The sequence below is a fragment of the Cajanus cajan genome, chromosome 2 (assembly GCF_000230855.2).
Source record: "Cajanus cajan strain Asha chromosome 2, NIPB_CcT2T_4, whole genome shotgun sequence".
NCBI lineage: Eukaryota > Viridiplantae > Streptophyta > Magnoliopsida > Fabales > Fabaceae > Cajanus > Cajanus cajan.
Window position 1 is genome coordinate 62,131,610 of NC_138518.1, and position 72,089 is coordinate 62,203,698.

Consider the following 72,089-nt stretch of genomic DNA (forward strand, 5'->3'; position numbering starts at 1 on the left):
TCCACTCTGTCTACCTCCACTAGCAGCACTGGAAGATTGCCTAGAAACAGAACCCCCTTGCTGTGGTTGGGGCCTGTCATATGGTTTCCTCTGACTCTCACCCTTCTTGGACCCAGATGGTCCCCCAATAGTCCTCACAGCACGGTTGCCACCTTCCAACTGCTCAACCACCTTCGCCTTCTCCACTAAGGCTGGGAACTCCGTGATGGCCATAGGCACCACCATCCTCTTCAACTCATATTTCAATCAATTTGCAAATTTCCTGCATTTCCAAGCCTCAGGCATACCCTGCGAATAAAAACGGGCTAGGTGCTCGAATTTTATCGCATACTCTGATACTGTCATCCCACCCTGATGCAATCACATAAACTCTGCCTCCTTGGCATGCCTCACGCTTTCCGGAAATTAAGTACTTCTCCATAAACACTGTCCGGAAGCACTCCCAATCAACTATAACTCCCCTAGCAGCAAGCATCTGATAGGTGCCTCTCCACCAATGTTCAGCCTCCCCAACAAGCATGTATACAGCATATGCTAACCTCCTCTCTGGAGGACATCCCAGTACTGTAAAGATCTTCTCTAGTTCACGGATCCAGCGGTCAGCCACTTCTGGATCCGCATCTCCTGCAAACTGTGGAAGATTACACTTCCGGAACTCAGCAAGATCCCGGCTCTCCTGTGACCCTGCAGGTCTTGCTGCACCAGCTGCAGCTCTCTCAGCCTCCATCCTAGCAAAATAGGCATTTTGTTGTTGCATAGCCATGGCCAACATCTCTAGGGCACGGGCTATCTGCTCATTTGTCCTAGTCATCTTCTACAAAGGTAACAACATCTTTAGTAAACAATAACTAAACCACACAAAAATCAACAGCACAACAAATCATCACAGCAAATTCAGCACAGTAATGTTCAGCACAGCAGACATCACAGCAAAACAACACAGCACAGAGCTAACACAGCAAAAAGCCTAAAGGGACCACCCCCAAAGAGCGTCCACTAGGCTCGAACTGCTCTGATACCAATAAAGTGTAACGACCCGTCTGGTCACTACACCCGGCATAGCACACTAGAAACACCAGACAGATAGAACAAGTATATAAATATAAGATCTAGAATATATAGATATACAAGGTTCCAGTCTGACTAGAGTTAAAGTGTACTAAAGAAAATTACAACCAAATGCTACTATCCCAAGTAGCCACAAGCAAAACAACATCACCAAGCAAAACAGCTGCAAGGTCCGCCAGAGACTCACCACAAGACGCCCATCTATTCCTGCCCTGCTCCCATACATAGTATGATCATCGCAGTCCAATAACATGGAAAACAACAAAAGGGTAAGCTAGTGAAATTAAAATTCAACATACAATTATATAAATATCGATATAAATAATAACAGATACAGTTATCAGCACACTTGTACAGCTTATACCACTCAACAATATCAGCACCGCAATGCGGCAATATCAGCACTGCTTAGCAGCAACAACAGCACCACTCTAGTGGCTATAACGGCACCGCAAAGCGGCAACAACAGCACCACTCTAGTGGCTATAACGGCACCGCAAAGCGGCAACAAGAATTGCGCCCGGCATGCTCTTGGCAGAGACTCCCAAGGAGCCTCTGCGCCCAGCGAGTCCAAAAGTGCGCCTAGCGCGGTCCAAGTATCCCAAAAACATGTTACTCTTGATATCGCGCCCAGCGCAGCTCGAGTCACGCCCGGCGCGGGCCAACCAGAGACTCCCATTTGCAAGCTCGCCCAGCGCACACAACCTTGCGCCCGGCGGGCTTGCCTAAACAGAGTCTCCTGGTGGTCGCGCGCCTGACGCGAAGAACAGCGCCCAGCGCGAACTCATCAGTAACTTCCCCAAGTTCGAAAAATTGCTCAAAACCTGCAAATCTTAACAGCAAACAAGCATGCAATCCAGCCAAAATGCCACATTCTCATCAAACAACAAGAAAAATACCTCATTTTCCACATGCAACCACAATCCAAGAATTTCCTCAAAATTTCTCAAAAATCCCGAAAACCCCAAAAGCTTAACTTTAGAAGTTCTCAACCACAATCATCAGTTCTCAGCCGGTTAAATGAGTCCCCAGACCCTCCTTTAACCAAAACACAGCATAAAACTAACTTCCCTTACCTTGAATCCAGAAATTCGAGCTCCGGGCACTTGAATGAAGAAGGAGAACGAAAGGGAGCTTGAACAAAGAGGAAGAACAAGCTTGGGGACTCAGCTCTCGGACAAGGAATCAGTTCTCCTACCACTTGCACCTAGAGTCACCAAGATTCACCACAAGGAATTTTGAGAGAAAAGAAATGAGTAAGGGTTGAGGAGAAGAAAAATGAGTGAAGGAGGAGGTGAGTGAGAGAGAGAGAACGGGGGTCTCACAAATTACATTGGAAATTGATTGTTCTTCAGACTGATTATGCAGTTGAATCGGATCAACTCGGATTAAAATGTCAGTTTTTGCAAATATCGGTGAACTGTTCCAGTTTCCAGTTTTTTTAAAATCTAAAAACCCTTTTTTCAATTTAAAAAAAATGTTTAAATTTTATAAAGATTGCATTTTGATGTGTTGATCATTTGTAAATTTTGAATGTAATTAATTAATATTCTAACTTTTGAACATTTTTTTATAGAGTTATGTTATTGACTTTAATTTAATTAATTGTTTATGAATTTTTATTAGTATGAACTTGATATTTAGGAAATTTATTATTATGAATTATAATTTAATTTTTATTTGGATATTGAATACTTTATAATGACAATGATTTTAAATTTGAAGTACGAAATTGTATTATTATAGTTTGTGATTTTAAATTTAAAGTTTGGACATGTGATATTTGACATTTTGTATGTTAATAATTTTATTTTTAATGTAGAAATATCTTAAATTATGTTAATCATTTTTTTTAGTATAGATTGATTTAATTAATTTAATAAGTGATATTTTAGTTTGATCATTGAAATCATTGTCAGTATCGATTTAATGATCGGTTAATTTTTATTACCAATACCACTTATTGAATTAAGAAAAATAATATTAATTAAGGATTTTTTATAAAAAAAAATAATATGAATTTTTTTAAAACTAGTTCTTACGTAATAGATCAAACTGAATATGATAAAAAAAAAGGGGGGGCGGGGGGACTAGAATAAGGAGTATCAATTAAGAAACCAATAAAAAAATTACTAAAAGTTATACTATATTTGTATTAATCATGAGAGAATATTTTATTATACTTTTAATAAATAAAACGACTTTATATTTTGTTTTCTTAATTAATATTCTTGTGACAATTGATATAAATCTCTCGAAAACCACAAATCAGCATCTCACACTTAATTTTGTTTAGACATTTTTTTTAGAAAATAAATAAATTAAAAAAGTAAAAAGTGAATTGAGGTAGAAATGAAAATTAAAAACATTACAATCTTTAATAATTAACAGATTGAAGATTCATCACTACTTTGAATTAAAAAACTCAAAGATAAAAATTAAGGTTAATTCATAAGATTCATAAAGCTTCATAGTCTCATTTGAAAATGAGTAAAATTTGATTACAAAATTCTTCCGTGGCAAAATCGATTACAAAGTTTACCTAGGTTACCAAGGTCAATTATACTAAAGACGCACAAATAAGTTAAATAAAGTCACTTCAAATAAGCCCATTTTACCTACCACTAATATGCTAAGGATCCAACTAACAAAACTTAAAAAAAAAAAAAAAAAAAAAACTTAAAACCCTACTGCATTATTACCCAATTCCTAGTACTTTATTCATTGATACTAATATAATTGATAAATAATAATCAGAAAATTTAAAAAGTGAAAAATAGATATTTATTTATCGAATTCTTTTTTTGTTTTTTAACAAAAAGTACATATTCATATAATCTTTAATAAGAACAAAAGGTAAAAAATAATATTATTTTATAAAAATTATAAAATACCTTAAATAAAGAACCATTATTTTCTTTTAATTTTTGTTTTATAATAAGGATCAAAGGAAGTAGTTATTTTGTTTTACTATGTATTAATATATTTATTGTATGTAAAAGTTTAGATTTTATATACTTGGGTCATATAAATATTCAGTCTTAATAAAATAAAGTTATTTTTTTGTTTTAATTTTTTAATTCTAATTATTTTCATTTTCATTTTCGTCCTCCTAAATTTTTGTCATTTTATTTTGGTCCTTTTAAATCTTCCTCCTTAATTTTTTTGCCTTTTTCTATTTTGATTTCTGTAATTTTTATATATATTTTTTTTTCTGTTAAATTTAATGATCAATCTGATAGTAAAGAAATATATATATATATATATATATATATATATATATATATATATATATATAAACTGTAAAAACGAAATTATTATTATTTTTTTATAAAAAGAATAAAAATCAAATACCTCATATTTTACGAGGACTCAAAAAATTATTTAAGTATGTATTTTTTATACAAGCATTCGTCTTCTAATCTCTGGACTCTGGTGTTAAAATTTCACCCTAAACCCATCCCCTATTTTCTAAACTACTATTTTTATTTAATGCACATATTTGGATTCTAATACTCTATGCTATAAACCTATTATTTTCAATTAACATTCTCCACCTTCACTTTCTAAGAGTGTCATATCTTTTATCTTCATTATGTTTCTTGGCTTTTTACTTTTACATTTGAGATATTTTTTAATACAAAATTAATTAACATTACAAAGATAATTTACGATAGAAATTAAAAGAATCATAAAATTATAAATATAAAGACTAAAATGATCTATTTTAAACTATAAGAATTTAAAAAAAAATAAAAAAAATAAAAAATTTAAAATATCTATTTTAAATTATAGAGATCAAAAGATAAAATAAATGAAACTATAACAATTAAAAAAAAGTATTTTAACTTTAAATTAATAAATAATGCTTGGCTATGCGACAAGTTTTTGATTCTCAATTTTAAATGTGTATCATGTCTAAAAAAAAATAAGTAATAAATATATATATATTTTTTAATTTTCCTAATTTATTTTTAAAAAATCCTATTTATAAGTTATTTTTAAATTTCAAAATAACATTAACTATGACTACATTAAGAAAACCGTAAACTTTATATAGAAGAGATAAAATAAAAAGTCAACCAGCATCAAGAAAATACGTAAAACTCTAGCGGCTATAAAGCCTAATATACGCATAATTTTGCAATGCATCAATATGATTGCATCTAGCTGTGTCTAAGTTATGATATTTTAAAATCAACATAGGTTTTCTCTTTAAATCTCTCAAGGGATACGGTTTCTAATTGGGAGGGTCCAAAATTTTCTTTAAATCTCTCATATTTCATGAAAAAAATAAAAATTTAATCTCTTTAAATTACACCTTAAATTCATTTTATATCTTTTTTATATTTTAAAAAATAGTATATATTGCACGTTCGTATTTTAAATATCATTCAATTTATTTATAGAAAAAATTGTCATTTAGTTTCATATTAAACAATAATACCATAAAGAAGTATATATATATATATATATATATATATATATATATATATATATATATATATATATATATATATATATATATATATATATATATATATATATATATATATATATATATATATATATATATATATATATGAGGAGGGTTCAAACGACACCGGTATAACTTTTACTAAGTGTTACACCACTCAATAATTTTATATTAATTTTGAATTTTGAAAATCCAACCGTTAGATTGAAAGTTCATATCTCTTATATCATATATATCAAATTTTGTTAAATTTGAACAACAACTTAAAGGTAATCAAAGTGTTTATATTTTAGTGTATTTTGAAATGAATATATTACGTCAATTTTGTTCTATGAGAATGAAGTATCAAATCATCTTGGATTAATATAAAATTTTGTATATATCATCTAAGAGATATGAACTTTCAATCTAACGGTTGGATTTTCAAAATTCAAATTTAATATAAAGTTATTGAGTAGTGTAACACTTAGTAAAAGTTACACCGGTGTCATTTGAACCCTCCTCTATATATATATATATATATAAAGGATTCTTTTATAATAAAAAAATTTATACTCAATAACATATTACATCCACTTTCTAAATTTGATGTATCTAAAAAATAAAAAATAAAAATGCACTTAATAAAATCTACACTTAATACTTATAGAAACTGTTTCAAAAATAAAAACTACACTACATACGGTTAAAATGAGTAAAACTACATTATTCACTTAATTTAATAAGATGTACATTTTTTTTATAAAAAATACATGTCTATTTTTTTTATAAAATATATTTTTTTATATATTTTAATACTTATATTTATAGAACTCTAATTTATTTTTTTCCTTGATAGAACCAACCTTGTAGTGAGGTTTTAATTTAAAAAAATGTTATGCTAAGCAAAAAGAAACAAACAAACTCATTATTTAGAAGTCAAAGGTTATGGATTAAAAAAAATCATACTTGTAAATATTTATGGATAAATTTTATTACGGGAAATAAATCGATAATCTAAATAGATATTTGCATGTAATGGATAAAGGTTTTTTTTTTTTTTTGTTTATAAACGAAGCAGAAATGAGTATGGTAGTATTCATACATGTAGTTACCATTAAGTAAAATTTATTAAATATTCATATGTTATCTTGCATTTTTATTATTTTTAAATTTTAACAAAAATTAACATTAAATGCAAGTTTAAAAATTAATGTAAATTATTTATCTTTAATATTTCAATAGAATTAACATCAAATACAAACTTAAATTTATTTGTAATACCTTTTTTTTTTTTGGAAAATCACAAATATCCATAGATGTTTGAAGGTATTTATAAAATTTGTCAATATCCACTTAATAAATACCTGAGCATGTATGTAGTGAGAGTGTGACATCCTTACTATCCCAACACATATATTGTAATAATGAAAACTTACAAATAAAATTTTCAATTTTGGTAAAAGGGTTCACATGAGAATCTTCAAAATTATTCTTCAATGACCACAATAATAAAAAACGAAACGCAAGAATTTACAAATTGTTTTCAAAAATAACATTTACAATTCCAAATTCATATAAAAACCTATGTTCTAAAAATCCTCTGCCCCGGTGTCACAATATCAGAGCATCCCCACAATTCATCCGTTGACATTCTAGATGCCACTCGTAGCCAGATCTTCCTCACCTAAAACATCCACAATTTGTACAGTAAGAAAAGAAAACATCCATATGTAAAGCACATACACAACAATGTAATCTCATTACATAATGAAATATTTACAAGCATTTCTATATATCATAACTCTATCAATCATGCATCATTTTCACTTCATAATTCGCAATCACACCCATTTATCTCAAATCTTGCAATTAACATTATCATTTTCACATTCATAATTCACACAATCTTACAATTAACACTATGCCAGACCACGCCACAACTGACATAAGTGATACGAGTTAATTGCCTCACTCATCTCACACCATGCCAGAGTCACGCCCTCCCTGTAGCATCACTTACCCAGGGGCCGTGCCATCCCTGGTCATTGATGTGAGGAACCACAATCACATCACAATCCACACAATCTCTTACAATTAACCCTATCCCAGGGCTGCCATATTTGACATAAGTGTTATGTGTTAACTGTCTTACTCATCCCACACCATGCTAGGGTCCACGCCCTCCCTGTAGCATCACTTACCCAGGGGCCATGCCATCCCTAGTCATTGATGTGAGAAACCACAATCATAATCATATTCACATCCATACAACATCTCATCTCATAGCTCAAATCCATACATAATTTCACATCACATACACAACAGATGAGTCCAACAAAATAAGGGTTTACACACCCCTCAAGCAATTCACGTCTAGATTATCAATTCTTATCAAATAATATAACAATAACATTCATAAATTAATAAAACAATTAATAGAACTATCAATTTAATATATTTTTAACAGAAACACTAAAACCCCCAATTATTCCAAAACCTAACTCACGGGCATTTTTCTACAATTTCGTTCTCTCTCCCAAATCATCATTCTTACAAATTAAATATATATTTTTAATCCTCAACACATACAGAATCTAATGATATCATTAATTCCTCAAACAGAAATAATCTAATTTTTCCAATACCTAACTTACAGACACTTTTCTATAATTTCATTCTCTCTCCCAGAACATCATTTTTACAAATAAATCATATATTTGTAATCCTAAATATATACAGAATCAAATAAGACCAATAAATCTTCAAACAGAAATAATTATAAAATTACTCATAATCCTAAGGGCTCTTCCTCTACCCAATTCTCTCATGTAACTCTACATACAAATAATTCCCCTTTCCCCCGTACTTGGATATGTAGAAGCTGAATCTACACAAGATCTGGTTGGTCTCCCTCGGTGGGTTCCCCTCGGTCTAAAGTAGAAAGTAGAGGAAAAGAAGAGAGAAAAGAAGAGAGAGCAGAAGAAAAGAAATCAGAAAATGAGAGGTGTGCTTTTTGGGAGAGGCAGAGAACTCAATTTATAGGCATCAGGCTTCGCTGGAACGGCCCGTTCTAAATTCGGTACGGCCCGTTTTGGACCATAAAAACATGGGTAAAAATCACACCCAGAACGGCCCGTTCTCAAACCAGAACGGCCTGTTCTAGTGTGCATTTATTACTCACAACTGCCATAGCCTGTTCCCACTTAAAGTTTAAAGCAGTTTTTAATAGTCCGGAACGGCCCGTTCCAACTTGAGAACGGCCCGTTCTGGGTTATTAACTCACATACAATTTGGTAGTTTGGAACGGCCCGGTCCAATTCTGGAACAGCCCGTTCCAAGCTACTAAATCACATATCTTTTGATAGTTTGGAACGGCCCGTTCCAATTCCGGAACAGCCCGTTCCAAGCTACTAAATCACCCTAATACCTTTATAAAATTACCAAAATACCCTCAATTTAATAAAATAAAAATAAAATAAAACTGGGGTGTTACAGAGAGTGTACAAATTTTCATTTAGCGAGACAAGGATAGGTACCCTACTACCTACCCCACACAATCCCATTACCATCCTTAGTCAAGGCTAATGATAATTTATAAACACCTTCTTCTATTCACTGAGACTCTTTTCAAAAACAAAACTTTGACGAATGAATAAATGTCAAAACAGATAATATCTCAAATGTGGTGATTTTAATGATGTCCACCAATTTGAGATTAAAGTATTGGCATCAAGGTAAGATCTTAGACAAATTATTGTTTATAAGCATCATCCTACAACTCTACATTGAAAGAGAAAGAAGTATATTTTCAAGAATAAAATTGTGATAGTTGAAGAGATATCAAAACAGACAATACTTTAAATTTGATAACTTTAATGATGGAGATGTAAGTCACTCTTGTCCCTTAATTTTGATTATGAGACTTATTTTGATATGATAAACAATCTCACATTATTTAGAAATCATAACTAAGATTCGTTTATAAACACTATCCTACATCTTTATTATTGATCTTCATTATTTAAAGAGAGAAAAAAAGCACTTGATAAAAAAGATGATAAAAGAAAAAGAATGATTTAAAAGTAATGATGGAAACAAAATAGTCCGTAAAAAATACATAAAAAAGAAACGTCTCTTTATTATATGTATATATAGGTATATAAGATAAAATGATCGGGACTCACATTATTCGGTGAGACATATATAATTTATTAAATAATAAAATCTCTTGAAGTATATGTTATAAAGTCATATTGCTAATTATTATTAGATTCTTTACTATAAAAATATCACATTATTTTTATTTTATTTTATGTCTAGAAATCATCACATTACTATCTTTTATTTAATTTCATGTTTTTAAGCATTGATAAAAATAAATATTGAAGGAAAAAAATTATTTTAGCACTATTTTCTTCACAAAATGTTAAAAGCATGAAATAACATTTTTTTTTTAATTATAAACATATACATATCGATTGATAAATAAAATCACAAAACTAACCGAACAATAAATCTCAAGACTTAAATATAAGTAGGAAAAGAAACTTTTATTATTTATTTTCTATTTGAAATTAATAATCATAAAAAAAAATTTCTTCTATTTTTTTTCTTTTTATTAATTGTTTAATATAAAATGATAAACAAATTACTTTATGCATAAATGTTTACAATAAATATAATATATTTTTATAATTAGTAAAATACATAACTTTTTCACTTTATAGGAGTGATGTTCCAACCAAGGTTATGGGAATATTCGGTGGTCTAGCAACCTCGGAAAACTCGCAGCTAAGAAGCCAACTTGGTAATAAAACTCAAAGCACCAACTCTGAAAGATTTTTGTAGATGATTGGATACCAATTTAAAATTACATTTAATCGAAAAATATATGTTAAAATAAAAATTTGTAAGTGTAATTTTTTTTTAACCTTAACTGATTAGAAGTCAACTAGTTCCAATCATACTCCTTATGTCGAGCATCAGGTCATGATAAAGAATATTTAAGGCAAATTTAGGAATCTGAGATAGTTCTTTGCTAGTGAAGTTTTGATTGGATATCAACAAAAAATCTGATTCTCATGTCAGTGCTTATAAGACAAGATGAAATGTGTATATTCAGTATAAATATTTAGGGAGTTGTTTGCCTTGTGCTTCTTATAATTACTCATAGGATATTTGTTGAGTCAGAATGATGTTTATTGTGTGATGAGATATGATTATGAAACATGCCTCTACAAAGAATTTTTTCATTTGTTATGCGCCTATGCCTATCATTAATGTTTTCTTGTTTTATTTATATGAATCTAATTAGTTAACAACGAAACCCCATGTTTATTATGAATGGATTGAGTTCATAGTTCCGTATTTTCCACTCACACAAGTTGTGATACATAAAAAAATGTTTCCCAAATCATAAGATACATTAAGTTATGATTAGATAATTAATCCTAAACTTGGCACATTTTCATTTTCAAACGGGTTGAAAGCATGATGGAAGCTATTTTTATATGATAATGACTAATGAGACAAGTTCAGGTCTGGCTCTTGAATTGTTGTCTTTACCAATGAGGAAAACTGTTGAAACTCCACATATGCTTATCGAATAAAATTCTGTTGTCACAGTACTTTCTTAGAGCTAGAGTGCTCAACAAGGAATTTGTCATTTCATCAGCGAAGTTAAAACAAATGAAGTGAACCAAGTTTTAGTAGATAATGCCACACGTCCCAAATGAGGTAGTTTATAAGACACGTCAACTGAATAAGTTTTCTAATCTCAACAAATGGCAATTGTTGAGTGTATTCAGTAATTTGAATTATTGGAAGTTTATACTTTATGTCGTAAGGCTTGTTCAATTAATATAGAGCAAAGATATCGACAAGTAGGAAACATCACAATCAAACTACAAATCTTCTTGCGATACACCACTTAATACTTTTGGGAATAATGTGCAATTCGGAACTAGCAGAAGAGAGATTCAAAAGGATCGGTGAAATGGGCATGTAGCAAGTTATCAATGTGTGATCCAATGGCAGAGGAAGTGGCTAGTGAGACTTTTTACTCTCAATCCCATAGGCTGCAGTCAGCAGAAGCAAAACAACTCATCTATTTGAAAGTTAACAAACCCGTTACCGTCAAGGTGCGTTCCCCCATTTAATTTTGATGGCTGTTTCATGTCTTAAACGTTAATAAATTGTAATTAGCACATGTTGAGAAAAAAAGTAAAGGGATTTGGATATTTTCTGTTCGATCCTATGATTGGTTTGAAATGATGAAAATTTTCTTTTGTTCTGAGTTCAAACATGATATATTCACGAGTAATTTTTTGGTTGTTGACTACTTACCCCTGTTAATTCCAAAGGGCACAATCACAAATGTCTTAATCTTTTACATGATATTGCAATTCGGTGCTGAAAGAAATGTTATAATGAAGTTGATCCAAATACTTGATTTGCATTATAAACAATTTGGTCTGACTTTGTCTGATTTCCTTGTATCGAAGTTTATGTTGAATTAAGCTTGTTGTCCTGTACTTTATTTGGATAATTTCTGCAATAATTATCTTTTTTTTTAATCAATCTAATAATGAATATAGGAAATAAGTGTTTCTTTTTAGTGAAACATTTCATATTCTACTGATTTGGTCTTTATTGCAGTTTGAAGATGTGGTGCATAAAATGAAAAGTAGCAAAGGGAAAGGCTTGGTATGCAAAAAGGAGGAAAGTTCTGAGGAGGCACTGATCTTGAAAGGAATAAGTGGTGCTATTTTTCCAAGTGAATTGTTAGTCATTTTAGGCCCTTCTGGTTGTGGTAAAACAACTCTGTTAACTGCATTAGGAGGCAGGCTAAATCATGGTACCACTAAAGGAAGCATAACCTACAATGGCAAACCCCTCTCAAAATTAATGAAGCAAAACCTGGGATTTGTTGCTCAACACGATGTCTTCTATCCTCACCTATCAGTCACCGAGACACTAGTCTTTTCTGCTCTTCTTCGCTTGCCAAATAGCCTCTCCAAACAAGAGAAAATCTTGAAAGCTCAAGCAGTTATGAATGAGCTTGACTTGACTCATTGTAAGGACACTATAATGGGAGGGCCACTCCTAAGAGGTGTTTCAGGTGGGGAATGGAAAAGGGTTAGCATAGGGCAACAACTTTTAACTAATCCAAGTCTCTTGCTTGTTGATGAACCCACTTCAGGTCTTGACTCAACCACTGCTAGGCGAATTGTGGAAACTCTCTGTGATTTAGCTAAAAATGGAAGGACTGTCATAATGACTATACATCAGCCTTCCAGCAAACTGTTTTACATGTTCCAGAAGATTTTGCTTTTATCAGATGGTAGAAGCATGTACTTTGGAAAAGGAGAAAATGCCATGAGTTACTTCTCCAGTATTGGTTATGCTCCAACTGTAGCCATGAATCCAACAGATTTCTTACTTGATCTTGCAAATGGTATGAGAACATTAACCTTTCAAACATGCCTAGTAAATAGCATCCTTCTTTGTTGGATTAAGACATGGGTGACTCACTCTTTACATTCAACTAGTTTGTGCCACTGCAACATCATAATCATGTATATCCATATCAATGTGAGCATTTAAGGACAAATTTTTTGAATAAACAATACTATGAAATTAAGTATGATCTATTTTTTTCAAACTGAAACCGTTCAAGTCATGTTGGTTCAAGACTTCTTCATATAGTTGATATCTTTGGAAAAGAAAAACTGAAAGCAAAAATAAAGTGAGATGTTTTTATATTCGTTGAAATAGTTTTTGCATCACTCTCATCCCAAGGTAATGCATCAGATTGTTTGTTGTTTATTTCTCTTTTAGATTTCTACTATCGTTAGTCTATTCATTAAGTAGAAACTATCTTACAACTTTTTAGGTATTTATTCTGAAAATTTGGAAGAGGATACAAATGCCACAAAACAAGTGTTGTTATCGGCTTTTGAGAGTAACCTTGCAAGACATGTGAAGACGGAACTTCAAATTTCCAGGGTTACATTTCATGACAATTCAGAAGATGAGATATTTGGTCAATGTTGCACAACTTGGTGGCAGCAGTTCCCTATACTACTAAGAAGGGATTTCAAAGAAAGAAAACATGAGCAATTTTCAGTCCGCAAAATCTGTCATGTTTTGTCCATATCATTCTTTGCAGGCTTGCTCTGGTGGCAGTCTGGAGCAGATCAAATGCAAAACCAGGTATTTATATGATACAGTACTGAACAAATAGTCATTTTTGTCCCTGAATTTGAAAGTTGTTATCTTATTAGTTCCTAGAACTAAGAAAATGCCATGCAAGTCTTTGACAGTACAAATTGATTATATGACATTAATCCAAACTTTAAAAAACATGCGACTGATAATATTGATAAATATTCAGGGAACAAAAAGACAATAAGTAACAAAATCTCTTAATCCAGTGATTGTAAGACTTATCTTATGACATAAGGGTCAATATGATACTCTCAAGATTGATTCAAGTTAAAATTAAATAATACATGATGATCAGTGGTTGTTATGTTTTGCAAGTGCATATTAGTCTTTAATTATTAGTTTTAGAATACTATGTTGACCATATTTATAGAAGAAAAAAAATGATTATAAATAGTTAAGTTTAGAGACTTATTTAATATTTTCGATGTTTTAGGGACTAATGTGACAGATGTGAGCACTTTCTGGAGAAAAATGGCTATTTACTCTTTCAGTACTTTGGCATAATAAATCTGATATATTTTTTGATTAGTTTCTTTTGCTGTGTAGGTAGGACTACTTTTCTACTATACACAATTTTGTGGATTCTTCCCTATGGTCCAGTCCATCTTTACCTTGCCTCGTGATCGCGAAATGATAATAAAGGAAAGGTCCTTCTACATGTATAGACTCTCATCTTACCTCATAGCAAGTAATCTTGTTGATCTTCCATTACAGCTAGCCTTGCCAACCCTTTTTGTGACCATTACATATTGGATGGGAGGGCTAAAAGCCAATGCTTCAATTTTCTTTCGAACTCTAGTTATTGCTCTTCTCTATGCTTTGGTATCACAGGGTATTGGCCTGGCTATTGGTGCAGTGCTGGTAAATAATCAAAGAATGGCTGCTACAGTTGGAGCTGTGGTTATGACATTATTTGTTCTAGTAAATGGCTTCTTTGTTCAAAATACTCCAGCATTTGTATCCTGGATAAAGTACATATCTCATAGCTATTATTCCTATAAGCTCTTGCTAGGATCACAGTTTAAAGATTATAACACTTACCATTGTGGTCCAAATGCCACTTGTTCAGTAGGGAACTATCCTACAATAAAGCATGTAGGCCTCGACAAGCAAGGTTTATGTGTTGCAGCTTTGGTGGCAATGCTTGTAGGCTACAGACTAATTGCCTACTTTGCCCTTAGGATTGGCACTAGACATAACTAGAGCTTTTCTATTGAAGATGTCAAAATTTCGTTTGAAAGGGAATACTGGTTAGTTAAGTATTATTCTGTGGTTAATTTTAACAATATTTTGCTTTTATTGTAGTAACTTGTTTAAAGTTGTATGAAAACCATGGTTACTAATGCAATTGGAAATGGAATCCAATCATTCAAATAATTGATCGAGTAACTGATCAAATTGGAAACTGAAATAGGGCGTTCAGAGAGGAATTATCGACAATTACAATATCATGATTTCTATTTTTTAGACTGAATATTGGTGGTCTTAAAAAAATATTGGAAGGTGTGAATGTGACGATGTATGTTCTGATGGAATAACAGCAATATTACTGTGCCACTGTATGCAACCACTACTAGATTTTAATTCTTTAACAACATTTTCTTGTTTACATTTGTTAAAATGTTACTATATATTATATAAATATGTTATTTTGTAACATTTTTTTGAAAAATGTCATTATAGATAGAGTAATATTTTGTATTTCAATATTATTCTTTCCAATTGTTTTTAAAATCAAAGTCCCACATCGAGTAAAAAAAATATTTCTCTTATATCTAATTGTAACCCATAATTAAAGTCACACATCGAATAGATTAATGACTCATAAAGAGTATATATACTCATATAGTTATATTTAAGATAAATGAAATTTGATATTCTATATATAATTAGTGGTGACTAACTAATGTCTTTCCCTTAAAACTAAGAATTCCTAGAAGTTTAGGAGACATAGAAATATAATAATTGATAGTAATATTTAAATTAAAATTAATTATTATTTTATAAGATTAACAAAATCTTGACAACATCATTAAAATGTTACAAAAAATTATTTAAATGTTACACAAATACTACCTTGATAACATTTGAAAAATGTTACCTAATTATGCAAAAATGTTACTAAAAGTCTTTAGCAACATGACCTATATACAACATTTAATAATATGTTACTAAAACAAATTAGCAACATTTATACATAATTAAGTAACATTTTTTAAATGTTACTAAATACCATTTGTGTTGTAGTGAACAAAATAGTAGACAACAACGGTTTCTGCCTTAAGGTGTTTTAATTATCTTTGTGAATCAGTATGTACAACACAACCATTGCTTCTTAATTTGTTTAATTCTAAAGCTCCAACTATAGAATTTTAGAAGCTTGTTTTCATTCAATCTACAAAATTGAAATCAAAAGAAACTATTTAAAATTTTAAACATAGTAAATTTGAGCGTAATTTAATTTTACAAAATCAACATCAACTTATAAAATAAGATTATTTTTTTATATACTTTATTTTAATTATATCATTAGTTGATATTGAATCTTGATAGTAATTACATTTGCTAATGGAGTTGGATAGTGGATACTTATAAACTAACAAGAACATGCAATGTTCAACATTTCTGAGGCATGCCAACCTTCAAATTTTATCTCAGTCTACTAATCTCACAAATCTATATACAATAGTTTGGTCCACCTAATAAGGTGATGTTGATTACGTTCTCAACCATATAATTTACATAGCTATTAATGATTAAACAGGTGACAACATACATGAACATACTAATACAATCTATTATTGCCAAGGCTTTTGCTTCATCATGACCAAGCAACAGCGTGGACAAAGCTGAGTTAAATAGATGTGTTACTCTTTCCCATAGCCCAACTGTTCGCATGTGATTTGGACCACACGTACATACATAAACATATATGGTCCCTACGAAGTTCTATGTCAACAATTGCAACATCCTAGGCCGAATGCTGTCTCCAATGGTTCACATGTATCATAAACTGCCAAACTGAGATTGAATCTTGCTACTCGCTACATGCACTCTTCATATTTTGAAATTTCCTTGAGTTACCTATTGGTCTAAAGAGGGAGAGAGGGGCAGGAGACTTGTCTTGAGCTATCAAACCTAAAAGGTCACACAATAGCACACAAAAGGAGTGTCAACAAGTTTGGTTTTTGTTAAAAAAGTCACCCGAATTCACGTAATTAACATTAATATGCAGTTGGATTCAAATTAGTTTGAATGTAATATCAAACATGAATAAAATTGAATAGATTTTTTTTTTTGGTGATGGTATTTAAATATGTTATTTGTTTTTAATTTTTATATAATTTTGAAATCATTTTTGACTTGACAACAAATAAAATAAATTAACACTGTAAAATTTAATAACCACTTGGATTCTTATTAATAATTAGCCTTTTATGAAAAGATATAAAATATAAGAGAAATTGGATTCAATCAAAGTTTCAAATAATGTAAACTAAGAGACTTATCAATTATATCATCCTTCCAGAACTCTTAATTAGTCTTTAAAAATGAAATTTATTGAAAGTGTGGTTTGATTTAGGGAAAAATTGAATTTTACGAGGGTATATTATTAAGATAAAAAGTAATATTTTTTTATTTCACATCAGTCTTCTAAAATTTCATATTTGACTCAAAGAAGAGATAAATAAAGTTTAACTAAGAATTGTTTCTATTAAGCATATTAAAGTATGTAATTTGATTTTATTAATAGGAACACAAAGTGGAATCAAACTAAAATTAAAAAAATGATTAAAAAATGATAATGATAAAAAAAAAACTAAAAAATACTAACTTTCAATTTTTGTTAGTTGGGTGATTTAGAACAATGTGATTATGTGTTAAATACTCCTATCAAAGATCACCAATCTAGACATTTGATTTAACATGGTGATATAGCCCACTACGGGAAAAGTAGTGCATTTGATTCAGGAGAAAAGGAGGACAGAAGAAAATAGGATTTTTTTTCTTTTTAATTTTTGTGGTTTAATTCAAATATTTTAGGGGAGGGGAAATAGGGAGTTTAAAATTTACCCTTATCATTTTTTCTCTCCTCTAATATTAAGAGAGAATTTGGAAGAAAGAAAAACCTATTTATAAGTTTTAAACTATATAGACTAATTAAAGGAAACACTATAGATTAAATTATTTCAATATTTTATTTTATTTCTATTTCTCTATTATAATCTACAAGAATATATAATAGTGTATTATCCGTATTTTCCTCCCCATCTAAGCATTTTCTTACAAAACAAAACAAGATCACATTTTCTTTTTTATTTGTTTTCTTCTCTTTACTTTAGTCAAACCAAGCATTGAAACATTTTTTTACTTCTCTTTCCCTTTCACACATTGAAATATATTTTCATAATTAAGTATTATAAAACAAAAACTAACAGCAGTAAAAGAAGAGTCATGTACTAGTATTGAATCAAACACCTCATTTGGTCATCATTCCAACTAAACCAAAATTTAAAAATAGATATACGGTTGTTTTTTATTATGTTCTATATAAGTATTTTTTTTTTAAAAATTAGATCATTATTTATGGTATTATAAAATGAGTGAGTTTTAATTTTAGTCATTTGTAAAATACTTTTATTTAATTTCTATATCTTTCCAAAATTTAAAATCATTATTTTTTTTTGTAATTTATTTCAAGATAAATAAATAATATTTATTTTTAAAATATATACATTTTTTTAAAAAGTATCGCATACTAACATTCTTCATAGACATTAATGTATGTCACTTGAGATAGTCCATTGACATTCCATAAAATATATAAGCAATTAATGAGTAATATATGATTGTAACTTTTTTTGAAAAATGAAAACTAAAGCAACATTTTCATAAGGATTAAAATCAAAATTCTTTGTTCCAACTATATTTTCATCGTTATTATGTTAGAAAATTTAATTTTATAATTTTATAATGACTATATAATTAAATCATCGAAAATATTATCTGTGTTCAGTCCAAAATTTGCTTGAAATAAAAGTTGAATAACATAGACATTAATAAATAATATTTATTTTTTGACACCACATTAATGAATAATATTAGTCATTGGGATTTGGAGAGAGGACAAGAATGGAATGCTATTAATAAATAATACCAAAATTGATGATATTACAGGTTTTGTTAAGTATGTTGATTAGAATTTAATATTTTTTTATATTTGGTTAAAATTATTTATTAATTAGTCAAAAATATAATTTTTAAACTGTTGAAATGGTTTATCAAACACACACTTATTTTTATATTTTTTTCTTTCTACCCTTAAAATATATTAATTTTTGTTTACCCTTTTTTCGCATAATGTGAAATTTTTTATTCTTTTCCATTTGTCTTGTTCCATTATGTCAAACATATGATATTTATTTTTATCGATTTAAATTACAATGATAACATAAAGTTCAAACCTATAATTATATGTATACTATGTCAACTTTCCAATTTTTTTTTATTATTTTGTAAACAATATTTTTATATTACACTATTCATTTTAATCATTACAATATTTATTTTATTAATATAATATTATACTTCAATATATTTATAAATATAATAGGTTTATTTTATTCTATTCTATTACTTTTTATGGATATTTTCATATTAATTTTTTATTTAACCATTATATTGTTTGCATTGTTTATTCTATTACTTTAATTTTATACCTTAAGACATGTAAAAAAAATTGTTATATTTCAACAATTATACTAATTAACATAATAAAAAATATTTTTTTCATTAATGTAATGAAAGTATTGTAACGATCCATCTAGCCGTCGCACAACAAAACAATACCACGCAAAATAGAGCATGCATATATTGTAACACCCTGAATTTTCTACTAATGTAATTATTTATTTATATATTTATGAAGATTATTTTCTTATAGTTGTTTTAGTTAATTAAAGAGGGTTTTATAAAATATTTTAAAGGTTTGTAATAATTTAGTTATTTGTGAAAATTTTTATAAAATTCTGTTTCTTTACGCTGGAACGGGTTGTTCCAAAAGTGGAACGGGTCGTTCCAAACGAAGAAATTAAATTGTTTTTGAAGTGGCAGAACGGGTCATTCCAAAAGTGGAACGGGCCGTTCCAAATATGTAAAAAGGCCTATTTGGGTTTTTCCGGAACGGGCCGTTCCCAAAATGAAACACTACAAGAAAAATGTAAATTTCCGACGGATATGGATCCGTCGAAAATTTCTGACGGATTTATATTTCCATCAGAAATTTCTGACGGAATTTTCCGTCGGAAATATAAATCCGTCGAAAATTTCTGACAGAAACTTTCCGACGGAAAATTATGTCAGAAATTTCTGATGGAAAAATAAATCCGTCAAAAATTTCTGCCGGAAAATTTCTGATGGAATTTTTTGTCGGAAATTTCCGACAGAATTTTCCGTCGAAAATCTTATTTTTAATTTATATTTTTAATTTCTTTTTTTAATTTCTTATTTTTAATTTATTATTTTTAATTTCTTATATATATTTGTAGTATTAAAAATTTTATATATCTTTTAAAGGTATAAATATATATTATAATTATTTATTACAAGTTTTTTATATCTACGATTAGTATTAAAGATGAAAATAAATTAGGTTATACTATATTTTATTATAATTTACTTGGTTTGAACCTAATTTTCTTTAAAAATATATATTTTAAGTGTGACTTATTTATCTATCATATATAATTTTTAAATATTTGGGTAGAACTACAATCATATAGACTTATTTTATAATAATTTAACACTATTAAAAATATAAAAATCTATATGTTAAATTTATAAAAATAAAGTTTAATTTATTTATGATATAAATATGTTTTTAATATCTAATATATATTTTTAGATGATAATTTATTTTAAAATATATCTTATAATAACAATTCTAAATGGAATATAAATCTTATGATTTTTCTTATTTTGATTTTTTTAATCAATGTATACAATTTTACTATTTTGATTTTTTCAATCAACGTATACAATAAATAAAAAACACAAAAGAAAAACATGCATGCTACAAATTTTATTTTATCAAAAAATTATTTGTTTTAATATATTACATTATATATGTGAATATTAAGACATATATATATATACATATATATATTATAATTAAACTTTTTTTAAAAATTAATTCATTATTAAGAAAATTTTTTTATCACATGAGAATTAATTTCCTTCAAAAATTTGACAGATATCAAATAAATAAACATTTTTTCTGAATCTATATATTTATTTTATTAGAATATAATTTTTATTTTTTAAAATATATTATTTTTTTAGATAAAAAATTATGTATATGTCAAATAGTAGTGAGGGCAAGTGCCTCACTATTCCAAACATGCAGCTGTCGCTGTATATATATGTATGTGTGTGTATATATATATATATATATATATATATATATATATATAATATAAGGGGTTATAATTATACCGGTGTAACTTTTACTAAGTATTATGCCGCTCTATAACTTTATATTAAATGTTAATTTTGTAAATCCAACCGTTAAATTGAAAGTTCATATCACTTTATACGTGTATATCAAATTTTGTTAAAATTGAACAACAACTGGAAGATAATCCAAGTGTTCATATTTTAGTGTATTTTGAAATGAATATATTACATCAATTTTGTTTTATAAAAATGAAGTATCAAATCATCTTGGATTAATATAAAGTTTTGTATATATAATCTATAAGAGATATGAACTTTCAATCTAACAGTTGGATTTACCAAATTCACATTTAATATAAAGTTATTGAGCGGTGTAATACATTGTAAAAGTCGCATTTATATATATATATATATATATATATATATATATATATATATATATATATATATATATGAGGGGGGTTATAATTAAAATGGTATAAATTTTACTAAGTGTTACACCGCTCAATAACTTTATATTAAATGTGAATTTTGTAAATTCAACCGTTAAATTGAAAATTTTTTACTCTTAAATCATATATATATATATATAGACACACACACACACACACATATATATATATATACATGAGGGGAGCTATAATTACAATTGTATAAATTTTACTAAGTGTTACACCGCTCAATAACTTTATATTAAATGTGAATTTTGTAAATTCAACTGTTAAATTGAAAATCTTTTACTCTTAAATCATATATACAAAATGTTATATTAATCGAAGATGATTTTTTATAAAACAAAATTAAATCTGTCGAAAAATTTATATTTTTGATGAGAAAATTTTTGTAAGAAAAGTTATATTATTGATAGAATATTTCAGACAAATTTATATTTGTCAAAAATGTAAGAACTGGTTTTAAATTTGATATGAAAATATTATGATATAATTAGATAAGATTTTAAGTTAGTATTTTATTAATGGTTGATAATTAAAAAATAAAACATGGATAAATACATTATTTGAATTTTATATGTTTGATTTAAGATAACTTACAAAATAACTCTTGGTAAAGTTATTCCGCTCAATAACTCATGGTGTGTTGAATTTAATGGATCCAATTAATTGTTAAATTAAAAGTTATTAAATTTTACTAATAATTAATATAAAAAATTAATTAGTTTTGGAATAAATTATTTGCTAATTAACAATATAATTGAAATATTAATTATTTTAAATTATTTAACTAAAATCTTATTGACAATTTACTATATGATCTTAATATTTTTGTATAACTAATATCTGGTTTTAAATTTGATATGAAAATATTATATATAATTAGATATGATTTTAAGTTAGTATTTTATTAATAGTTGATAATTAGAAAAAAAAATAAGGATAAATACATTTTTTAAATTTTATATGTTTGATTTAAGGTAAATAAATATATTAAATTAATTAATAATTTATTTAAAATATTAAAATTTAATTTATAAGTATGTAATAAATAAATATTTATAATTTTATAAATTATATTATCATTATAAATTATAAAATTAAATAATTTAAATTATAATTTTAAATAAAAATAAGTAGATGTTAATTATAAAAGTAAGTACATATAAATAAAGAATAATTAAATATATTATTATTATTATTATTCGTAATATAAAATTATTATATATTATTATTATAGTACAAATATGAGATTGTATATTTGAGGATGACTTAAATGAATTAATTTGTACAAGTTATACTGACAACATACATAGACATTTCGGTAGCTTACTCATCAGAACTTCACAGTTAAACGTGCTTGACCTGGAGTAGTACTGGGATGGGTGACCTTCTGGGAAGTCTCCCAGAAATTGCACAAGTAAGAATAAAACACGCTAAACAGTGAAATATTGTGAAATAGAACCCTTGAGAGGCCAAATATGAGAGTTGTTACATTAATAAATTTATTAAAATTAAAAAAAAAATTATAATTTCTGACGGATTTTTTCGTCGGAAAATTTGACAGCAATTTCTGACGGATTTTTCTGTCGGAAATTTTGACAGCAATTTCCGACGGATTTTTCCGTCGAAAATTTCCGACAGAATTTTCTGTCGGAAAATTCTGTCGGAAAAATTATTTCCGACGGATTTTTTTTCCGACGCTACTTTTTCCGACGGATTGAAATCCGTCGGAAATCCGTCGAAAAAAGCAAAATCCGTCGAAAATTTACCTATTTCCGTCGGAAATTTCCTCGAAAATCAGCATTTTTCTTGTAGTGAAACGGGTCGTTCCAGAGTAAGAAAAATGCCTAAAAACAGTTCAGTTGGAAACCGGCCGTTCTCTTTATGGTCAATCTTTGTAAAAGTGAACTCCAGAACGGGCCGTTCTAATTTTAGAACGGGTCGTTCTGCTTTTTAGAAATGGGCCGTTCTGATTTTAGAACGGGCTGTTCCAGTTGAGATTTTTGCGTATATTTGAAGGCTCCGGAACGGGCCGTTCCGAATTCAGTACGGGCCGTTCCGGGTACACCAGGATGCTTATAAATAGGAGGCATGGGGGTGAAAAATTATAACTGAGACGGGTGAAAAATTTTAGAGAAAGAAAGAAAGAAAGAAAGAAAGGAAGAAAGAAAGAGAGAGAGAGAGAGAGAGAGAGAGAGAGAGAGAGAGAGAAAGAGAAAGAAAGAGAGAGAGAGAAAGAGAAAGAAAGCACTAGTGGAAAAAAGACTTTTAAAATCGGTTCTTTAACCGATCTTGAAAGAGCCGATTTTAAAAGTTAAACTTTTAAAATCGGTTAAACAATCGATTTTAAAAGTTAACTTTTAAAATCGGTTGTTTAATAACCGATTTTAAAAGTCCGGATGTGCGAAAAAAATAAACTGGAACAGGCCAAAATCGGAATGGGCCGTTCCAGTCTGATATAAATGCCTAAAAGGGCACTTGGAGAACGGCCCGTTCTCCATGGAGAACGGTCCGTTCTCCATGGAGTACGGCCCGTACTCCTTGGAGAACGGCCCGTTCTCCTTGGAGTACGACCCGTTCTCCTTGGAGTACGGCCCGTTCTCCAAGGAGTACGACTCGTTCTCCTTGGAGAACGGCCCGTTCTACAAGGAGAACGGGCCGTTCCCGTTCCAGTTTCGAACCCTGCTGGACCTACAACACAGAGACGAGAAATCATGAAAAAACGAAAAGAAACACAAAAATAACATGAGAAGACGAAAATGAAAACGAAAACGAGAACGAAATTTACCTTATTGGAGACTTTAGAAAATGAGAGAGCTTCAGGGAAAGATTGAAGAGAATGACAATGGAGGGGAATATAAAAGATTTCTGACGATACTTTTAAAATCGGTTATAAAAGAACTGATCTTAAAAGTGACACTTTTAAAATCGGTTACGAAATAACTGATATTAAAAGTTCTTTTAAGATCGGTTATTTTATAACCGATCTTAAAAGTGCCACTTTTAAGATCGGTTCTTTTATAACCGATTTTAAAAGTGCTTTTAAAATCGGTTATATTATAACCGATCTTAAAATGGTCATTTTTAAGATCGGTTATTTTGTAACCAATCTTAAAGTGCCACTTTTAAAATCGGTTCTTTTATAACCGATCTTAAAAGTACTTTTAAGATCAGTTAAAATTCAACCGATCTTAAAAGTGTTCATGTTATTTACAAAATTGCCACCGCGCCACTTTTAAGATCAGTTACCTTATAACCGATCTTAAAACTCCGATTTTAAATCCAATTTTTGCACTAGTGAAGTGAGGGAAAGACAGAGGGAATCTAGAGGAGGAGATCATGCCCAAGTTTCAACTCCATCTTATCCAGGTAAGGGGGGAGTGAGAAACCTCGCTCGGGGGTGTGGGAATAATTGTTGGATAGTTTGATTATCGGATTGACTCCCAATCCCTTGCCTGTTGTTCTGTTTTATTTTCTGTTTGCTTTATTTTGTTCCTTGTTACTTTGTTCTTTGTTGAAAGTAATAAATGAATAAGGAATTAATGCTAAAAATAAATGAGTTTTTATATGAATAAGAATGCTTTCTGTGGATCTCTGTAAATTCCTGTGCAGACCTTATGAGGAGTATTTATGACATGACCATGTGAATATGGACAAATGACATGAGACCTAAGAATGGACTTTTGAGACAAGCTGTGATTATGAGACTATGAAAAATGATGACATGATGTACTAAATGAAATTCTGTAATAAGTTAAATGTTGAGTCAATGAAATTATGAATGTATGACATGCATCATATGCATATATTACTCCAGGTGTGCCGCTGAGGCCGCATACTAGTGATGCTAACAAGGTGTACCTTAGGGTCACCAGTGATGTAACATGCTAACAAGGTGTACCTTAGGGTCACCAGTGATGTAACTTGCTAACAAGGTATACCTTAGGGTCACCAGTGATGTAACCATGTGTACCTTAGGGTCACTAGTGATGTAACCAGGTGTACCTTAGGGTCACCAGTGATGATATATGAAGCTTCCTTATGGCGCCACATGCATGCATTTATGAGTGGAGTCCATGACATCATTGCATGATAAATAAGTGTATGTGTTGTTGACTATGTATGTGTACTATTTACATGTGACTTATATTTGTTGTGTGTGTGTGTGCTATCTAACCTTTATTTCTTCACCTAAAACTGAGTGAGATGTTTCTCACTCCCTTGTTGTTCTTGTATATGTTTTAAATTATGTTGCAGATGATCATCATCATGAGGATGTTGGTTATGAGGCATAAGGCTTTAGTTGGGCATGCTCTGATAGGATTTGACATCGGGCATAGCTAGGTTTAGTTTGGGATATTATTGTTTTAAAAGTTTTAATTTTCTCTTCTTTTGTAATTTTGAACGTTCTTGATAAAAGACTAAAATGTATATATTTCTCATAATATTACATGATTTGTAAGTTATAAATTAATTCCTAACTAGGAGGCACTACCACCTTTGCTAGAATTAATTATATAGTTTCTTTTATATGACTTCTTGAGTTTTGATACTTATATGTTGACTTTTTATGATTTATGAGTTACGAATGTGAATCTTCTACCTTATAATATTGAGACAATTATTTTATCCATGAAAAAGGTTGTCAACTATGAAAGACTTGATTTACTCAAAAAGGGAAAAAAAAATTTATTGTTTACATTTATTGTGTTTTAATGTTGGGGTAGAGGGTGTCACATATATAAAGATAAAATATATATATACATAAGTCTAGCTTGGGGCTAAAAAGTCAATATATAAAATACATTATCCTAGCTACACTAAGTAGCCTATCAACAACAAAATATCAGCTCCCTTTGTCAGCTACAGACCTGCTACTACCCTCCAGCCTATCCCTGCTCTGCTCCCATACACAGTATGATCATAGCAGTCTAATCCACATGGAAACAGACAAGGGTAAGCTAGTGAAAAGAATCAACATATATAGAAATTATAAACAGCTACAGCTAACAGCACATCATCATCCTCAACAGGATCAACATACAACATATCACAACATACATCTACAGCACAGCTTCACAACACACTACACATATACAACTCACATCATTAAGCAAAATCAACATCAAACAACTTATGCGTTGTTACGCATTTCAGCTTAGAGATCTCCTACAATAGCTCAGCCTTACGGCCTACAACAATTTATATTCAACATTCAACTCAGCACAACATAGCAGCATTAACAGTATACATCACAACTCAACTTTACATCAATACAACTTAAACATCATACGATATTAACAACTTAGACAACATACAACTCAACTCGGCTCAACAACGTTAATCAGCAAATTTATAAAAGAACACATCCTAGGGAGTCTCCACGCCCGACAAGATATAATCACGCCTGGCGCCATACCAGAACCCCAAAATTATGAGTCCCTATCTGATATCACGCCCAACACGGTTCTCCCATGCTTGGCGTGATCCATCCAGGGGCCTCCATTCCCAAGCTCGCCCGGCGCAACCAGCCGTGCACCCGTCGTGCTTGACCAATGAAACCCTCTAATGTCACGCGCCCGGGGCCAAGAACTACGCCTGACGCACTATCAAGTAGCCGCCCTCAAACTTCAAAAATTTCGTCCAAACCCTGGAAAACCAAGCAACACATGCAATCCATTCAAAGAACCACATTTTCAGCAAACAACTCGAAAATCAACTCCTTTTCAACATGCAACCATCAAACATAGAAAACCCCAAATTTTCACCCTTTTCCCCGAAACTCCGAAAACACCATTTTCTTCAAATCCAACCATCAATCATCTGAAAACAACCAACACTTGAGTTTCTAAACTCATTTCAACCAACCCAAGCGAAATCTAGCTTCCCTTACCTCGGAGGAGAAGAAATCCGAGCTCCGGGAAGAGAATGAGAAGAAGAAGAGGAAGAAAATCCAACACTCAGCTAGCTCCACACGACTTCATGCTTGAGGAATGGAGAAGAATTGAGGAACCTCCTAGGTGCTCACTGCTTCCGCTAGAGAGAAAGGAATTTGAGAGTAAGGAAAAAGAGAGAATGCAAGTGAGGGAGATAAGAAAAGAGAGGAAAGAGCTGCAGGGTCTCACAAATATGATGTTTATTTAGTGTGTATCGATTTATTTATTTTATATTTGGTTGAATATTTTAATATCTATAACATTAATAAAAAATATACTTTATTTTATTGTTTATTATTTTTCTAAACTTTTTTATCCTATATATATATATATATAAAGAAAATTAAATTGTGAAGTCAATTGTTGAATCAAGCTATTCAAGAGTTTGAACTTTAGTAAAATAAAAGAGAGTTTTTTCTTCCTCCTTTTCACTGGAATTGTGAGCCCCTTTTATAGATGATGTGGTTCATAACAAACCTTCTACTATTTGATGACTTCCTTCTTTTTAATTATCTACCCTAATTTCATAACCTTATTATTATTATTATTATTATTATTATTATTATTATTATTATTATTATTATTATTATTATTATTATTATTATTATTATTATTATTATTATTATTATTATTATTATTATTATTATTATTATTATTATTATTATTATTATTATTATTATTATTATTATTATTATTATTATTATTATTATTATTATTATTATTATTATTATTATTATTATTATTATTATTATTATTATTATTATTATTATTATTATTATTATTATTATTATTATTATTATTATTATTATTATTATTATTATTATTATTATTATTATTATTATTATTATTATTATTATTATTATTATTATTATTATTATTATTATTATTATTATTATTATTATTATTATTATTATTATTATTATTATTATTATTATTATTATTATTATTATTATTATTATTATTATTATTATTATTATTATTATTATTATTATTATTATTATTATTATTATTATTATTATTATTATTATTATTATTATTATTATTATTATTATTATTATTATTATTATTATTATTATTATTATTATTATTATTATTATTATTATTATTATTATTATTATTATTATTATTATTATTATTATTATTATTATTATTATTATTATTATTATTATTATTATTATTATTATTATTATTATTATTATTATTATTATTATTATTATTATTATTATTATTATTATTATTATTATTATTATTATTATTATTATTATTATTATTATTATTATTATTATTATTATTATTATTATTATTATTATTATTATTATTATTATTATTATTATTATTATTATTATTATTATTATTATTATTATTATTATTATTATTATTATTATTATTATTATTATTATTATTATTATTATTATTATTATTATTATTATTATTATTATTATTATTATTATTATTATTATTATTATTATTATTATTATTATTATTATTATTATTATTATTATTATTATTATTATTATTATTATTATTATTATTATTATTATTATTATTATTATTATTATTATTATTATTATTATTATTATTATTATTATTATTATTATTATTATTATTATTATTATTATTATTATTATTATTATTATTATTATTATTATTATTATTATTATTATTATTATTATTATTATTATTATTATTATTATTATTATTATTATTATTATTATTATTATTATTATTATTATTATTATTATTATTATTATTATTATTATTATTATTATTATTATTATTATTATTATTATTATTATTATTATTATTATTATTATTATTATTATTATTATTATTATTATTATTATTATTATTATTATTATTATTATTATTATTATTATTATTATTATTATTATTATTATTATTATTATTATTATTATTATTATTATTATTATTATTATTATTATTATTATTATTATTATTATTATTATTATTATTATTATTATTATTATTATTATTATTATTATTATTATTATTATTATTATTATTATTATTATTATTATTATTATTATTATTATTATTATTATTATTATTATTATTATTATTATTATTATTATTATTATTATTATTATTATTATTATTATTATTATTATTATTATTATTATTATTATTATTATTATTATTATTATTATTATTATTATTATTATTATTATTATTATTATTATTATTATTATTATTATTATTATTATTATTATTATTATTATTATTATTATTATTATTATTATTATTATTATTATTATTATTATTATTATTATTATTATTATTATTATTATTATTATTATTATTATTATTATTATTATTATTATTATTATTATTATTATTATTATTATTATTATTATTATTATTATTATTATTATTATTATTATTATTATTATTATTATTATTATTATTATTATTATTATTATTATTATTATTATTATTATTATTATTATTATTATTATTATTATTATTATTATTATTATTATTATTATTATTATTATTATTATTATTATTATTATTATTATTATTATTATTATTATTATTATTATTATTATTATTATTATTATTATTATTATTATTATTATTATTATTATTATTATTATTATTATTATTATTATTATTATTATTATTATTATTATTATTATTATTATTATTATTATTATTATTATTATTATTATTATTATTATTATTATTATTATTATTATTATTATTATTATTATTATTATTATTATTATTATTATTATTATTATTATTATTATTATTATTATTATTATTATTATTATTATTATTATTATTATTATTATTATTATTATTATTATTATTATTATTATTATTATTATTATTATTATTATTATTATTATTATTATTATTATTATTATTATTATTATTATTATTATTATTATTATTATTATTATTATTATTATTATTATTATTATTATTATTATTATTATTATTATTATTATTATTATTATTATTATTATTATTATTATTATTATTATTATTATTATTATTATTATTATTATTATTATTATTATTATTATTATTATTATTATTATTATTATTATTATTATTATTATTATTATTATTATTATTATTATTATTATTATTATTATTATTATTATTATTATTATTATTATTATTATAATATTTATTATTATTATTAGTTATTATTATTATGATTAATGGAGTATTAGTATTTTTTAGAGTATTATGTTATTAGTTATTTAGAGTAGGAGTTGTTTGATTTTTATTTTGATGTATGTAGTGATTATTAGGAGTATTGATTAGTATTGGAGTATTGATGATTAGTATGTATATTTATATTATTATTAGTTTAGTTTTTTTATTATTATTATTATTATTATTATTATTATTATTATTATTATTATTATTATTATTATTATTATTATTATTATTATTATTATTATTATTATTATTATTATTATTATTATTATTATTATTATTATTATTATTATTATTATTATTATTATTATTATTATTATTATTATTATTATTATTATTATTATTATTATTATTATTATTATTATTATTATTATTATTATTATTATTATTATTATTATTATTATTATTATTATTATTATTATTATTATTATTATTATTATTATTATTATTATTATTATTATTATTATTATTATTATTATTATTATTATTATTATTATTATTATTATTATTATTATTATTATTATTATTATTATTATTATTATTATTATTATTATTATTATTATTATTATTATTATTATTATTATTATTATTATTATTATTATTATTATTATTATTATTATTATTATTATTATTATTATTATTATTATTATTATTATTATTATTATTATTATTATTATTATTATTATTATTATTATTATTATTATTATTATTATTATTATTATTATTATTATTATTATTATTATTATTATTATTATTATTATTATTATTATTATTATTATTATTATTATTATTATTATTATTATTATTATTATTATTATTATTATTATTATTATTATTATTATTATTATTATTATTATTATTATTATTATTATTATTATTATTATTATTATTATTATTATTATTATTATTATTATTATTATTATTATTATTATTATTATTATTATTATTATTATTATTATTATTATTATTATTATTATTATTATTATTATTATTATTATTATTATTATTATTATTATTATTATTATTATTATTATTATTATTATTATTATTATTATTATTATTATTATTATTATTATTATTATTATTATTATTATTATTATTATTATTATTATTATTATTATTATTATTATTATTATTATTATTATTATTATTATTATTATTATTATTATTATTATTATTATTATTATTATTATTATTATTATTATTATTATTATTATTATTATTATTATTATTATTATTATTATTATTATTATTATTATTATTATTATTATTATTATTATTATTATTATTATTATTATTATTATTATTATTATTATTATTATTATTATTATTATTATTATTATTATTATTATTATTATTATTATTATTATTATTATTATTATTATTATTATTATTATTATTATTATTATTATTATTATTATTATTATTATTATTATTAGGCCATGACAAATCAAAGAACATCAACGTTGACCATGTTGCTTTGACATGATGATTACAATTAATTTGGTTGGCGTTACGTTGGACGGACGGAATTCAACAATATTGCCCGTAGTATTTATTTTTTTGCCATGAACACCAATTAATTCAACTACTCTTTTTTTTTTTTTTTTTTTACTTTCTCTTTCGTGTTAAAATCTTTAGTAATGACTAGTTAGGTCTGCTGAAACGTATTATGAGATTACTGTTATATATAACAAAAAATATAACAAACATAGAGTTTTATGTGGCTTGTTTTCATCAATGCACACATGGATTTATGCCTTTAGTCAAGCTTTCACCATCGTAACAACTGGACGTGGTTCCAATATCATCATCTTCGACTTGTTAGAGAGTTGAATGCCATGGTTGCCAGAAATAAAGATACTTTATAGTTGTATATTATCATTGCGGTAGGAGGGTGTAATTGTAAGCCCTCATTTTATTTCCATATTTTAATTAAAGTCATTTGCACTTTATTCTCAAAAAGTTTCCAAGAACAAAAGAGGGTCATTTGGTTCGATGTCACCTATACGTATCCAAAAAGAGAATAATCTTATCTTATCTACGTGACTTGTATCAAACTAGAAAGTTACCTTTGATGATTAATTTTCTCCAAAATGATTTGCAATTCATTCTATATAGTTAGAAATGATGTACAAAACATTATTATAGTGTATCAAGTTTATATGGATTTTAACTCATACATAGATGCATTAATGTATTCTTTTTTTCTTAATACCGTCCACGTAATGTCATAAAATTGATAATAAAAATTAATTTGTGTTTGCAGAATGTAACATGCATTAATATGTCTTTATTGAATTATTAAATGTTCAATAAACTTTATTTATTTTTATAAATGTTAATTGGTTTAAGAACTAGTTCTTTATTTAATTTCATGTAATTTTTACTTGAAATTAACTTTTTTATTTTACACTAATGTGTTAAAATTTAAATTTTCATCTTAAAAACTAATATAATTTGGCCAAATAATAAATAAAGTCCAGCTAATGAATTATTTTTCATAAAAGGGACTAAAATTATCCTCAAAAGTAATTTCATTTCCAAATAGATATGCAGCATTGATTCTATCACTCAAACAAAGGTCAGAAAGATGCAATCAACCTAACTACGACTTTCATAAATACATTATTGCAAGTTGCATTTACCTATTAATACGGCAAGGAAATATATAGATAGGTAAAATGGCTAAAAAAAACAGACGACAATTGTTATTTTTGGAAACTTTTCATTTTCCCAAAGTTACAATTAATACAAACTAATTAATTTTAAAAATATGAGTTATATATATAACATTGATTAATAAAGAACATATCGTAATTTGACGTTCACATTTTTTTATCCTTTTACCCTTCTTTAATGAAATAATCACATCTTCACCTCTCAGTAATTAATGACCTCTATGTAATTTTGTTTTCAATTATTTACACATGGTTATCTTCATATATTCCTAAATCAATGAGTTAATTGTAGTAAGTTATTTCATTTAATAATTCATGTTCTATATTAAATTTTAAGGATTCAACCGTTTAAATTTTTAAAAAATTTAAAAATTATTTGATATTTTATTATATAAATTTTTTTTGGTAAAGTAAAGAAGACTTTTCTCATTCAACCTAGTCCTCCACCACCTAAACCTGTCCATGCCTCCCTTAAACTGCACATTTGTTATTAACGATTCATATACAACGTTAACATATTATACCTAGTTTTGACTTTCTTTCCCTATCCATTTATCATTCCAAACTTCATTACTTTCTCATTTCCAATTTTTTGAGCAATATTTCTTTTTCTTTTGGTTCGTCCCCTCAAAGGGTGAGGCTGCATATACAAGGTAGGATTCGAACCCCTGATCTTGCTTAAGTGTGGATCAACCCCTACCGCTAAACCACACGCTTGAGGTTTTTATTATATAAATTTGAATCAACATATGTATAAAACTTAAGTTGACAGATAATCATAATATTTTATATGCTAATTTAAATTTATATAACAAAATATTAAATAATTTTTAATTTTTTTAAAAATTTAAAGATTTAATCTATGTATTAGAAATTTTTAATTTAACAGTTGGATTATTAAAATTTGATATAAAATATGAGTGAAGTAAGGTTAGATAAACTTACTATTAAAATAAGAGAGAGGAATGAGGGATTTACTCACTTTAAGAGTAAGTCTATATAAATTTATTTCATTCAATAACTCATGTTCTACATCAAAATTCAACGATCCAACTATTAAATTAAAAGTTTTTAATGCATATATTAAGTTTGCAACATTTTAAAAAATTTGAAAACTATTTGATATTTTTTATTGATTTAAATTAATGTATAAAATATTTTTATGATTACCTGTCAATTTAAATTAATGAAACAAAATATCATATATATAATTTTTTTATTTTTAAATTTATCATCTTGATCTAAACATTAATAACTATTAATTCAATAATTAAATTATTAAAATGTAATATAAAATATGAGTTATTAAATTAAATAAATTTATTAAAATTTACTTTTAGAATAAATAGATTCACCTAAATTATTCAAAATAGCATCATAAAATACTCCGTACTAAAAAATTCCTTATAATTGATTACTAACATCCAAATGTAAAATAAAAAAACAAGTAACAGTAAAAAGTAGTGTTCCAAATGTAGTCAAACTGTTCACCAACTCCACCACATGAACAATGACACACTTTATGTTTTATAAACTTAATTAAATTAATTTTACCCCCTACAATAATACTTTATAATATGAGTTTAAATTTAATTTAATTTTATAAAATTAATTTATAAAATAAAAATTATTTAATACTTATATATTATCAATAGAATCAAGACATTTTGTATATTTATATTTTATTTAAAAATTTTAAAATAAAATAAAAATTGAAGTTAAATAATATAAGTAATTAAAAATTTGAATGATTAGAGGTAGTTAACTTATTTAGGTGATTATACGGGTGATTAATTTTTAATATTATTTTTTATTATTTAAAGATTTAATGGTGAAATTGTTTAAAAAAATATAAACACGAAAAAAAGTTATAACCCATACATCTCCTTTATATATAACCATTGAATAAGGAAAAAGTGATATTGTTCCTGTGTTAGGATACACACGTTAATTGTCTTTGTGGTAGCGGGTCTGATCCTGAGTCTCGATCTTCTCGTTCCTACGGGCAATCCGAAGTGAAGGGAGGTGTGCCTGCAAAGACACTCCAACGCTCAAGTAAGTGCTTTGCGTAATAAATGCGGTAGTTGAAAGTTAGTTACGTACCTCGCTGGGGTCCTATCTATAGTGATTCTTATTGGGCCGCGATTAAGGACTGGGCCCCGGGAAATTAGGGGGCTAATCCGGTGCATTACATAAATTAACCTCTCCATAATTATCCTAGCGTAAATTCGTGACTTGGCCGAGCACACCGACACGTTCCGTTCAGATTGTGAGTGGTCGGTGGGCTAGGGTATTCGGCCTAGTCGGCCACGAACTCGGGTATTCGGCCTAGTCAGCCACCATACGGTATACAACCCCCGCAACGTCGAGGATGGGAAAGACGAAGACGTTTTAATTGTATAGGGTTGTGGTTCTCGGCGTGGAAGGGTAGGGGTTGATTCCGACCGCTAGTGGTAATGTGCGTGTTCCGGGTGTAGCTGTTTTTTATGACCTCGGTAGTTGTACCGGATATTATCATGTATCGCCGACTACGTTAGCTGAAAACACGATCCTCCTTTGGCGGTGGTGATAGCGGTCGAGCTCTAAAGTCAGGCTGTCAATTCGGCTCAGATGTTATACCGAGACATCAGATAAGAGACCTATACCGAGGCCTCGCCTGGACGAATCGTGGACTGAGAACTCAGTTAGATGAGGTTTGTGCTGAGACCTTAGATGGTTAAAACCCATGCCGAGACCTCGGCTGGACGGAACTTGGGCCGAGACCTCGGCTAGGTGAGCTTAGGCCGAGGCCTTAGATGGATGAAGCTTACGCCGATGTCTCAAGCGGTTGGGGTTTGCAACGAGGCTTCGGTGGGCGTGGCCTGCCACGTTGGCCCTAGCGGTTACGGGCCCAACGGTTACTAAATCTGGACCGTTGGATGGTCTAGATTGAACGGTTGCGATTTCGGGATGTCTTTTCACCTCCCTCATTTACCTTGCCTATAAATAGGGGGGGCTGCTTGGGAAGTTACTTGCTGTAATTTCTCCGAGCGCTCTCGAAACCAGATTTGACCGAGCAAACCGATCAAAGGTAAATTTTGTATTCTTTATTCTTGATAATAAATGGATAGGGCTTATTCGTCGGCAAGGAGCTGGACATCCTCGGGGGCGTCGGATGTTGCGTCAGATAAAGGGGGTCGGATTCAAGCGAAATATCAAGGTTGCCACCACTGCAATGTGAAGTAGTGTTTCCCTCCGATTTTGCCGAGCATGAGGATAGTGATGACGAAGTGGTCGAGGTATCGCCTCCGGTAACCTTAGTTGTTGCTTTGGCACGAGCCACCGAGGTAGATGCTAGAGGTTTAGGTCGGGTCGGCCAGCAGAGTCCACGTGCCGAGACCATTCGCGCCGAAGCAAGTGGGGACGATTTGGAGGTGCTCGGAGATACTCGAGGCAAGGGCGTTAGTGGTCCAAGTGCTCGGCCGAAGGCAAAGATTGATTACGGCACGGTGGAGATGCCCGTGTATGAATGGGTGGATGGAGAGGTCGGAATATACTTATCGTCGCTCTCGGACCAAGGGTTATTAGACACCTTCGTGTCCTTAGAGAAATGTTTCGGGAGCGGCGACGACGAGTTTCCTCTGCTTGCCGAGGCGTGCGAGGATGAAGGGCCGAACACTGATTTTGTATTCTTGGAGCCAGGGCCCGATGAAGACGACTTCTTTTACGTTTATATGTGTTAGTTCGAGGACCTTGGCATAAAGCTCCCATTTGACGACTTCCAAATGGGAGTTCTTTGAGCCCTGAATGTGGTGCCGACCCAGCTACATCCGAACGCTTGGGCGGCCATGCAAGCGTTCCGGAACCTATGTTTGTGCTTGGGCCTTACAACCCCGACCACTGGCTTTCCTCTACTATTATATATGTCGTCCGAGCAAACCGGTGAAGTGGGTGTCACTAGCTCGAGTGCCGAAACGTGGGTTTTTTCGGGCATTCACGTCGTCTTACAAAGGGTTTAAAAATGGGTTCTTCAATGTTCACTGGGGGTCGGAAATGAGGCCTTGTTTCTACGACCGAGAAGACACTCCTTTATTCCTCTTTTATTGGACGAGGCGGCCGACGCGCTTCGAGGCGATGCCCGCATCAAAGCTCTCTGCCGAGGACAAAGAAATTGTGGAGCTCCTGGACCAGTTGCCGAAGAGTTTGCCTGTCCGAGGCTTCTTAAACGTTTCTGAAACATCTCACTTTGAGATGGCCTTGCTAGGTATGTGTGTTAGGCTTCGGTAGTGTAGCAGTGTTTTGAATTGATGTTAAGGCTTATGTTTTTGCAGGTTTAATGGCCGGAGGTAATCTTGACGTGACCGCTATGCTCGCCAAGAGGGCGAAAGAGGCTAAGGCCAGTGGGAAGGTACCGCTGGCGAGGTCGGCTTTGAAGTTGCAGCGGGATAAGGCCGCTAATGTGATCATCCCCCTGGCCGATGCGAGGAAGAAGGGAAGTAGTTCTCAGGTGTGAGCTGCCGAGCAAAATATAGAGCCGGAACGTCCGAGCTCGTCTAGCAAGCGTCCAAAGTAGCTATCTCTGGAGCAATCGGGTTGTGGTGCTTTCGCCATTCCAGCTTTTGTAGCGGGTTCGAACTTCCTTGTTCCGGACGTGCAGACCGAGAACCTGGTCAGCCTGGACCTCACCATCGGAGGGGGACTCCAATACTTGTAAGGCATGTCCACGGAGGCCTAGTACAAGCTATTCTGCGAGCTTGATGCTCGGACTTCTCTTGTGGCTAAACATGTCATGATGAGGTCCGCCGTCTCGGCAGAAAGGCTTCAAACCCGCTTAAAGGAGGCCGAGGTGACGGTGAAGGAGGCCTTGAGTGCTAATGCTAAGGTCACGGAGTCGGCTGAAGAGTTGAAGAGGGCGGCCGACGCCCACAGGAAGGAGGCTGACGACTTAAAGTTGACGGTGCAAAAGATGAAGGCCGAGGCCACTGTTGCTGCAACTAAGATTGCTCGGCTGAACGAGGCCCATGCCAAGCTCACGGCCGAAGCCACCGATAAGATCCTCGGTCAGCATGATGCCGGCTTCCAGCAAGCGGTCCGACAAGCTCGCTACTTTTGTGAGATTCTGGCTGACATTAATTTTGATGTCAGTCAGGATTTTTATGGTGGTAAGTTCATAAGTTACGCGGAGTTCCCTCAAGGGGCCGAGCCTGACGAGGAGGCTCCTCGCCGAGGCATCTCTACTCAGGTCCCGGTGCCGCCGGCCACGGAGGAGAATGACCCCATCATTGACGTGGTCGGCGATGGGAACCTGGAGGACTCAGCCGCGATGTAGTGGGTCGGCTCTAGTAACAGTAGGCTAGGGTTAGGATTTTTTGTTGATTTTTTGTAACCGGGCCGTTAGTGCCTTTTGTAATTTGGCCATTAGCGCTGGTGGACAAGTGATTTCTTGTAAGTAGCCGTTATGGTCGGCCATACTTTATACTTAAATGATATTTTGCTTTCCAATTTTTTGCATGTTTATAAGCGCCTAGTAATGGAGTCATAAACCGAGTTGTATGTTCAGCCGAGGGGGTGGATTTTCTGGAATTAGTTGATTGATGCATCGTGTGTTCGTTTACACGAAGTGTGGGGTATGCGAGAGCGTTCGGCTAGAGAGTGGTCGGTTTATTCGTGCTCGGTTTTAGAGTGATCGTGAATCGCAAACATGCGTGGTTGGTTCGAGTGTGATCAGCCTGATCGTGCTCGGCCTTGGGATGTCGGGTTATGCGACGTGTGGAGTGTTGAGTACGAGAGTGCTCGGCTCGATAGTGTTTGGTTTGAACATGTTAGATTTAGCAATTTGATACGCGAAGTGCGGAGCGTGCGAGAGTGTTCGGCCTGAGCGTGTAAGGCCTCGGGGTAGGTCACGATTTAATACGCGATGTTAGAGCATGCATGAGTGCTCGGCTTAAACGTGTGAGGCTTAAGCGTGTGAGGCCTCGGAGTCGAGTCATGATTTAATATTCGAGGCATGTTGGATTGCGCGAGAGTGCTCGACCTCGGAGTTGGATCATACGATCTGATGCGTATTTGATCTCGCGAAAGCGCTCGTCCTAGGTACACCTTTAGCTGAGGAGGGTACTCGGGAGGGAAACCTGTCGGGCTCGAGTACGCTTGTGTATGGTCGGCCGAGGGTTGCTCGGTGTCGGCACGTGTCGTAGTGCTCGGCCTAGGTACATCATTAGCCGAGGAGGGTACTCGGGAGGGAAACCTGTCGGGTGCGAGTGCACTAGCTTGAATGGCCGGCCGAGGATTGCTCAGTGACGTCTTGTGTCGTAGTGCTCGGCCTAGGTACATCCTTAGCCGAGGAGGGTACTCGGGAAGGAAACCTGTGGGACGCGAGTGCACTAGTTTGAGTGGTCAGCCGAGGATGACTCGGCATCGGCGTGTGTTATTCGAGGTCGGTCCTGCATGAGTGTGACCTAAGCATATATGCATGGTTAAATAGGAAATGAAATATCAATGTTAAAAAATGTCTATTAATAAAGTGCCTCGTTAAAAATCTTGCCGACCCAAAACCCTCCTTAAGGAAAAAAAAGAGTCGGTCAAGGAAAAGAGTGCACTATTACATCAGTTGTAATACACTTTCAAATGTGAGGAGTTCCAAGTTCTCAGAATTGGTTCTCCTGATAGGTATTCCAGCTTGTATGCCCCGTTGTTTAAGTTGTGTCGCACTCGGAAGGGTTCGTCCCAATTTGGGGCAAGTTTTCCTTGTCACGGATCTTTTCTTGCTTCGCCTGTGACTCTCCAAGCGAGATCTCCTTCGCAAAATTCTCTAGGCTTCACCTTGCTGTCGAATCTTCTCTTGTAGCGCTGCCTGGTGGCCTCGGTCACCACCAGAGCGCGGTCTCGGACTTCTTGTAGAACATCCAAGTTTGCTCGGAGCTCGGCTTCGTTGTTCGATTCGTCAAAGTGAGCTCAGCGAAACGATGGCTCTCCGATCTCCACCGGGAGCATTGCGTCGGATCCATATACTAGTCGGAAGGGGGTCTCTTGCGTGGTCGACTGGGGCGTGCATCGGTAGGCCCAAAGTACCTCGGGTAACTGCTCGGCCCATGCTCCCTTTGCCTCTCCTAGCCGTTTCCTCAACTCTGCTAGGATGACTTCATTGGCTGACTCGGCCTGACCGTTCATTTGTGGGTGCTCGACCGATGTGACCTTGTGTTGTATTCCTAGGCCGGCTAGGAACTCGTTGAGTTTTCGGTCGGTGAATTGGAGGCCGTTGTCGGTCACTAGGGTGTGTGGGATTCCGAACCGGGTGATGATGTTCCTCCACAAGAATTTTTGAACTTGATGAGCCGAGATGCATGCCACGGGCTCGGCTTCAATCTATTTGGTGAACAGATCCACGGCGACAATGAGGAATTTGCATTGCCCCTTAGCAACCGGGAAAGGTCCGAGTATGTCGGCCCCCCATGTGGAGAACGGCCATGCTGGGGGAATGCAATGTAGCTGCTCAGCTGGTCGGTGGATCAAGTTGCCATGTTTCTGACATGGTTGACACTTCCTTACAAACATTGCGCAATCGGTGTTCATGGTTAGCCAATAGTACCCGGCTCGCAAGAGTTTGGAGACGGTCATCCTTGCTCCTGAATGCATTCCGCAAATGCCCTCGTGTACTTCTCTCATCACGTAATCGGCCTCGGCAGAGTCTAGGCACTTGAGTAGGGGGTAGAGAAGCCACGTTTGTACAACTGCCCAGCAATGACGACGTATCTACTGGCTTGAGTTCTCAACCGTTTAGCTTCGGTCGGGTCGTCCGGTGTGATTCCGTTGGTTAGGAATGCCTTGATTTCGGCCCGCCAGTCTTGGGGGTCTTTTGGATCGACGTGATCGGCATCGACACTTCCTACCATTTCCGCCTCGACACTGGGGTGGTAGATCTCTTGTTGGATGATGGTTCTTAACTGTCCTGGCTTCTTGGTCGCGGCCAACCTAGCCAACTGATCGGCTCGGGTGTTGTCTTCGCGCGGGATGTGTTCGACCAACACCTCCTAAAAGTTCGCCTTCAACTTTTGATAGGCATGGTAGTACTTCATCATGTTGTGGTCTTTTTCTTGGAAGTTACCTTGTTCGGCCACCACCTTGGAGTCAGTTCGGCATTTGATCCTTAATGCTCCCATGTCCTCAGCCAACCTTAATCCGGCCAGCAGAGCTTCATACTCAGCTTGATTGTTCGAAGCTTTGAACCGGAAACGTAAGGATTGTTCTAAGGTTATCCCTTTTGGTCCCTCTAAGATCACTCCTGCCCCGCTCCCCTGGCAATTTGAGGAGCCGTCCACATGGAGGGTCCACCAGTGCTCCTCAAACTGGCCGTGCGGGTAGAGTTCATTTATAAATTCTACCAAGTATTGGGCTTTGATCGGCCCTCTCGGCTTGAAGGTGATGTCAAATTGTGAGAGCTCCACTAACCAGGCCATCATTCTGCCCGCGAGCTCGGGCTTTCCTAAAACCTTAGAGATCGGGCAGTCGGTGTGTACCACTACTCGGTGGCTTTGAAAATAATGTCGTAGGCGTCGTGAAATGTGTACTAAGCCGAGGGCAACTTTTTCTATCAGTTGGTACCGGGTCTCGGAGTCCTGAAGGAGTCGGCTGACAAAGTATATGGGAGCTTGGGTACCTTCCTTTTCTTGTACCAAGACCGAGCTGATCGCCTCATCGGATACAGCCAAGTATACTAGGAGTGAGCTTGAAGGATCAGGTCTCGTTAGGATCGACGGCATCGCCAGGGTTGCTTTCAATGCCGCAAAGGCTTCCTCGCATGGTTCGTTCCACGAGAAGGCCGAAGCCTTCCGTAGAAGCTTAGTCATCGGGTTGATCTTGTCGACTAGACGGGGGAGGAATCGGGACAATGCGACTAACCTTCTGGATAGCCGTTGCATTTCCTTGAGATTGCTCGGACTCCGCATGTTTAAGACAGCTCGGCATTTATCTCGGTTCGCCTCTATTCCCCTAACCGATAGCATAAACCCAAGAAATTTGCCTCCTTTAACTCCGAAGGTACACTTCTCGGGGTTGAGCCTCATGTTGTGCTTGCGTAATTCACCAAAGATTTCGGCCAGGTCCATTATATGGTCGGCCAAGGAATTGGACTAGACCACCATGTCATCCACATAGATTTCGATGTTTCGGTCGATTTGACCCTGAAACACCTTGTCCATTAACCTCTGGTAGGTCGCCCCGACGTTCTTCAACCCAAACGACATCACTTTATAGCAAAAGTTGGCGTCCTCGGTTATAAACGCCGTATTCTCTTTGTCGGTCGAGTGCATCTTTATCTGATTGTAACCGGAATAGGCATCTAAGAAGCTGAAGATAGAGTGTCCGGACGCGCCGTCTATGAGTCGGTCGATGCAAGGGAGTGGATAGGCGTCTTTGGGGAAGGCTTTATTAAGGTCGGTGTAGTCGGTACACATTCTCCACTTGCCATTCGCCTTTTTGACCAACACCACATTGGCCAGCCAGGTGGTGTAGGTGACCTCTCTGATGAATTTTGCTTGCAACAGTTTCTGCACCTCGGCATTGGCGGCCTTTCTCTTCTCGTCTCCCATCTTCCTCTTCTTTTGCGCCATTGGTCGGGCGTCTCGGCATACGGCCAGTCGGTGGCACATGAATTTGGGATCTATTCTCGGCATGTCCGACGCCGTCCATGCGAAGAGGTCTTTGTTGTCTCGAACCACTCGTTTGACCCGGTTTGAGTCGACCTCGCCCAACTGAGATCCCACGTGTGTTACTTGTTCGGGTGCTCGGCCTAGTCAGCCACCATACTTGTTGTCTCTCTATTTTTTTTTAAATAAATTAAAATAATAAAAAATATATAGTGGGTACTTACATGAGTAGTTATTTAAAGAAGATAAAAAGAATTGAGATCAAAGACATTGAAAAAAAAAAGTGATTTAGATTTTTGAATAAAATAAAAGAGGATAAAATAGTTCATAAAATATAAAAATAAAGATCAAAATAATTATTGAAAGGAATATTCTCTTATATAATGATATAGATAATTTGACATCATCAATTTATAATTAGTCGATGTAAGATCTATAACACTTCCTTATTTTTGATAATTAAATATGTTATAAGCTCAAGCATAAAATTTTATGACTAAACATTTGTGATAAGTTCAAATAATTATTATGATAACCTCTAATATCATTTTTGAATAGGGATGGCAAAGTGGGTCATGGCCCGCGGGCTGACCCGTTGGCCCGCCAAAAATTGGCGGGCCGGGCCAATAATTTCAACCCGCCAACCTCCAAGCCCGCCCCGCCAAGCCCGCCAAGCCGCCGGGCCAAATAGCGGGCCGGCCCGCCACAACCCGCCGGCCCGCATATTTTTTTTAAATTTAATTATTTTTATGTTTATTTTATTTTGATGTAGAAGATGAGGATGAAGATGATTAAGAAAAAAAGTAGAGATAACTTCTTTCAAGAGAGCTTCTAATATTCTTAAAATAAAAATTTAAAGTTAATTAATTGTATTTAAACTTGTTTTGTGGACTATCAAAAAATTTAGTTTATAAATAATTTGTAAGTTTATAATTTGGTTTTGATTTTGGTGTAAATGGATTAATTTCTATTTGATTTTGTTTTAAGTTTGTAATTTATTTTTGTTGAACATATATCAAGTACAATATGTATGCATTTTTAATTTCATATGATTATATTTATTTATTTGTAGCAAATTTTTTTTTTATTTGACCATAAAATATTTTTTTTTACATTTTTTTTATTTTTTATTTTTGTAAGCGGGCTGGCGGGCCAGCCCGCCCTTAGGCGGGGCGGGGCGGGCCAGCATCTCCAGCCCGTTTTACATTGGCCGGCCGGGCTGGCCCGCCCCGTTTTTGGCGGGCCAATGGCGGGCCGGGCCAAAACGGGTCGGGCTGGCCCGTTTTGCCATCCCTATTTTTGAACATGAGTTTAGGTTCAAATCAACAATATAAAATTGATTTGTAAATTAAAAAATTATTTTTCTGTTATATAATTTATTTTAATATTATTATTACTCAATGCATAAGATTGACTCATCATTTGTCAATCTTGCTAATTATCTTCCTTGACACATTTTGGAAGAGAATTAAACATTTAATATGCAGATATGTTGGAGCACACGACTTGTGTGTTTTTAACATACTTAAACAAAATCAAAATTAAAAATACTAAAACACGTGCTTTCCAGGAAAGAAGATTTTTTTTAGTCTCTTTAACGTCAATGATAGTAAAAAAAAAAATGCCATCGATTTTCACTTCAGAAAGCTATGGTGATTTCTCATGTTGAAGGACGTAGTAAAAAAAAGAAAAAAGAAAAAAAGAGAGAATATTTAAATTTAAAAATAAAATTCAAATTGATACAAAAATAAATACCAAATAGTAGAAATTAAAAATTCATTAATATCTTCTATTTAATAAATATAAAATAATACAATTACCTTAATTTAAAAATAATATTAATTATCTTAATTAAAAGAATTCACAGACACATATATTTGAATTTAAAAGTCAAATTCAAATTAATACCCAATTTATATATATAAACAATAATAATCATTAAAAAGTAAAAACTCATTAATACTTATTCTTTAAATTATTTAACACGTAATAGTAGTAATTAATAAATAATTAATAAAATAAAAGAAAATAAACTTTTAATATATTCTATTAATTAGTTGCTTTTAAATTTTTTTAAGATAGTTAATTTTTAAGTTAACTTAATAATAATTAATTTATTAAGTTATCTTGTAATCATTAGTAATAATTAATATTTTTAGGTTAAATTATACATTTTATCCTTTATATTTTTTTAAGATTTATTTTAGTCTTTTATCTTTAAAAATGTTTACTTTAATCTTTTATCTCTTAGATTTGAATCAATTTAACTCTTGTAAAATAATGATTATTTTAATTTTGAGATATAATTTTGAATCTTTTTAAAACTAATTCAGGACTTTAAACTTGTCTTATTAGATTCATTATATGCAACTAAAATTCAAATAAAAATTTTCATAAATATGGTAAAAATTACATAAGCATAAGTGCAAAAGGTAATTGAAAATTAAAAAAAAAATCTAATTTCCTATTATTTTTAATTACTTGTGAGATATATTTTTAAGTGATTTTCATTATGATTATAACTCTTTTGGATTTAAATGTCAATTGAATTTCATAATTTTTATATAGATAAATATAATTTTATAAGTTTCACGTTTTAAATCAATTAAAATTTGATTCAAAATCATGTTATAAAATTGAATGATAATTTTTTTAAAAGGAGCAAATTGATCAAAATATAAAAGATAATAGACTAAAATAATCATTTTAACATTTAAAAAATCAAAATGAATATAAAAAATAAAATAAATAACTAAAAATATAATTTAATATTTTTAATACATAATGAATAAATGTTAAAATCTAAATTCAATAAAAACAAATAACTCTTGTGCTCTTTTCTATCTATCAATTTTTTAATAAAATTTTATTTTTATTAATTTTTTATTTTCAAATTTAAAGACAATGTTAATTATTATGTTATCAATTATATTTTTACATCTCACCTAACTTTTAATTAATTTACATATAACAACTAATATACATTTAATCCTAAGCACATGTATTACCTTCTTAATTTAATCTTTAATTCAGTGGGGTGGGGCAAGTATGGGTAGTAGCTCCGTGCTACCTCTCTCATTGGATAAATATCCTTCCCATATTCATTCTTATATTCGTTTAGATATTCATTGAGCAAGTACCACAAATTTTTTAATATTCCCGAATATTCGCGGGTATTTATTAAAAAATTATATTAAAAATATTGAACAAAATACTTTAACTATAAATTTTAGTTATTTGTAACAAACTTTTTTAAAGTTATAAAAATATGCATAATTTTTTTTTAATATTATAACTAAAATTTAAATAAAATTTGCATAATTTTTTTTTTGAAGATTATAAAATTAAAATTCAAATATTCTTCACAATTATACTAATAACAATAAGTAGATTTAAAAATCAAATTTTAAACATTCAATCATAAAAGTTTAAAGTTCAAACAATAATTGTTAAAATAAAATATTTTGATTACATATAAACCAAAATAAAAGATAATAAAATACAATACTTAATTATTATAGATCTAAATAAAATCAAATTTATAAAAGTTCAAATAAAATTGAATTTATACAAGTTCAAATAAATTGAATATTAACAGATATGTATATCCGTAAGTACGAATACTATGATACTTGTACTCTTCCCATTAACATGTGAATATAAAAATATCAATACTTGTTACCAAAAAATTTCTATTTTTTATCAGTTGCGAATTTTATCTATAGATACATGCATGTATGACTTTTTTTTTACATTCCTACTATTACCTTTTACATGAAATTTGATAATAAAACGAGAAAAGAGAATATGAAAAGGTAGTTATTTTATTCAAAATAGGAGGAGTCCTTTTAAAGGTAACAATTACATAATTCATCATAAAGAGAAATAATTCAAAAATTGTAATCGTCATTGCAGTAAAGTAATACTTATTAGCCAATTAAAACAGAGTTACAAAATATAAAATATCAACAGACCCTCCCTTAAACTAATGTTTGCTAAAATTTAGTTTAAAGGCTTCATAGAATTTAGCGTGCAGACTCCAAGAAACCTTCTATGCTTCATGAATGACTCTTTCTTGAGTGTTTTGGTGAAAATATCAGCAACTTGATCTTCACTCCGACAATAAATCAATTTAATGGCTCCATAATTGCTCAGATCTCTTAGAAAATAAATCTTGACATCAATGTGTTTGCTTCTTCCATATAGTACTGGATTCTTTGAAAGTTTGATTGCTGAATTATTGTCACAAAATATCTTAGTAGCCCCATGTTGCTGAAATTTCAACTATTCAAGGATTCTCCTTAGCCATATGGCTTGACAAGCACAAGAAGTTGCTACAACAAATTCTGTTTCTGTGCTTGATAAAGTAACAATAAGTTATTTTTTAGAGAACCAAGAGACAGCGCATGTGCCAAGCATGAAAACACATCTCGAAGTACTCTTTCTATCATCTTGATCTCCTGGATAATCACTATTAGTGAACCCCAATAGATAGATTGGACTTTTCACCTTTCTTGTAAAATAGTCCAAATTCTCTTGCTCCTTGCAAGTAATAAAGGATTCTTTTAGCAGCAAGTAAATGTAGTTCTGTAGGATTCTCCATGTACCTACTAATCAAACTTACAGAATACATTATATCTGGTCTAGTTGCAGTTAGATACATTAAGCTGCCCACAATCTGTTTGTAAAGTGTACTGTTTATTTTTTTTCCTTCATGATCTTTGCATAACTTAAAACCACACTCAACTGGAGTGTTTGCAAAATTACAATCATGCATATGAAATCTTTTTAGAATTTCTCCCACATATTTCTTTTGAGAAAGAAAAATTCCACTTTCTGATTGCACTATTTCTATGCCAAGAAAGTAGTGCATCATGCCAAGATCAGTCATTTCAAAATCATTCATCATAGACTTCTTGAATTCATCAAACATGACAGTACAATTTCCAGTAAACATAAGATCATCAACGTACAAGCATGCTATAAGCAATTTTCCTTTTTCTCCAGATTTAACAAACAATGAATGCTCATAAGGGCACTTTGTAAAACCAGCTTTTATGAAATAAGACTCAATGCGACTATATGAAGCTCGAGGGGCTTGTTTTAGCCCATAAAGAGCCTTTTTTAGTTTGTAAATTTTGTTCTCATTTCTTATTTTCACATAGTCAGGGGGTTGATCAAAAAATACCTGTTCCTTCTCATGTATGTGAAGAATGTGTTGTTATCAAACAACATCGTTCTCAATTCCCTAATGGAAAGCCTGTCACCATGTCTTTTTGTTTAAGGGTCTTTAGTCCACTAAAGCTCAAATGGCCATAACGATAATGCCACAACCAAGTAGAATCAATAGCTATAGCCAACAAACCAGATTGAATGCTTTCAATTTTCAACGGGAATAATCTGTTTGAACTCATGTTTACAACTGCAATAGCACCTCGAACAGGATCAATAATTTCACAAGAACCTTTGCTAATAAAAATTTCATAACCTTTTTCTTGTAATTTACCAACACTTAACAAGTTGCTTTTCAAGTCAAGGACATAAAGCACATTAGAAATTGTTTCTACAAAACCATTCTTGGTTTTTATTTTTATATCACCTTTTCCCATCACTTTCACAGTAGAGAAATCACCAAAGCTCACGGTAGAATGAAAATTTTCATTTAAATATGAGAAAGAGTACTTACTTCCACTCATGTGATTACTACAACCAGTATCAACATACCAAATTTCTGCCTCGTTGTCTTTTGCATCTTCAACTGCCATCAATAGGGTTTCTAATTCTTTCTCCTCGATAAAATTTGAACTTTCACCCTTTTCTTTAAGATTAGGCAGTCTAGTATAACATTCAGAAGCATAATGACCAAATTTATGACATCTAAAGAATTCTACCTTTGATTTGTTATGATCTCTCCCTTTATCATTGCCTTGAAATTGGTCATTGTTGCCTCTAGAGTTCTTGTTGAAATCTCTATTTCCACAACCTCCACGCCCTCGTTCTCTACCTCTACCTCTATCCCTTCCTGTAGAGTTGTATGAAGGAGTATTGGTAGAAGCCTTCAATGCTTGTTCCTCCATTGTTGAACTTCTGTTCATCTTTTGTTCATGGACCAACAAAGAACTTTGAAGTTCATCTAGGGAGAGATCATCAATATCATTTGACTCTTCAATTGAGCACACCACATAATCAAATTTTGGTGTTAAGGAGCGTAGGATTTTTTCAAAAATGGCTATATCATTCATTTTTTTTACCATGAAATCACATATTGTTAGCAATACCCATGCTCCTTGAACAATAGTCAGTTACAGACTCACCATCCTTCATTTGAAGGACTTAAAGTCTCTTCTCAAAGCTTGAAGTTGAGCACGTTTAACTCTCAAGGAGCCTTGATATTTTTTTTTCATTGAATCCCAAATATCCTTGGAAGTATCTTTACAAAGAATAGTTTCAAGGATAGATCGATCAATGGCTTGAAACAAATAATTCTTGTGATGGAGCTAGGTGAAGAAAATTGATGTTCTCCAATAGTTCCATGCTTGGACCGTGATGCTTCTTGAGGTTGACACTTTGAGACCTCTGAAAACTCCTTTGAAGAATCTTCAATGGAGGAGAAGTCTTAGAGGAGGTTCGGCCACTTCCTAAAGCTTGTGAAGGAAGCTTGAGGAACCAAGGCAAAGTTGAGAAACTTTGCTAGAAAACCTAGGAGAGAAAGTTCTCATTCGGTTTTGGAGAGGGACTCTTGAGAGAGAAATCAAAATTTTATTTCTCAAATGTTCAAAAGTGAGTACATAGGAGGTATTTACAAATATATAGAGAAAAGGTAGCTTCTAGGAGAAGCTAACCTTAACCATGGTTCACTAGGAACCATGGTAAGGTTTACTTAACTCCCTACGGTTTAGCAAGCTTACAAGGGAAGCCAACCTTGACCATGGTTCACTTAAGAACCATGGTAAGGTAAGCTTACCTTACTTGAGTTTAGAAGCTTGCAAGGCAAGCTTCAAAACTCAAGAAGAACAACTAGAAAATTCGGCCAAAGAGACTTAAGAGAGCTAGGCGGCCTTCAACATATTTTGCTCCTTGAATTAATTTGAAAAACTTTGATTTGGTTTAGTTAGGTTCATCATATGATGATGAGACCTAGCTAAATCAAATCTATGAAAAATTAGGAGCAAAATGAGTCCAATATGCAAAATTTAGCCTAGGCCCAACTCAGGCCCAATTTCTAGTCACACCTCAAGCATTGCTAAATGTCACCCCCTTTTCCCTACTGAAAAAATATAAAATGAATGTATCATCTAGGGAGGTTAAATGGAGTTAAACTCTCCAAGTAACCTACCTTAAAAACAATATACAATCACTAGGAAAAAGCAAATAAAGTGCCTCACAATACAAAGGCAAAAATAACCTATACAAAAACTATGCATGAACTGTACAATATAAACAAGTAAAACTAAGGCCTTCTCTTCATGATAGAGCATTCCAAGTGAAGATTACCTTGGGCCTAACAAGCCCATTAGTCTTCTCAAGATCTAGCTCTTCCTGTATCCTCCTAGCCATAGCTCTGGTCACTGGGCCCTTGGCCCATGGTCTATCATCCCCTCCTTCTTGAGAAGGATTTGTCCTCAAATCTGTAGGCTCATCTTCCTCATCATAACCTGCAAAGGGAATAAGATCACTTACATTAAAAGTGTTACTTACTCCATAATCACTGGGAAGATCTAACCTGTAAGCATTATCATTAATTCTTTGGAGGACTTGGAAGGGACCATCTCCTCTTGGGTTGAGTTTTGACTTTCTTTGAGAAGGAAACCTTTCCTTTCTCAAGTGAAGCCAAACCCAATCCCCTTCCTCAAAAATGAGGGCTTTCTTTCCCTTGCTTCTATCTAAAGCAGTTCTCTCATTTTGTTGTTGTATCTGAGTTTTAACCTTCTCATGCAATTTTTTAACAAATTCAGCCCTAGATACCCCTTCTTTATGAAAATAATGAGAAGAATCTGGTAGGGGTATTAGGTCTAAAGGAGTAAGAGGGTTAAAACCATATACAACCTCAAAAGGTGAGATTTTGGTAGTCTTATGGACTACCCTGTTATAAGCAAATTCAATGTGGGGCAAGTACTCGTCCCAAGACTTATGATTACCCTTAAGGACTGCCCTTAACATTGTAGATAGGGATCTATTAAATACTTCTGTTTGCCCATCAGTTTGTGGGTGACAAGTAGTAGAGAAAAGCAATTTAGTTCCTAGCCTACTCCAAAGAGTTTTCCAGAAATGGCTAAGAAACTTAGTATCCCTATCTGAAACAATAGTTTTGGGTAGACCATGAAGTCTAACCACTTCCTTGAAGAAGAGTCTTGCTATGTTGCTTGCATCATCTATTTTGTGGCAGGGTATAAAGTGGGCCATTTTACTAAATCTGTCTACTACCACAAAAATAGAATCTATGCCTCTCTGGGTCTTGGGCAAGCCCAAAATAAAATCCATACTGATATCAACCCATGGAGAGTTAGCAACAGGCAAGGGTGTATAGATGCCATGAGGCATTACTTTAGACTTTGCTTGTAAACAAGTTATACATCTAGAGCAAAACCTCTCAACATCCCTTCTCATATGGGGCCAAAAGAATTTTTCTTTTAGAAAACTTAGAGTCTTTTCAACTCCAAAGTGCCCTATGAGACCACCCTCATGACTTTCTTGAACAAGGAGTTTTCTTATAGATCCTTGGGGTATACAAATTCTTCCCTCTTTATACAAATACCCCTCAGAAATATAGAAACCTCTTTGAGGCTTTGCTAAGCATTGGGTATAATTTTCTTTGAATTCGAGATCATTAGTATACAATTCCTTAATGTGATTAAATCCCAAGATTTGAGATCCAAGGGAGACTAACAAAGTGTGTCTCCTAGAAAGGGCATCAGCCACAACATTATTTTTCCCTTTCTTGTATTTAATCACATATGGAAATTGTTCTAAGAACTCTACCCACTTAGCATGCCTTTTGTTTAGCTTGCCTTGGCCCCTCAAATATTTAAGTGACTCATGGTCACTATGAATGACAAACTCTTTGGGAATAAGGTAATGTTCTCAAGTTTGAAGGGCCCTAACCAAAGCATAGAGCTCTTTGTCATAGGTAGGATAGTTAAGGGAGGCACCTTTGAGTTTTTCACTAAAGTATGCAATAGGGTGCCCACCCTGTAACAAAACCGCCCCTATACCAACTCCAGAGGCATCACATTCTAACTCAAAATTTTTTGAAAAATCTGGTAGAGCTAGAAGTGGTGCATGGGTAAGCTTATGCTTCAAGGTTATGAAGGCATTTTCTTGTTTCTCTCCCCATATAAATTCCACATTCTTCTTGACTAGATCATTTAATGGGGAGGCTAGTGTGGAGAAATTAGGAACAAACCTCCTATAGAAGCTTGCCAAACCACGGAAGCTCCTAATATCTCCAACACTTTTAGGAGTGGGCCATTCTTGGATGGCCTTGATTTTCTCGGGGTCCACATGAACCCCTTTTTTACTAATTATAAAACCTAGGAAAACAACACTATCTACACAAACAGTACATTTTTCTAAATTTCCAAAAAGTTGATTTTTCCTAAGAATATCAAAAACTTGCCTTAAGTGTCCTATGTGATCACTTAGGCTCCTACTATATATGAGGATGTCATCAAAATAAACTACAACAAATCTACCTATACAATCCCTAAGGACATGATTCATGAGACGCATGAATGTACTAGGAGCATTGGTGAGCCCAAAGGGCATCACTAACCACTCATATAATCCAAACTTGGTCTTGAAAGCGGTTTTCCATTCATCTCCTTATTTGATTCTAATTTGATTGTATCCACTTTTAAGATCAACTTTAGAAAATATGATGGCTCCATGAAGCTCATCTAACATGTCATCAAGCCTAGGGATGGGGTGTCTATACTTCACAGTGATGTTGTTGATGGCTCTACTATCACAACACATTCTCCACTTGCCATCTTTCTTTGGAACCAACAACACTGGAACAACACAAGGACTTAAGCTCTTTCGAACCCAGCCCTTCTCCAACAACTCTTGGACCTGAGACTCTATTTCTTTAGTTTCTTGGGGGTTGGTCCTATAGGCAGGCCTATTAGGTAGGCTAGCCCCAGGCACCAAATCAATTTGATGTTTTATTCCTCTAGAAGGAGGAAGGCCCATTGGACCCTCGGGAGGAAATAGATCATCAAATTCTTTTAAAAGTGTTTTTACCCCCTTAGGTAAAGTCTCATGTCCACTAGATGTGGCAGTGCAAGAAAGAGTTCCTTTACAGAGAAGGATATAAGAGGGTTGTTGAATCAAGAGGTTTTTTTTTGAAAAATTATTTTCTTGAGCAACAACCTCTAGGGAGGGAACTCCTTTTTTCCTAGATTCCTCTCTATCCTTATGTTTCATAGACTTTTTTTTTTCACTCTTTTCTTCTTTTTTTTAAAACCTTTTCTCACTATCTCTTTTTAGTTTCATTTGTGCTTGATCCTCAGCCACCTGTTGATGAGAAAGAGGATGAAGCACAAATTTCTTTTCCTTATGAGTAAAGGTAATCTCGTTAGTAAGGCCATTATGCATGGTTTTCTTATCAAATTGCCATGGCCTTCCTAATAAGATATGACAAGCTTCCATTGGTACTACATCACATAGCACTTCATCTTCATAGTTCCCAATAGAAAGCTTGACCTTTACTTGTTGGCCAACTGCTAAGTCACCATCCTCATTAATCCAATGGAGTTGATAAGGCTTAGGATGGGGACTAGTAGTTAAGCCCAACTTCTCAACCAGCCTAGTGCTACAACAGTTGCACCATGAACCACTATCAACAATGAGAGAACATGCATTGTTTGAAACTTTGCATCTAGTATGAAAAATATTCTCTCTTTGTGATATAGTATCACTAGGTTGGTTGTTGAGGAGTCTCCTAATCATTAAGAGCTCCCCTTCATAAGGAAAAGTAGATTCTACACCTTTCTCTTGATCACTTGCTTCTTCCTCACTATTACTAGAAGAAGTAGTAACCTCATCTTGGCTACTATAAATGTCATGCCCCCTCATGATCACGACCTTCTTTGTGGGGCATTGAGAGGCAATGTGGCCTCTCCCTAAACATTTAAAGCACTTAATGTCACTAGTTCTAGAACTAGTGTGTGTAGTGTCCTTTCCTTTTCCTTTTTCTTTTTCTGTGGCTAGATTCTTGGAGGGTTCAAAAGTTTTCTTCTTTTCAAAAGTTTTTCCCTCCTTCTTGGAATCTTTCTTTAGAAATGAAGAGTTGGAGCTATTTTTGTAAGATTTCCTCATTCTTTGTTGTTCTACCCTTACACAAAGTTGGACCAAGTCATTTAGGTCCCTGTAGGGTAGTAGCTCCACTTGGTCTCTTATTTCTAAATTAAGACCACTTAAGAATCTAGCTACAGTAGTAGCTTCCTCTTCCCTAATACAAGCCCTCATCATTAATAGCTCCATTTGTTGCCTGTACTGTTCTACAGACATGTCTCTTTGTTGGAGCCTTTGGAGCTTATTCATAAGCTCCCTCCCATAGTAGGTGGGAATGTGCCTCCTCCTCATTGCACTTTTAAGATCATTCCAATATTGAATTGGAGGATCATTGTGGAGGCGTCTCTCTCTCTCTAGGGCTGTCCACCAATACATGGCATGCCCTTGGAAGCTAAGGGCAGCCAAAGGGACTTTCCTCTCTTCACTTACCCTATGGCAAGCAAAGAGTTGCTCAACCTTCATTTCCCAATCTAGATAAGACTTCACATCATCTTTGCCAAAGAATTGTGGGAGGTCAACCTTGACTTCCCTTGGCCTAGTAGTTCTCCTAGGAGTATGTTGGTAGTGATCCCCTTGATTCATGCTTTCATTAGGGGATGTGTATTGGGAGTGTGAGCTCCTACTCTTTTTCTTATGTTTCTTCATATCCTCTTTTAATTTTTCTTCCTCTTGCCTTAAAATTCTCAATTCTTCCTCTAAATAAGCAAGTTGTCCTTCTCTTTCAATTCTTTCCTTCTCTCTTTGAATGGACTCTTGCTTTTTCCATAGTTTAAGTGATTTGAGCTCTTTAGTGATGTAAGAAAGACTTTTTGGAGAGCCATCACTTTCACTATTGGAGGAATTTTGAGACATTTTAATTCAAGAGATTTTTTTTTCACACAAAAATAGTTTTTATGAAAATAAGATTTTTATGGAGTGCTTTAGACTTGGCACTTGGAGGTCTAAGAGTACAAATTGAACTTTGGAGGGAGGTGAGCTACTAAAGAGCCACTTAATAACCAAGCCTCTTCAAGTAAAAATCTCTAAACCCCCTTGTACTTTTGTCTTGCACAAATCAATTTTCACAAAGATCTTTTCTTAAAGAAAAATAACAAACAAGTGCCTATGTGTACAATTTTATATGATGCTTGAAATCATAAAGAGCAAGAAAACATAAATTGCTTGAAAACTTAAATGACTTAAAACATAAATTGCTTAAAACATAAAGGACTTGAAAACATAAACTAGGCGTTGAAAGCAATTAAACCTAAGTGAGAGCTTGAAAGGCACCAAAGACCCTCAAGGACCACTCCCACAAGTACTAGACGTGATTTACTATAATAACTCTTAAGGAGAGATGGAGATACACCAAAGGCACTCCAAGACACTCCTTAATAAAGGCCTTGTACAAAAATTTGGGAAAACAAAAATTACAAGAAAATTGAAATTCAAATTTTCTTCAAATGAAATGTAAATTCACACTCCAAATGAAATGTAAATTTACTCTCAAATGAATTTAGTGGCTGCACTTAAATTCAAAAAAAAAAAAATTAGCCACTAATTTAGAACAAATTTAGAGACGGATTTTTGTAAGGAAAAACTAGTTTTAGTAACCAAAATTTCCATCACTAAATTTAGTTCTAAATTTTCACAAAAATTTTCACAATTAGTTTCACTCCTTCTTGCTCCAATTCAGCCACCAACTGCAGCCTCACAAAGGTGTTTCACTCCTCTTTTTAGAAGTAACCTTGAGGTTAGTCACTTCTAGGTGTTTCCAAGAGCCTAGCCACCAAGAGAGAACAAACTCTCTAAGCAACCACCAAAGCCTTCAAGTGGATGTCCTTTGCCTTGGCCTTCTACACCTTTTAAGAAGCACTCAACCACCTTCAAGACTGAATATTAGTGCTAAAAACTGAAAAAGAACAATTTAGAATAGCTACACCAATTGGTAGAAGAAAATGTGACAAACTAGAAAGAGTTCCACAAAAATGACAAGCAACAATTAAAGGAATTTTGGAAAGCTAGCACACACAAGAATAACCTAGGAAAGGCACTAGAATGGATTACAAAATTAAAAGCTAAGATTAGAAAACAAAATAAGACACAAATGATATGGCTGGACCAACAAAATAAGTAGGCAATCACACACCAAAACCGAGAGCAACACTTAACAATTTTCACTCCTTTTTGGCTTTTTCTTTTGCTATTTTTTTTTCTTTTTCTTTTGCAAAATATTTTTCACTTGTTTTTCTTTTAATGTTCAGGAGTTTTAATGCCTTTTGAACACTTATATGTCTCGGTTTTAAGGTAGAAAAACTGCAGCAAAAATTTCACACAAAACAAGAGGTGTTCACATGCATTTTGTAGTTAGTGCTTCATTATTTTGTATTGTTTTTAGGTCAAATTTTTAAGCACTCATTCTTTTGTTTTTCTCATGCATTTAGGACACTCACACCTCTGTTTTGTCTCTGTTTTAAGGTTCAAAAAATTGCAATAGGTTTCAGCCACACAACAAGACTCAAAGAAACCTAATAGGAGAAGTGTTTAACAATTTTTTTTTTGACAAAACTTTTAACAAGACATAATAGAAACCTAACTCTAGGAAATTTGCTAGAACTAATAGCAAATTAAGAACTCAATCATGTAAAACAAAAGCACATATAGTAAGGTACAGATTTAATAAGAAAAGACACACAAATTTTCGGATACAAAGACACAAAACAAAATTAGGTCAAACAAGCTAGTCTAGGAAGTTTTAACATACAAAGGACTACACATGACTTCTATGACAAAACAAGTGATTCAAAACAAAATTTAAACTCAATGTATGTTGTCCAATCACGGACACATGTGAATGAATGGAGATACTCAAGTAAAAATTAAAAACGCACAAGGTTAAGAGTACCTAAAAGCACAACACCGAAATTGATTCACAAGAATAGGAACAAGCAAACATGAATCAATCACCTCATATTAGACATATAGGATCCATCAAAAATCATATTAGAACTAGATCCTTGCAGCAAACACAAGTTTAGACATATACAAGGAAGATACAACACGGATTCAAGTAGAAAAAAGTAGAGACAAAAACCTCAAGAGCACTAGGCTCTAGATACCAAAAATGATGGAGCTAGGTGAAGAAAATTGATGTTCTCCAATAGTTCCATGCTTGGACCGTGATGCTTCTTGAGGTTGACACTTTGAGACCTCTGAAAACTCCTTTGAAGAATCTTCAATGGAGGAGAAGTCTTAGAGGAGGTTCGGCCACTTCCTAAAGCTTGTGAAGGAAGCTTGAGGAACCAAGGCAAAGTTGAGAAACTTTGCTAGAAAACCTAGGAGAGAAAGTTCTCATTCGGTTTTGAAGAGGGACTCTTGAGAGAGAAATCAGAATTTTATTTCTCAAATGTTCAAAAGTGAGTACATAGGAGGTATTTACAAATATATAGAGAAAAGGTAGCTTCTAGGAGAAGCTAACCTTAACCATGGTTCACTAGGAACCATGGTAAGGTTTACTTAACAACCTACGGTTTAGCAAGCTTACAAGGGAAGCCAACCTTGACCATGGTTCACTTAAGAACCATGGTAAAGTAAGTTTACCTTACTTGAGTTTAGAAGCTTGCAAGGCAAGCTTCAAAACTCAAGAAGAACAACTAGAAAATTCGGCCAAAGAGACTTAAGAGAGCTAGGCGGCCTTCAACACATTTTGCTCCTTGAATTAATTTGAAAAACTTTGATTTGGTTTAGTTAGGTTCATCATATGATGATGAGACCTAGCTAAATCAAATCTATGAAAAATTAGGAGCAAAATGAGTCCAATATGCAAAATTTAGCCTAGGCCCAACTCAGGCCCAATTTCTAGTCACACCTCAAGCATTGCTAAATGTCACCCCCTTTTCCCTACTGAAAAAATATAAAATGAATGTATCATCTAGGGAGGTTAAATGGAGTTAAACTCTCCAAGTAACCTACCTTAAAAACAATATACAATCACTAGGAAAAAGCAAATAAAGTGCCTCACAATACAAAGGCAAAAATAACCTGTACAAAAATTATGCATGAACTGTACAATATAAACAAGTAGAACTAAGGGCTTCTCTTCATGATAGAGCATTCCAAGTGAAGATTACCTTGGGCCTAACAAGCCCATTAGTCTTCTCAAGATCTAGCTCTTCCTGTATCCTCCTAGCCATAGCTCTGGTCACTGGGCCCTTGGCCCATGGTCTATCATCCCCTCCTTCTTGAGAAGGATTTGTCCTCAAATCTGTAGGCTCATCTTCCTCATCATAACCTGCAAAGGGAATAAGATCACTTACATTAAAAGTGTTACTTACTCCCTAATCACTGGGAAGATCTAACCTGTAAGCATTATCATTAATTCTTTGGAGGACTTGGAAGGGACCATCTCCTCTCCAAAACCGAATGAGAACTTTCTCTCCTAGGTTTTCTAGCAAAGTTTCTCAACTTTGCCTTGGTTCCTCAAGCTTCCTTCACAAGCTTTAGGAAGTGGCCGAACCTCCTCTAAGACTTCTCCTCCATTGAAGATTCTTCAAAGGAGTTTTCAGAGGTCTCAAAGTGTCAACCTCAAGAAGCATCACGGTCCAAGCATGGAACTATTGGAGAACATCAATTTTCTTCACCTAGCTCCATCATCTTGGCTTCCAAGTCTTTCAATTTCATCACATCAAGCTCCTTTTGTTGGGCATCTGTAAGAGTTGCACCATCCCCTGGTGTTGCCACACCATTTGCAACAACTTGCCAGAACTCCTTGGATCTCAAGAGATTCTCCATCAGCATGCTCCAATGGTCGTAGTAACCATCAAAACGTGGAATGACTGGCTGCACAAAAATTTCAGAAGTCATTGGTGGGATAATTGTTTTTTTTTTCTCTTTTTTTTTTACACTCTTGGACTATTGCCTTTCTCTTAACCTAGCTCTTGATACCACTGATAATAAAACGAGAAAAGAGAATATGAAAAGTTGGTTATTTTATTCAAAATAGGAGGAGCCCTTTTAAAGGTAACAATTACATAATTCATCATAAAGAGAAATAATTCAAAAATTGTAACTGTCATTACAGTAAAGCAATACTTATTAGCCAATTAAAACAGAGTTATAAAAGATAAAATATCAACAAAATTTCACTCTCACTATTGACTTCTAAGGGCATCTCCAATAGAAACAACTCATTTAAGTTGCTTTATGCATTGAAAAATGAAAAAAGTGGTCCCTAGTGTGCTATGTCAACATTAAGCAACTCAAACACAAATTTACTCTAATGGTAAGAAACTTTAAGAAATTCAACTTTTAGAATTTTTTTCTAATCATTTATGAACCAAATTTAAATTTTTATTAAAAAAGATAATTGTACTACAATGAAAAAAATAAATTACGAGAAAAATACACAATAAGTAGATATTAAAAACAAAATAAAACAATAGTAAATACATAAACATTATATGAAATTAATTTTCATCATTATTATTTCTGAAACGTTCCCAAATATGTTCAATAAGATCTACTTGAAATCTGGTAAAAAATGGTTGCTTGAGGAAATAACTCTCTCTCTTCTTCAAGCAACTCAAGTTACCACGTCAAAGCCCTCTAATGACAAGAAACCGGGACTTGAGTTGCTTTATGGGACAAGCAACTCCCATTGGAGTTGCTCTAAATGGCTTCTCTCTCTTTAACCTTAAATAACTTTTAAATTCTTCTATTTTTAATAGGGTTGTCCAAATATATATATATATATATATATATATATATATATATATATATATATATATATATATATATATATATTAATCCTTCTAAAAAATTTTAAATACGATTTTTGTTCTTAAAAAAACTTGTACCATTTTAATCCCCTAATACGAAAACACATCATTTTTTTGCTCCAAAAGAAACAATTAAACCAAATCTAAAAAGACCATAGCAATTAAAATGGTTTTTAAACCGAACCTAATTATTGATTGAATTTGGATACTTACAGTACAGTGCATCATTTCTTCTAATAGGTTTTTGAACATTGCATTCCAAGTACGACAATGACTAAAATTCTTCCATCCTTTCAACCTCGCTCAGACTCTTGAACCATATTTGGGTCATCATAAGCCAAATGACTAGAGATACTCTACTGTTATCCTAAAACTATGATACATTCTGATGCAATATTTGAGACTTTCTCCTCCTCTGAGTCATGATTTGATCACCATTATTAGACTCCCATAACCTTCTTCCTTTTACTACTTGATGACGGTGGCTTCTTTTTATTGATTTTTTAAAATTTATAGTTATATGCTTCGTGGCATATTCTTACTTGTTCTAATTAATTATTATTATTATTATTATTATTATTATTATTAATCTTATTACAATGAAAATGCAATTTTTAGATTCTAATGTGACATTCCTACCTTCCAATACTGCTATACCTAAATATAGGTTGCCATCTTTTGTCTTCTTGTAATCTTTGTCATAACTCAAAAAATAATATCCAACTATATATACTTATTTTATTGGTAAGTGTTTAAAACTTACTTTAAACAAACACTTACTTAGTTAAAATTAAGAAATACATCACATAGTACAGTATTTATAATTCCTAATTAATGATGGTGGTTGAATAGAGGTTGGAGTGGGAGAAGCCATTAGAAGTCAATGGTGAAGGTGAAACTTCATTTAAGGGTTAATGATGTATGTAGAATCATTAAAGACAATGTCCAAATTATGTAGTATGATGATAGACTAGACAGGTAACGATTGAACTTATGGGAATTTATTTAATATTGTTTTACGTATAGAAACCAAATTAAAAGTATAATATATATAGACTAATAATTAAAAATATAATACATATAAAGATTAAATTAAAAATACACTACATATATAAAATTCGAATTAAATGTGTAAAGGAGTTAAAGGTTCACATGAGACTTTACATTGCATGTATCAAAACTAACGTTTACACATATAGATATTAATTGGCTTTTCAATCTTTAAGGGGTAAATTGAAAAGCTAATTACAAATTTGGTGCAAATAAAAAAAATATTTTTATATATAGGGTAAATCGATAACAGAGAAATTAATCGATATTACTTAAGAAATCCACATTCGCATCATCGATTTATTAAAATGTGTTTTAAAAAAAAATTGTAAGTCTACAATCCTATGATCAATTTTTGTTAAAAAATATTGTTTTCTTTCACAAAGAAGAATGTCGATTTCTACATTAGAGATGTTAAAAAAAATCTCTACTTACAGAGATTCGTGTATAAAATCTGTTATGAATAAAAATTGAGTATTGTAAATGGATATCCACATACAACAAATATGAAAATTTCTATACTCGTACGAGTATGAATATTATATTAATATTTGTACTCGTGGATAATCACTAATATTTAATTTTATAATTACATATTAAATTTGTTTAAATTTATTGAAATGAAATATTTTACGGATATTGAAAAAATACGTGGGTACTTACTTAATGGATACTTTGATTTTAGTTTAGTTTAATATAGTTGGTTCTTGCTTTTGACTCAAACTTTGAGTTGTACCCACTTTGTTTCTTGTGCTTTTCATTTTTTTAGTTTCTTCTTTTGTTACTTTTTATTTTGGTTGTAGGTTTGGTATGGTCCCCCTACTTGTATTTCCTTTCTTTTAAATATTAGCTTTTATGATGTATAGGATATGATTGTTGTGGGGTAGGGTGCTAACCTAGTTGGGATCCCTCCTCACATAGTGATGCTAATGCACATCTACCTTTCTTAAAAAACAAGTGCGGTTTAATTTGGTTTGGTTTAGAGTAGTTTCACATTTCAATCCAAAAGTTAGAACCAAAACCCATGATTTTGGAAATTTAAAAATCCAACTGAACCACTAATTTGTGATTTTCAATCAATTCTAGATTTTTTTGGTTCGATTTGCGATTTTTCATTTGGGTTGATTCGATTTTGAACACCCCTACCTCTAGTGAGAGATAAGAGAAATATTGATGAGAATATTTAATCAAGGATCTGGAATATCCTAATGTTTTTAGATAACAATATTCTCAATATTATTAAAAAAATAATATTTCTTTTAAATTTTAGTTACCTTATTTAAAATAGATAAAATTGGTTGTATTATTATTTTTTTAGATAGTTATATTTCACATTTTTTTTATCATGTATATATATAAATAAATCTATATATATATATATAAATAATCATTTTTAAATATATATATATATATATATATATATATAAATATAAATATATATATATATAGATGACATCCAACAATATTATAAATATTTATAATATTATGATTATATATAAAACTATCTATTACAACTTATATATTTTAATAAGTAATTAAATTAATTAGTATAACTAAATTAAAAGATGTGGTGGTGCATTACGTGTAAAGAATATGAGACGGGGAGGGGGTGAAGAGTGTATGTATGAAACATGTGCAGTGTGTGACGTGAGTGGAGTAAAATTATATATGGAAAACGGGAGTAATATTATATAATGTGTTGTGCAAGTTCCGTAACGCAGAGATAAGGAATGAACGTGGCAAATTATGTGAGCATTACAATAAATGGAGTGCACAAAGATAAGGAATTTACTGCACAGAGATAAGGAATGAAGTACACAGAGATAAGGAATTTACTGCACAGAGATAAGATTATAATCAAAATCGAATCCCAAAGAGCCTATAAATAGGAGGAGGTGAAAGAATATTGTGTGAAAGAAAAAAAAAGTGAAACAGCGTGTGTGTGAAAAGAAGAGAGTAAAACAGCTTGAGAAACGTTAGAGAAGGATAAAAAGGAAACAAGATAAACAACTTTAAGGTAAGGGGGAAGAGAACTTTGTCTCTTTAAAATTTTATATACCATTATGTTTATTTATTTATGTTATTTTCTTTGTACATTTATCTAGTGAGGTGTCCCTAACCTCATTTATTTGCTTAACCTATAATTATTGTTGTCCATATTAATTATTAAGGTGTTCATATTTTATATTGTTTAATTATTTTATAATTATTGTCATTTTTATTTATATCATTGGTACTTTTAATATATTCTTTTTACGTAAATATATTTATTGTAAATATATTTATAATCAACTATGATATAGTTGTGATATCTTGGACTCGTCTTGTTATTTCTTCACATATTTATGAAGATAAATATTGTTCTATGGCCATAGAAGATAAAATTTGAATTATTTGTAGCTGGAAGTTTGACCTTGGGGATTTAAATGAGTAAGAAATGAAGGTGAAATATCCTATTGTTGATTAAGGTGAAATATCCGATTATTGGTTGATATGATAATGCTCATTTATCCTGACTAGTCACTACAAGTTTAATTCAAATTTTAATGTTAATCATTATTAATATATATATATATATATATATATATATATATATATATTTGTATTAATTATTGCTACGCATGTTATATGATTATAAATATTTATTTGAAAATCGTTCTCACTCCTTATGTTTCTTGTGTAATAAAATCATAAAAATCATTAAATAAATATAGATGGATGTTCCAGCAATTCCCGCTCCTTTTCCTTCAGTAATTTCTGCAGTCTTCTCTGGCACAACATGGAGTGTTGATGCTCTAGCCAACTCAGTGACTTTCAATGGAGTAGCTGTGCCTTCATTCACTTTTTCTCCATATCAAGAAATTCCCACGGTGATAGATGGACCCATCGTTGTTACTTTTTACTTACCCCCAACAAATCATGTGAACCCTATCGTAAATTTGTCCCAACCACCCATGTAATTATTATAGAAGTAGAAAAAGAAAAACTATGATATGTAGATAGGCAAGTAATAATCTGTACTATATATATGTAAGGAAAGCAACTACGCGCGTAGTGGAAAATATTTATGGTATGGTATGATGTATAATATTATTATTATACATGTGTTTTCTAGCTACAAATATTATATATATATATATATATATATATATATATTACTGAGATTAATATTAATACGACTAGGCGTTACATTTTAATGGTATCAGAGCAACGTTCCATGTGTAACTTGGGGAAATGTGCTAACCATGTTTCTAGTATAATAAACTAATCTATAAATTTCAGATGGCAGGAAGGAGAAATATAGAACTGAGGCTGTGCAAGCTATTAGGGACATGGCTGCCGCCTTGTTAAGGAATCAACGACCGGAAGGAATGGGGGAGTCACAGGGACTGGTAGAATTTAGAAGCAATAAACCTTCCCAATTTGACGGAGGATATAATCCGGAAAAGGCTGAATTATGGATTAAAGAAATAGAAAAGATATTTCAAGCCATGAACTGTCCTGATAACCAAAAAGTAAATTATGCAGTGTTTATGTTAGTAGGAGAAGCAGAATATTGGTGGGATAGTACTAGGAGACTATTAGAAGGAGGAGGAATAACTATTACATAGGAAGTATTCAGAGCTAAATTTTTTGAAAAATATTTTCCTAATGATGTTAGGAGGGCTAAATAAATAGAATTTATGCAATTAAAACAAGGGAACATGACAGTGGGAGAATATGCTTCTAAGTTTGAAGAATTGGGAAAATATTCTACTTTCTTTTATGACCCTGATGAGAGAATGAAGTGTATTAAATTTGAGATGGACTTAGATCGGAATTAAGAAAGGCAGTAGGAATATTAGAAATTTCTGATTTTCCCACATTAATACACAAGTGTCGTTTTCTAGAAGGTTTTGATCACAATAAGGATAACAGACCAAAATCTTTTGGTCCTCAGTTTAACAAGAAAAGGAATAATGAAGGAAAATCTTATGATCGTCCTCAATGGAAACCCCAATCTTCTCAATTTGCAGGAAATTCCAGTGGACCCATTAATAACCAAGCTAAGTGTCTTAAGTGTGGACAGGGTCATTATACTAAAGACTGTCATCTCAAAGGACCTGTTTGTTTCAAGTGTGGAAAGCAGGGTCATGTGTTTTCTGAGTGTGGACAACCAAAGGCACACGCAAATACTTCTAGACCCAAATTGAGACCTCCTACAACTGGGAGAGTTTATATCATGACCAGAATTGAAGCTGCTCAAAACAACGATCTAATACAAGGTACATGTTTCATTAAAGGCAAAACTTTAAATGTACTGTATGATTCAGGCGCAACTCATTCTTTTATTTCCAATGATTGCGTTCAACACCTTCAATTGTCAGTTTCTTCTTTAGAAACTAATCTAATTGTTTCAACCCCTACAAATGAATCTATGATTGCCAATAAAATTTGTTTAGATTACCCTATTTTTATTGGTGATAGAAAATTTCTTGTAAATTTGATCTGCCTACCTTTATCACAGCTGGATGTGATTTTAGGTATGGACTGGTTATCTTCTAATCATGTCTTTCTCAATTGTGCCGAAAAGTCTGTAAGGTTTTCTGATTCTAAGGACCTATTGATTTCATTATCCAAACCAATAAGCAAGTTTTCTTGGGGTAAAGTTCAAGGATATTTAATCTTATCCTCTATGGAAGCTAAAGAGGAAGTCAACTTGAAAAACATAGCTGTTGTTCAAAATTTTCCTGAAGTTTTTCCCAATGATATTCCTGGGTTGCCACCTGACAGAGAGATTGAATTTTCGATTGATTTAATACCTGGAACTGGACCAATTTCAATGGCACCTTATAGGATGTCACCTTCTGAATTAGCGGAGTTGAAGAAACAATTAGAAGAGTTACTTGAAAAACAATTCATACGCCCTAGTGTATCACCTTGGGGGCTCCTGTTTTGTTAGTTAAAAAGAAAGATGGAAGCTTTAGGCTGTGTGTGGACTATCGGCAATTAAATAAGTTTACCATAAAGAATAAATACCCTCTTCCTAGGATAGATGATTTGATGGATCAATTGAGAGGAGCCACTGTGTTTTCTAAGATAGATTTAAGATCAGGATACCATCAAATCAAAGTGAAAGCAGAAGACATACAGAAAACTGCATTTAGAACAAGGTATGGTCATTATGAATATCAAGTAATGCCTTTTGGAGTAACCAATGCACCTGTAGTGTTCATGGATTATATGAATAGGATTTTTCGTCCGTATTTAGATCATTTTGTGGTGGTCTTTATAGATGATATCCTCATATATTCTCGAACTCATGAAGAGCATGAAGAACACCTTCAAACTGTTCTCCAAATCCTGAAAGATAAACAACTGTATGTCAAACTTTCTAAGTGTGAATTTTGGTTAGAGGAGGTTAAGTTTTTAGGACATGTGATCTCCAAAGATGGAGTGTCTGCGGATCCGTCTAAAGTAGAAGCAGTTCTACTATGGGAACCCTCAAAGACGGTAACAGAAATCCATAGTTTTTTGGGTTTGGCAGGATATTACAGGAGATTCATTGAGGGATTTTCTAAAATAGCTATGCCTTTAACTCAACTCACTAAGAAAGGACAACCTTTTGAGTGGACAGAAACATGTGAGAATAGTTTTCAAGAGCTTAAGAAAAGATTAACCATTGCGCCAGTCTTAGCCTTACCCAATCCTAATGGACAATTTGTCATATTTTGTGATGCCTCAAAAATGGGATTAGGCTGTGTTCTTATGCAAGATAAAAGAGTAGTAGCATATGCTTCTAGACAATTGAGAGCTCATGAAAAGAATTACCCAACCCATGATCTAGAACTAGCTGACATTATTTTTACACTCAAAATATGGAGACATTATGTGTATGGTGGTAAGTTTGATATTTTTAGTGATCATAAGAGTTTAAAATATTTGTTTGATCAAAAGGAACTGAATATGAGACAAAGAAGGTGGATGAAATTTTTGAAAGATTATGATTTTGAATTACATTACCATCCAGGGAAAGCCAATGTTGTGGCTGATGCACTGAGTAGAAAATCTTTACATATCTCTTCATTAATGATTCATGAGATGAATTTGATAGAAAAATTTAGAGATATGAATTTATCAACTACAGTAAGTCAGGATAGAATACAATTGCATGCGGTTCAAATTACTAGTGACTTACATGGACAAATTGGTGAGGCTCAGGTAGTTGATAAATTCATTCAAAAGAAAAAGAGATTGATAGGTCAAAAGGATGGTGAAAAGTTTAATATAGATCAAAGAGGAGTTTTGAGATTTAATGATAGGATATGTGTACCCAATGATTCAGAAATTAAGAAAATAATTTTAGGTGAGGCACATAAGAGCAAGTTGAGCATACACCCTGGGGCAACAAAGATGTATCAGGATCTCAAAAGAATGTTTTGGTGGCCCAAAATGAAAAAAGAAATAGCACAATATGTGGCTACATGTTTGATTTGTCAGAAGGCCAAGATAGAACACCAAAAGCCAGCAGGGATGTTGCAACCCTTAGATATACCTGAATGGAAATAGGACAGTATAGCAATGGATTTTGTAGTTGGTTTACCACAAACAACACATAAATTTGATTCCATATGGGTTATTGTGGATAGACTAACAAAATCTGCTCATTTCTTACCCATCAACATTAGGTATTCTCTAGAAAAATTGACTGAACTATATATAAGAGAGATCGTACGGCTGCATGGTGTACCATCTAGCATAATATCTGACAGAGATCCTAGGTTTACTTCTAAATTTTGGGGAAGTTTACATCAAGCATTAGGAACTAAGCTTCACCTTAGCTCTGGATATCATCCTCAAACAGACGGACAATCAGAAAGGACCATTCAATCCTTAGAAGATTTATTGAGAGCCTGTGTGCTAGAGAATTCTCGTAGTTGGGATCAATATCTGCCTCTGATTGAATTTACTTATAACAACAGTTCCCATTCTAGCATAGGTATGGCACCTTATGAAGCTCTATATGGGAGAAGGTGTAGAACTCCTTTGTGTTGGTTTGAGACAGGAGAAAATTTAATCTTGGGTCCTGAATTGGTGCAACAAACCACGGAAAAGATCAAAATGATTCAAGAAAAATTGAGAACGACTCAAAGCAGACAGAAAAGTTATGCTGATAAAAGAAGACGATCTCTTGAATTTCAGGAAGGTGATCATGTATTTTTGAAAGTTACACCAATAACTGGTATTAGTAGGGTAATGAAATCAAAGAAACTCACACCTCGATTTATTGGTCCTTATCAAATCCTCAGAAAAATAGGTCCTGTTGCTTACCAAATTTCTCTACCTCCTTTTCTTTCTAATCTTCACAATGTTTTTCATGTGTCTCAATTAAGAAAATATATTTCTGATCCATCTCATGTAATAATGTCTGATACAGTACAGTTAAAGGATAACCTTACATTTGAAACAATGCCTATACAGATCGCAGACAGGAAGATCAAGCAGTTGAGAGGCAAACAAATTTCACTGGTAAAGGTCATCTGGAATGATGTTACTGGAGATGCTACGTGGGAATTGGAAGAAAGAATTAGAGAAAACTATCCTTATTTATTTTTAAGCAATAAAAATTTCGAGGACGAAATTTCTGTAAGTAGGGAAGAATTGTAATATCCTAATATTTTTAGATAACAATATTCTCAATATTATTAAAAAAATAATATTTCTTTTAAATTATAGTTACCTTATTTAAAATAGATAAAATTGATTGTATTATTATTTTTTTAGATAGTTATATTTCACTTTTTTTTATCATGTATATATATAAATAAATAAATATATATATATATATAAATAATCATTTTTAAATACATATATATATATATATATATATATATATAGATGACATCCAACAATATTATAAATATTTATAATATTATGATTATATATAAAACTATCTATTACAACTTATATATTTTAATAAGTAATTAAATTAATTAGTAGAACTAAATTAAAAGATGTGGCGGTGCATTACGTGTAAAGAATATGAGATGGGGAGGGGGGTGAAGAGTGTATGTATGAAACATGTGCAGTGTGTGACATGAGTGTGTGACGTGAGTGTTACGTGAGTGGAGTAAAATTATATATGGAAAATGGGAGTAATATTATATAATGTGCTGTGCAAGTTCCGTAACGCAGAGATAAGGAATGAACGTGGCAAATTATGTGAGCATTACAATAAATGGAGTGCACAGAGATAAGGAATTTACTGCACAGAGATAAGATTATAATCAAAATTGAATCCCAAAGAGCCTATAAATAGGAGGAGGTGAAAGAATATTGTGTGAAAGAAAAAAAAGTGAAACAACGTGTGTGTGAAAGAAGAGAGTAAAATAGCTTGAGAAACGTTAGAGAAGGATAAAAAGGAAACAAGATAAACAATTTTAAGGTAAGGGGGAGGAGAACTTTGTCTCTTTAAAATTTTATATACCATTATGTTTATTTATTTATGTTATTTTCTTTGTACATTTATCTAGTGAGGTGTCCCTAACCTCATTTATTTGTTTAACCTATAATTATTGTTGTCCATATTAATTATTAAGGTGTTCATATTTTATATTGTTTAATTATTTTATAATTATTGTCATTTTTATTTATATCATTGGTACTTTTAATATATTCTTTTTACGTAAATATATTTATTGTAAATATATTTATAATCAACTATGATATAGTTGTGATATCTTGGACTCGTCTTGTTATTTCTTTACATATTTATGAAGATAAATATTGTTCTATGGCCATAGAAGATAAAATTTGAATTATTTGTAGCTGGAGGTTTGACCTTGGGGATTTAAATGAGTAAGAAATGAAGGTGAAATATCCTATTATTGGTTGATATGATAATGCTCATTTATCCTGACTAGTCACTACAAGTTTAATTCAAATTTTAATGTTAATCATTATTAATGTGACACCCTCTACCCCATTATTAATATACAACAAATACAACAATAAAATATTTCTTTTCTTCTTTTTGGGTAAATAAAATCTTTCATAGTTGACAAATATTTCAAATATAACAAGGTAGAAGATTCACATTCGTAACTCATCAATCATAAAAAGTCAAATATAAGTATTAAACTCAAGAAATCATATATATACAAATAATAATAAAGGAAATATAAATTAACTCCAGTAAAGGTGGCAGTGCCTCCTAGTTAGGGATTAATTTATACTCCCAAATCATATAATAATAAATATAACAAAGATGTACAATTTGGTCTTTTCTCAAGAACGTTCAAAATTACATAAGAAGAGAAAATTAAAGCTTTTAAAACAATAACATCCCTAAAAAAACAAGCCTAGCTATGCCCGATGTCACATCCTATCAGAGCATGCCCCACTGAAGCCTTAAGCCTCATCACCAACATCCCCATGATGCTGATCATCTGCAACACAATTTAAAACATATACAAAAACAACAAGGGAGTGAGAAACATCTCACTCAGTTTCAGGTGCAGAAATAACTGCTAGATAGCACACACACACACAACATATATAAGTCACATGTAAACAATACATAAATAGTCAATATCACATATATATACTCATTTATCATGCTTATGATGTCATGGACTCAACTCATAAATGCATGCATGTGGCGCCATACGGAAGATTCACAATTCATCGTTGGTGACCCTAAGGTACACCTGGTTACATCACTGGTGACCCTAAGGTACACCTTGTTAACATGTTACATCGTGGGTGACCCTAAGGTACACCTTGTTAGTCGTGGGTGACCATAAGGTACACCTTGTTAGTCGTGGGTATGCGGCCTCAGCGGCACACCTGGAGTAATATATGCATATGATGCATGTCATACATTCATAATCTCATGGACTCAACATTTAACTTATTACATAATTTCATTTAGTACATCATATCATTATTTGTCATAGTATCATAATCATAGTTTGTCTCAATAGTCCATTCTTAGGTCTCATGTCATTTGTCCATATTTCACATGGTCATGTCATCAATACTCCTCATAAGGTCCGCATAGGTATTCACAGAGAGCATTTTTGTTCATATTAAAACTCATTTATTATTAACATTAATTTCATACTCATTTATTACTTTCAACAAAGAACAAAGTATAATAAATAGAAAATCGGACAGAACAACGGCACCTTTAACAAAAACAGAGTAGAGTAAATAGAAAATCAAACAGAACAACGGCACCTTCAACAAACAACAAAGTAAAGTAAATAGAAAATCAAACAGAACAACGGCATCCTCAACAGGGAACAAAATAGAGTAAATAGAAAATCAGACAGAACAACGGCAAGGGATTGGGGGCCAATCCGACAAACAACTATCCAACAATTATCCCCACACCCCTGAGCGAGGTTCTCACTCCCCCCCTTACCTGGATAGGCGGAGTTGAAACTTGGGCAGGGTCTCCTCCTCTGGATCCCCTTTTTCTTCCCTCTCTTTCTTTCTTTCTTTCTTTCTTTCTCTCTCTCTCTCTCTCTCTCTCTCTCTCTCTCTCTCTCTTCTCTTTCTCTCTCTAGGATTTCACTTTCTTACTGAATATAAAATTTTCACCCCCCTGCCCCTATTTATAGGCCTCCTGGCGCAACCGGAACGGCCCGTACTGATTTCGGAATGGCCCGTTCCGGATCCTTCAAACGTGGGCAAATTTCTCAACTGGAACGGCCCGTTCCAAAACCGGAACGCCCGTTCCCAAAAAGCAGAACGGCCCGTTCTGAAACCAGAACGGCCCGTTCTCAATCTCAGCAGAACGCCCCGTACTGCTTCCAGAACGGCCCGTTCTCCATACCAGAACGGCCCGTTCCAGGCCTGTTCTGGGTCTTTAAAAACAAGCATATTCCTTCTTTTGGA

General features: G+C 31.4%; 2 protein-coding genes across 2 annotated transcripts; one reads left to right on the top strand and one right to left on the bottom strand.

Annotated features, from left to right (window-relative positions):
• The first annotated feature begins 11,237 nt into the window (after positions 1–11,237).
• Positions 11,238–15,133, top strand: LOC109804765 (ABC transporter G family member 9). The gene is made up of 4 exons (XM_020366607.3): positions 11,238–11,667; positions 12,185–12,983; positions 13,422–13,741; positions 14,303–15,133. The coding sequence occupies exons 1-4, from the start codon at positions 11,545–11,547 to the stop codon at positions 14,957–14,959; spliced, it is 1,899 nt and encodes a 632-aa protein (XP_020222196.1). The 5' UTR covers positions 11,238–11,544; the 3' UTR covers positions 14,960–15,133.
• Positions 15,134–41,490: 26,357 nt separating this feature from the next.
• Positions 41,491–42,564, bottom strand: LOC109804692 (uncharacterized). Its single transcript, XM_020366522.2, has one exon. The coding sequence runs from the start codon at positions 42,562–42,564 to the stop codon at positions 41,491–41,493; it is 1,074 nt and encodes a 357-aa protein (XP_020222111.2).
• Between the last annotated feature and the right edge of the window lie 29,525 nt (positions 42,565–72,089).

Excerpts from the sequence above, each read along its gene's own strand:
- LOC109804765 (XM_020366607.3), top strand. The coding sequence starts at position 11,545 with ATGTGTGATCCAATGGCAGAGGAAGTGGCTAGTGAGACTTTTTACTCT. Across the intron at positions 11,668-12,184 it reads ACAAACCCGTTACCGTCAAG|TTTGAAGATGTGGTGCATAA; the intron begins GTGCGTTCCCCC and ends TCTTTATTGCAG. Across the intron at positions 13,742-14,302 it reads CAGATCAAATGCAAAACCAG|GTAGGACTACTTTTCTACTA; the intron begins GTATTTATATGA and ends TTTGCTGTGTAG.
- LOC109804692 (XM_020366522.2), bottom strand. The coding sequence starts at position 42,564 with ATGGACCTGGCCGAAATCTTTGGTGAATTACGCAAGCACAACATGAGG.